The sequence below is a fragment of the Bos mutus genome, chromosome 5 (genome assembly GCF_027580195.1).
Source record: "Bos mutus isolate GX-2022 chromosome 5, NWIPB_WYAK_1.1, whole genome shotgun sequence".
Taxonomy (NCBI): domain Eukaryota; kingdom Metazoa; phylum Chordata; class Mammalia; order Artiodactyla; family Bovidae; genus Bos; species Bos mutus.
In genome coordinates, this window is record NC_091621.1 from 78,118,420 (window position 1) to 78,190,508 (window position 72,089).

Sequence of the window (72,089 nt, forward strand, 5' to 3'; positions counted from 1 at the left end):
CTCACCAGTCAGCCAGCCCTGGGCTGAGGAAGCCATGCAGCTGTCACCTTGCCACCAGATCAGGGATCTTGCATTTTATTACTTCTGGGCTAAGGCTGGAAATCCCTTGGCAAGGGCTCCCGCAGCACAGACTGGTCTGTCTCCCTGCTCCCAGTTTGCTGAGGGCACCCCATGGTACCCAGAGACAACGAGCTAGAAGTTGGTCGGAGACAGATCACTGGCTCACCTCCCGTGGCCCCTCTAGAACTGTGTGCGCTGTAGCCTGTGTGTCTAACAAGGGTCACACCCTGAAACCGGGGATGAAGGCATAAAATGGGTGAGGTGATGCCATGAGCCTGGAATTTCGGGAAATGGGTGTCCTCCAGCTGAGAACACGAATGAGAGGTAGCCAGAGCCGCAGAATATTTTAAATCTCAAATTCCTGGCAGCCCCCCAGCTTTAGATCATTAGGGTTGGGTGGCCTGATTTGGCTCCATTTTCTTAGATGAAAGATCAGAAGAACAACAATATGAACGGTCCATCATTGTTTATGGGATAAAAAGAGAAGGCAGAGGCCAGAGAGAGCTGGTTGGCATCCATTCATACATGCCTTGCACGAGCTTTTAGAGTTGGGAAAGGGGCCATAAGATATTGAGCCTCACAGGTGCCCTCCGAATCATGAGGAACAGGATCCAGAGAGCTTTAAGACATTTTCTACGTCTGCATGCACTGCTCTGAGGGATGAAATCAATCCTACATGCCTGTCCATTGAATGAGGGACAGAATAGTTAATAAGATGGCAAATATGACATTCCATGTAGAGATGTGCTATGTTCAAAGAGTTTTATCACAGTACTGCTTTCTAGTTACAGAAAAATCAAAGCAACATAAATATCCACTTATCCATTAATAGGGAATTGTTTAAATACTTCATAATAGAAGGCACGTGATGGAATATTTTGTAGGCGTTACAAATAAGGTAAGTCCCCTACCTACAAACAAATTCCATTCTGAGAGAGTTCAATTTGTTCGTTAAGTCCAGCAAGGTTAGCTTAGGTACTCAATGAACACAATTGGCTACATAGTACTGTACAGTGATAGTTTTATATTACTTTTCACACAATACATACAGAACAAGCACAAAAAATAAAGAAAACACTTTTAAGCTTACAGTATAGTGCCTTGAAAAGTACAGTAGTACCAGCTATATCAGCACTGCTTTTATGCTTGCTTCTGGACATCCTGGGCTTAAGATACTGTACTCCTGACTCTACACTGTGTGTGTGTGTGTGTGTGTGTGTGCACGTGCGCTCCCGTGCTCCATTGCTCAATCATGTCTGACTCTTCGTGACCTAATGGACTATTGCCCACAAGGATCCTCTGTCCATGGGATTCTCCAGGCAAGAACACTGGAGTGGATTGCCATGCCCTCCTCCAAGAGATCTTCCTGACCCAGGGATCGAACCCTAGGTCTCCTGCACTGCAGCAGGACTTTTTACCATCTGAGCTGCCGGGGAAGCCCCACTCTATACTGTACTGTACAGCACACAAAAGCACCACCACTTGTGAGGATGCATGCATATGGCAACGTGCGCCAGACGCATGAACTAACTTACGGGACTGGACACGCGAACTCACACTTGCATCTTTGAAAGCTCACAACTTGAGGGCTTCTGTGTAGGGGACTTATTGTGATGACTATACCGCACTAAAACAATAAACAATTATGTGTATCTACATTTATTGACATGGGAAGCTGTGGGGCTTAGCTAGAAGGTCACCTCTGTTGACTTTCTATTGTGTGACAATAGCAGGCGTCAATGCAACATATACATCACCCTGGGTAAAATTTTATATACGTACGTGTATGTGTGTGTGTGCGTGTGCTCATTCGCTCAGTCATGTCTGACTCTTTGTGACCCTATGGGCTATAGCCCACCAGGCTCCTCTGTCCATGGGATTCTCCAGGCAAGAATACTGGAGTGGTTTGCCATGCCGTCTTCCAGAAAATGTCCCCAGTCCAGGGGTAGAACCTACGTCTCCTGCATTACAGGCAGATTCTTTACCGCTGAGCCACTGGGGAAGCCCACATATGTGTATGAATGGATAAAAAGGAGTCTTTGTAATAATTATCTCAGAGTGAGGTTTTGGATGACTTCTAACTTTCTTATTTACATTTTCATGCACTGTTGGAATTTTGTTCAGAAATCATGTTTTTTATAATCAGAGAAGCTGATTAAATCGGACATCCTCCTTGCTGTCATGGATCCTGTGAGGACTGCAGGAGGCAGACAGTGAATGTCCCCACATCTGGCTGGTTTGGAGGTGCTCTCCCCTCAGAACTCAGCGAGTGCTTCCCAGCACACCATCCAGAAAAAAAAAAAAACTTTCGGGAGGGCATGATGGATTTTCAAATGGAAATTGTTATGACCATGGGTAGATTAAGAGGTCCCCATAACATCAAGATAAACCTCCATTTAACAGTAAACAATTAGGAAGACTGAGGGTATTTGGTTTGAGTCTGTGGATGTGACCACTCTACAAAGAATCACCAATGGGTGGCAGAAGAGATGTAGGTATCCCCCAACTGTAATTAAGATGCTGGGTCACAGACCAGAATGGTTAAAGTGAATTTATAAGTAGAAAGATGAAATGGAATAAATTGCACGGGATAGCCCTGTTGAAACCAAGGTGGGGATGATCAGCAAAGGGTCTGGAAAAGGAGCTCTGTGTGTTTGTCAGCATTTACCTAGCTCTGCTAAAGAAGAATGGCTATGAATTCTGTGGCCACAAGCTCTGCCAGGCTCCAGATCCTTGAGATACTTCTTACATACCACCCACAAAGAGTCAGGTGGCCCTGGCGTCCGTACGTTTGGAGGAGCAGATCACCTTGTGTATGTGTGTGTGTGCGTGTGTGCAAGTCATAAGGGTTTGAAAGAAATCTCTTTAGTCCTGCAAGACTTGGCAGTTAAAAATATTATCCTAAGCAATTCTCCTGAAATTTAACCAGAAAGAATTTCCAGTGAGGCTGAATTATTGAGTCACTTTTGTTGTTGTTCAGTCGATCAGTTGTGTCCGATTGTTTGTGACCCCATGGACTGCACCATGCCAGGCTTCCCTGTCCATCTCCAACTTCTGGAGCTTGCTCAAACTCATGCCCACTGAGTCGGTGATGCCATCCAACCATCTCATCCTCTGTTGTCCCCTTCTCCTCCTGTCTTCAATCTTTCTCAGCATCAGGGTCTTTTTCAATGAGTTGCCTCTTGGCATCAGGTAAGTAAGTACTGGAGCTTCAGATTCAGCATCAGTCCTTCCAATGAATATTCGGGGTTGATTTCCTTTAAGATTGACTGGTTTGATCTCCTTGCAGCCCAAGAGACTCTCAAGAATCTTCTCAAACACCATAGTTCAAAAGCATCAATTCTTCGGTGCTCAGCTTTCTTTATGATCCAACTCTCACATCCGTACATGACTACTGGAAAAGCCATAGTTTTGTCTAGATGGACCTTTGTTGGAGTGAGTCTCTTCACTTAGTATTTTTTTTTTTTCCACCAAGAAGTGATCTGGGTCTCTGAAAGAGTTATAGCTTGGTCTCAAAGATCATTTCAAGAAGGTCCTGAAGTCTTGTGTGCTCTGCTGACCACAGAATCCCAGGGGGAAATACATTCTAAGACTTTCAGGCTGGACTGTCCAGCTTTATACCCCCTCCTCTGACAGTTTTCTTCAGGAAAATTCAAAGATACATTCTAACTGCTTTTCTCACAGTGCTGGGGGTTTAGCAAGCAGGTTTGCTCTGACCAGTATTGGAGTTCAAGGGGTAAATCTTGAAGGAGGACATGAGATTCCTTTACTTGGGGATTGGACACTTGGTTGACTTTAATGGAACACAGGCTATGTGGTCAGCCTTCACCCTCTGGGCTTGCTGCCTTCAAGGCAAAGGGAGAGATAGTCAAATCTCTAATTCCTTATAAATATTCAATCCTTTACCTGAAATGGTCCATTAAGCAGTAGGGATAATGTATTCATGAGAGGCCAAGTGGTGAAGGTGACATACCTTTACTATTTACCTCCCAGAATGGACTACCATTGGCCTTAGTTGGAAAAAGGCAGAATCTTTGCACTTTTTTATTTTGATCACAACTACTTATTTGTATGCTTGTTATTCTCTGGTTATGAATCTGTAACCAAGCAGCCACAGATCAGGAGATCTGTTCTTTTAGCCATTCTGACCATCCGTGCACATCCTGAAGAATAGATCACAGTGATTTATAACAGTCTGGTAATTGTAATTATTCACTTTCCCAGGTGGCTCAGCGGTGAAGAATCTGCCTGCCATGCAGGGGATGTGACAGGAGCCAAGGGTTCAATCCTTGGGTCAGGAAGATCCCTTGGAGAAGGCAATGGTAATCCACTCCAGTATTCTTGCCTGGGAAATCCAATGGACAGAGGAGCCTGGAGGACTACAATCCATGGGGTTGCAAAGAGTCGGACATGATTTAACAACTCAGCAACAATAACAGCTGTCCAAGGTGGCAGGGTCGGCTCACTTCCCCGGTGAAGTTCAGATGTCATTGTCAACACAGCCCTCCCTATTCTATAACTATTAATACCTGCATCATACCACTTTGCTAGCAAGACTTTCCACGCAGCTGAGAAGTACTCAGCCAAGAGCCTGTACTCTTGGAAGTTCTTGGAGTTTCATCAGTTTAATCTTTCAAAAGTAGTTTCAGGATAAGCTTGCTCAGAGACAAAAAAGGGGAAGATGCAGGGGGTACCTAGAGACCTCTCATTTCATGAAATCATATTCAAATATTTCACTGAGAGGAATATAGGAAAGTAAACAATAAGAACAGGAAGGAAAGAGTGGGTGGAAGGAATGAAGGCAGAAGCATAGCAGAAAGAAAGGAAGAGGGAGGAATATGACATTTTTGGTAAATCCTAAAATTTTAAACCAGAGTGGCAAGGACTTCATTTGACTTTGGAAGATGCTATACAACTTTTTTTGGGGAAGGATTGAAGGCAAAAGGAGAAGATAGCTTCACCAACTCAGTGGACATGAATCCAAGCAAACCCCAACAGATAGTGGAGGACAGGGGAGCTTGGCATGCTTCTGTCCATGGGATTGCAGAGCCGGACATGACTGAGCAACTGAACAACAGCAACAATATAACTTTCATTTACTTCTATTTACCTTTCAAACACTGTTTGCTAACATGAACATCAGACACTCCCCGCACACATAATAGCTTTGTTTGTGTTCAGTCGCTTCCGACTCTTTGTGGTCCCATGGACTGTAGCGTGCCAGGCTGCTCTGTCCACGGGATTTCCAGGCAAGAATACTGGAGTGGGTTGCCACTCCTTCTCCAGGGGATCTTCCCAACTTAGGGATTGAACCCTCGCCTCCTACGTCTCCTGCATTGGCAGGTAGATTCTTTACCACTATAATAGCTTTGGGGAACATGTCTGAGATTCTTTTTGGCTAACTGAGCAAGTTCAAGCTCTTATGAGTTTTCTTTTCTGAGAGCAACAAGGGGCCAGACCTAACTTAGACGATCTATCCTTGTATCTTGTCCTGAAAAGCCCTGAATTTACACATCCATTTAAAGTATTTATGCCAGTTCATACTTGAAAATCTGCCCCAGATGGCATCGAGCCAGAAGCGGATGCCTGTTGCTTCAGAGGAGGAGGGGATGTATTCCTGTGTGTGAGCACAATGGTGTGGCAAATGGGCAAGAGGGGACATTCCTTCCCAGGGCTTTACTGAGGTCAAACGAAACATTGCCCAGTTCTTTACCCATGTGGAAAACCAGTGTGTCTAAGCCAAGTGGGGGAAATGGGAACTGAGAGCAGACAGGCAGATCACCCTGAATGATTTGAAACTGTGTGGCAGACAGAGTGGCATCCTTCAGCCCCACATGGTTCTATACCCCTTTACCGTCTGCAGTCTCAAAGCTGTCCAGCTCATGGCCAGGAAGAGAATCAAGCTGACTATTTTCATCACATCCAGAGGCAGATTAAGCTGGAGCCTCCTTTGGGACAGATCCAGTTTCCTGTCCGGACTTGATAAATTTATAAAGAGAGTTCACTGACACGGCAAGGGTTAATTCCAAGCCTTTAGAAATCGCTAGACAGGGAAGCCCGGCATGCTGCAGTCCACGGGGTCTCGAAGACTGAGCAACTGAACAACAGAAATCTTCGATTGGCATTCGTCTTTTAGAAATACAGTAGGTCATCTGTATCTGAGGGTTCCACCTCCATGGATTCAACCAACCGCAGATCGAAAATACTCAGAAAAATGAAAAATTCCAGAAAGTTCCATAAAGGAAAACTTGAACTTGCTGTTTGCTGGCAACTATTTAGGTAGCATTTACTTGTATTTACAATGACTGACTTAGCATTTACGTTGCAGTAGGTATTGAACCTGCCTGCCAATGCAGGGGATGTAAGAGATGCAGGTTTGATCCCTGGCTCAGGAAGATTCCCTGGAGGAGGGCATGGAAACCCACTCCAGTGTTCTGGCCTGGAGAATCCCATGGACAGAGGAACCTGGAATACTACAGTCTACAGGATTGCAAAGAGTTGGACACGACTGAAGCGACATAGCATAGCACACAACCCAGGTATTATAAGCAAACTAAAGATGATTTGAAGTATATGTGAAGGTGTTCACAGAATATATGCAAAAACTCAACATTCAGGAAACAAAGATCATGGCCTCTGGTCCCATCATTTCATGGAAAGTCTATGGGGAAACAATGGAAACAGTGAGAGACTTTTTTTCTGGTCTCCAAAATCACTGCAGATGGTGACTGCAGCCATGAAATTAAAAGATGCTTGTTCCTTGTAAGAAAAGCTGTGACAAACCTAGACAACATATTAAAAAGCAGAGACATTACTTTGTCGACAAAGATTCATCTAGTCAAAGCTATGGTTTTTCCAGTAGTCATGTATGGATATGAGAGTTGGACCATAAAGAAAGCTGGGTGCCAAAGAACTGATGCTTCTGAACTGTGGTGTTGGAGGACTCTTGAGAGTCCCTTGGACTGCCAGGAAATCAAGCCAGTCAATCTTAAAGGAAATCAACTTTTCTTAAAGGAAGTACTGATACTGAAGCTGAAACTCCAATACTTTGGCCACCTGATGCGAAGAACTAACTCATTGGAAAAGACCCTAATGCTGGGAAAGATTGAAGGCAGGATGAGAAGGGGATGACAGAGGATGAGATGGTTGGATGGCATCAAAAGCTTGATGGACATGAGTTTGAACAAGCTCCAGGAGTTGGTGATGGACAGGGAAACCTGGCGTGCTGCAGTCCATGGGTTTGCAAAGAGTTGGACATGACTGAGCAACTGAACTGAACTGAATGCCATTTTCTATCATAGACTTGAGCATCACAGATTTTGGTATCTTTAGGATCCTGGAAGCACTCTTCTCACTGGATCCCAAAGACAACGGTATTTACACGACCACTGTGTGCGTGTATGTATTGAGATCAAAGCATTTAACATTTTCTCTCCAAGCTCTGAACGTCTCCCAAAGTACAAAGGAATGTGAGATTCACCAGGCCTACTTGGAAGCTATGACATGGGTTCATTTTAAGGTTGAATTGCAGGACAGCTGTCATTTCCTGATCCACCCCTCTGCCTCCCACCGCCAGGTGGTGGGAGAGGAAAACTAGAACTGTTTTCTGAGTTCTGTCCTCAGAAGTCCTTTCTTTTTCTTTCTGGCTGCACCCTGCGGTATGTGGGATCTGATTGAACCCATGCCTCCTGCAGTGAAAGGAGGAATCTTAACCACTGGACCACGGAGAAAGTCCCTAGAGCTGCTTTCTCAATCCACTGACTCTCCTTTGCAGAACAAGTATGGGAATCCAAGAGTCCAGAAGGACCAAATGACTCCTCTGCTCAAGCACCGTAAGACAAGTTTCTGATTTTTTTCCCCTTTGTTTACTGTTAGAGGGAGGCAGGAGGGAGATGGTTCCCTCCCCAACCCACTGTTCCCCAGCCCCAGATTTCTTTCTAAAAAAATGCAAGCAGACCACATACCCCTTCCTCAGCATCCCTGGACTCTGCTCCTGGACCCAGCCCCCTTTCGCGTGCCGCTGGGGCATGGGAGATTTTGAAACTGGCAGAAAGCCTTGGAGCTGAAAGGCAAGTCCCAGAACTGTGGGGGGAAGGCCTGCAGGTGGGGCGGCCTGACAAACTGCAGCTCGGGGATGCTGTGCCTTCATTCTGCCCTTACAGCCCGTGAGAATCTCCAGATCTCTTCATCAGACACCCCTGCTCCCTAGAGTTCGGCTGCTCTTGAACCACTGAGTTTCTCACAGAGGCATTTTTATTATCAGATGAATGGTGGAGTAAGTGTGTGTGCATTTGTGTTTTTTCTTCATCAGTCATGTCAGATAATATTCCCTTCTAAATATTAAAAAAATATATCTTTTCTTAAAAACCAAAGTAATGTGGGTTCGTGGCAGAAGATTTGGAAAATACAGAAATGCATCCCAGAAGAAACCTAAAATCCACCTACGATTTTACCACCTCGTTTCATTGGCATTTAGTTGAACAACCATCAGTCCCTACTCTATTCTTTTATGGAATATAAATTCCAAGATGACATAGATCTTGCTCATATCTGCGACCCTGTGCTCTGAACAGTATGCTAGTGCATGGCTATGTTCAAATATATAGGCTGGATCAGTAAACTCTAGAAGGATAGTTTGAATTGAAATAAGTTGTCATGATACAGTAGAGAACAGCAGAACTGGAGTTGCTTGGGTGTGGCTGACCTGTGACTCAGCTGCTCCTGCTAATTTTCTGTTCTCCTTGGATCAGTTACTTCACCTCTCTGGGCCTGGGTTCCATCTTCAGTAAAATACTCATTCTAGTTAATATTTATCAAGGGCTTATTAGGTGCCTAGCATGTGATAAGCTCTCTACATGTATTTCTCACCATAACTCCAAGAGAGGTACTGTCTACCGCACTTAACGCCCCAGGAAATTGAGGCATACAGTCACATAGCTAAGTGGACAGCAGCCAGACTCTGGGCTCCAGTGGATGCCTGGCTTTGGGGTGACATGACTTCCAAAGGCCCCTCCCGGCTCTGGTGCTGAGCGAGAGAGGAGTGGGACAGGGAGATGGCTGAGACAATTATGCCCGAGGCGCTCAATTGTGGAGCAAGGTCCAGGTGATTATTACTTAGAGATCAGAGAGCAAAGTCCTGAACTAGACGACTTCCTCCAGACTACTGTGAACGTGAGAAGCCTGGCTGGGCATTCCTGGAGCCTAATTACAAGGCTGTTCAGCCAGCCCCTCTTCATTCAGAGGCAGGTTTCCGAGGCCTTCTGGTGTGTTCATTTTTTCACCCCTGCCCATCCCCAGGAGAGTGCCCAGGGTCAGGCAGGGAAGTAATCAGAAGTCAACCTGATCATTCCTGACCGTGAGCAGCTGTGGATGTGTTTGGTGGGAGAGGAATAATGGCACACTTGTGGGATGATTAGCTGGGATGTCAGTGGGCAGGGCACTACAGTCCCCCTGTTCCTGCCCCCACCAGATAAAAGTGTGGGCTGATCACCTGTGTTTTACTTGTATCCATGGCAACCCACTCTCCTTTATGGTGAGGAGGAATGGGCTTCAGTAAACAGATCTATTTGTGTGACTCCTGTTGCTTATTTGAAGCCATGTCACTCCTTTTTCCACTGTGGTCTGTGTGTCTGAGTCACAGGGAGCCTAAACTGGCTTCTCTGAATTGATGGCTCCCTCCCAGCCTGTCTTGACTGACTGCCAACTGAGCAGGGCGTAGCTTACTTACCAACACTTTTTTTTTTTTTTTTGCCGGACTGATTCATAGAAACTCCTTTAAAACAGTAAAAAGAAACCGCCCATCACACACCCCAGCACACCAGCTCAGGAAACTTATAACCTCGGGAGGCCAGCCCTCTGCTCACTGTGTTCACAAACCTCCAGGAGAGCGGACGCCTGCCACCAGCTCCTGCCACTCAGGGCGCCTCGGCTGGTCACCGGACCCTCAGGTAGGACAGTTCCCGACACTGCCGGGCAGACCAGAGAACTTTCCTTGCTTCCCACTGCTCTCCTCCTTCTGACCTCACTGAAGCTTTTTCTTATTTCCTGTGCTATTTTTCTAGGACTCCTTGAATTGAGTCCTTCAAGCTTTTTAGCTAAAAGTGGGCATTGATACAACTCTTTCCCTTAAGGTTCAGTAAAATCTAGTTTGACGGGGGCCCCGGGGTTGGGGCAATCAGTCCGTCTGGGTGGTGATTATGTCTTGCAGGAACGGGGTTCTTGTTCTGAAAGTGTGCTGGGAGCAGGGACTTTTGGAACACGAGAGGATAGCATTTTTTTTCTGGAGGAAACCCGACGTACCGATGTACCTTTGAAACCGGACAGCACTTGGGCTGCTTGCCAGACTTTGTCAATTGCTCTGTTGTGATTTAAATTGCTCAGGACTTGAATTGTTTCTCTGTTTGCCTGTCTTTTCGGGGTGAGGGTGGGTAGCTTTTCTACTTTTCAGTTTATTTTCCTGGTGGCTTTTATGGGGCTGTCCTTTAGCTTGTTCATTCACTTTTGTATAAGTGTAAATGTTTTTTTTTTTTTTTCTTTCCACGGGATAGGAGGAGAGCAGGGTGGGCTTGTTTAAAGAAAACCGTTAGAGGGAGAGAGGAGGGAGAAAGAGGAAACTTTCTCTCTTTAAGTGGTATTTGAAATGTAACGCAGGAGGGGCTTCTGGTGCCTGATGTGGATTTCAGAGCTCTCTCCCAGGGTCAGATGTGGAGGGTGGGGTCTCAGGGAAAAGTTGGGTTTGGAGGGCAGGGTGGGACTGGGGGAACTTCATCTGTTTTTATTAAAAATAAAACAAAATACTGCATCGCTTTGTGCTTTTATCCCAGAAGCAGCCAAGTTCGGTGCAGAGCAAAAAGACAGCCTATCAGAAATGTTAAAATGATTTTTATTTCTTAGGTAGATGTGAGGTGTTTTTTTCCTCCTGCATTGTTTTGGAACATTCAACTTCTCACTCTTTCCAAAATACGCCGTACAAACGCAAACACTTGTGCTAATCATGAAAGGATCTGGAAAAGGAAGAAGGGTGATTTTTATTTGCTTTTTCTTTTCAAGGTTAGCATGTTGGTTGGTTGAGGTGTGGCCCATTTCAACATAGATACTGGGGTATCTCCCTGCCCCACCACCCTACTCTGCACACAAGACGAGGAGAAGGACAGGATGCAGCTTGCCTGATGAAATTAAGTTTTTTCTTTATAAATGTGGTTCATTGGAAGAGAAGATTCAAACATAATCAGCCTGGATACAGGCAAGGTGCCTGCTAAAATTGCCCTCCAGGGGATGATTCAGTTAGTACAAGGGCAATTTTTTAAGGTGCAGGGGACTCCCACCTTCGCTTGAAATTTTGATTATTTCTAGATTACATCGACGTGGATTGGGGAGGCCATTGTCATTAATGGTATCCTGAGAAGCTAGATACAAATCTTTGAGTCTGTGCAGGCTAAAGCTAGTAAGAAAGATTTAACCAGTCAGGAAACAGAAAACAGTGACATCTGTGGGCACATAAACTGTCCTGAGTCTCACTATTTGTACGGTGTCACTTTACGCTGGAGTTTTATGCAGAGAAAAGCGTGCTGTGCGTTACTGCCTGGAGTTTGAGGGCAATTTTAAAAATGCTGTTCTTATTCCCGCTTTCCCATCTTCCTCCAACAAGTAGTGAAAGAGTTCCTTGGCTATGGGGGTTTTTCTGGATTTCAGCTATGTATGCTCAACAAGACTGGACCGGGAGTTTTTTCCTTTTTTTCCTGTTACTGTCTCCCACCCTCGGGGGGTGGATTGAATTCCACCCCAGACTCTGAGGACTGGGGCAGGGGTTTGGGGCAGACCAGCAGGATGTCTGGTCTGGCGTCCTGGTCTGAAGACACCCTGGATTTTACATTGTTCGAGGGTACGAAACTGTCCTGGGAGTTGGCAGGAGGCCCTAGAGCACCAACCCAAGGCAGATCACATCCTAGGGCGGACAGTGGCTCCCTCCCAGGAGGGGAAGAGACGTCCCTTCCGCAGACCACAGAAAAGACTGGGGCTATCTCCTCTCTTCCTGCTCCCCTCCTAGGCCAGACTTGGCCCGTCCAGTTCCCATAGACATCCAGACTCCGGGGGATCGAGGGAAGGAGCCCCATAGAGCCCACCCTGGGGATGCAGACCGTCTTTGCTTGGTCTGCGTGGCTCTGGGAGTTTCAGCTGTACCCAGACCCACTGGGACCAGTGGAGAGAAAGCAGCCAGTGCCTCAGAAGACTGAGAGATGAACCAAAATGACTTTTCTGTAGGCGCCTCAGCATCAGATAGGGAATATATCTGAAAAACGGCCTCAGAAAAAGGCACAGGGCAAATATAGTTACGTGTCATCCTTGATTTGTGCATTGAGTTTGGTACAGATCTTGGAGGTCAACCCATTCATTCTCCTGCCATATGCAGAAATCTTATTTTTCATACCACCTTGGATGGATGAGTGTTTTATGCTTCCCTAAAATTTCCAGAGAAGGGACTTGGCACCTTAGAGGGTACTTCCACACCCACCCCGCTTCACTGGACAACTCTCATCGCTAGAGTTTCTTACATCCGGCAAAATTGGCTTCTCTATAACGTCTATACGTTCTTCCAAGTTCTCTAGTCCTGAAAATATCTATTCCATTTTTGCTGTTGCTGTTGATCCATCCAATGTTCCTTATCTTCTAAACACTCGACTCTTATTTAGTATTTGATGGATAAAACTTGATAGATCTGTGCTGCTGTTATTATTATTATGACTACCTAAGATTTGGAAGGAGCAGGGAACCTTGTTGAAGTTTTGAGGCTGTGTACATACTCCTCCCTACCCAGGTGATCTGATTCTGAGGTCTCTTTTTCTAAACAAGGGGTGTGGTTTATTCTTGAACTGACTGCATACATAGCTGCCTAGCACAAAAGCTCAGAGCCACCTGGGACTCTCAGATATATGTACTCAGAGGGACACCCGGTGACAACCATGAGGTCATGGTTAAATCAATGCAGTGCCAGAAACACAGGCTTCTAACTTGGCCTTGTGGGGCTGGTCCCTTAACTTAGTCCATAGTTCGTGGAGCCCACGCCTTGCCACTGTTACTTCCTGTAATGGTAAGTACAGCAACAGGCTGCCAGTCAACATAACCTCGGTCTAATTGCCGGCAGGCCATCTGGATGTCCAGCTCCTTGGAGAGGGCTCATAATCCTTAAGTAGTGTAGAACTGGAATTTTCTGACCATAAACTTCCCTTTTCCCATACTCCTTTCAGTTCTGCCCAGATGACCCTGGATTCCTATTTAGTAACCAAGGGAGCTGAAATACGCTTCTAATTAGGAGTTTGTTTGGATTCCCAATACCCTATACCCCATACACACATGTTTCAAAACCACGCTAAGTTACACTTCTGTTACAAGTCATTTCTCTCAATTTAACTGGGAAATCCACTGAAACTGAACCACAAAGATGAAAACAGAAGCCCATGTGGGCATTGCTGCTTCTCTCTCTTCATTTTAATCACAACATTTGGATCCACCTTTCCTTCTCTGTGGGCTTCCCTGGTGGCTCAGAGGTTAAAGCCTGCAATGCAGGAGACCTGGGTTTGATCCCTGGGTCGGGAAGATCCCCTGGAGAAGGAAATGGTAATCCACTCCACAATTCTTGCCTGGAGAATCCCATGGATGGAGGAGTCTGGTGGACTACAGTCCATGGGGTTGCAGAGAGTTGGACATGACTGAATGACTTCACTTTCTTTCTTTCCTTCTCTGCTGTGGAAATGGCATTTCTCTGGAACTAAATTGGACCCCTCTACTGGTGCCCCTGGCCTTACTGAGGATGTGGCAGTTTTCATATTTCCCAGGCCTGTTTCATGAATTCTGTCTTCCAACGGGGTAATTAAAATTGAGAACCCACTAGGCTTGGGTTGAAATTGGTGGCTGGAACCCTCCGGTAGGTGCAAGATGGCTAAAATAGGAGGCTTGAGGCGCTTGATCTTGTCCTGAATCTGCCATGTGATGTGGGCAGAACATTTGCCTTCTCAACAGAGGGAACAGAGCTTGGTGGTTTCCATGGACCCTTGTGGCCCCGAGACCCTATCGTTCTAAGATCCGATAGTTCCTGTTTGGAGAAGTCCTGTGGGTTATGCCAACAGCAAGTTTAATCCATAAACACTGGTAGGAAAGTGAAATGATGTAACATGTCTGCATGGAAACAGGAGGATGGAGGACCCAGGTGGACTCCTCTGCTTCATCCGCTTAGAGATTCTCCAAGTACAGGCGTCCGCAGGCTTTACCGCTGGGTAGCAGTGAGCATTCACCCAGCTCTCGGAAGCAAAGAAAGAGGTTTGATTTATGAAACCTGAGCAGTGCCTGGTTAGCGAAGTTTTGTGGGGACATTGACAACATGAACCCAGACCAGACTCCAGAGACAGAGACACAAAGGTGGTTCTGGGAAAGGAGCCTCACCCTCTTTTCAAGGAGGGTGTGGCCAAATGGTGTGGATGGGAGTGGATGGGAAGCTGGGCTTCGGGGAGGAAAGGGGAGGTGCCAGGAGGAAAGGGGTGGGGAGCAAAGGGACTTCCCGAGGTTTCTTAGGCCTGTATGCTGGCTGAGAGAGGGGGGCAGATGGAAAGGCCTAGAAGAGGGAGAAGAATTGATGCTTTCAAACTGTGGTGCTGGAAGACTCGTGAGAGCCCCTTGGACTGCAAGGAGATCAAACCAGTCAATCTTAAAGGAAATCAGTCCTGAATATTCATTGGAAGGACTGATGCTGAAGCTGAAGCTCTCATACTTTGGTCACCTGATTCAAAGAACTGACTCATTCGAAAAGATTCTGATGCTGGGAAAGATTGAGGGCAGGAGGAAAAGGGGGCAACAGAGGATGAGATGGTTGAGCGGCATCACCGACACAATGGACTTGAATTTGAGCAAACTCTGGGAGATGGTGAAGGACAGGGAAGCTTGGCGTGCTGCTGTTCATGGAGTCTCAAAGAGTAGGACAGAACTTAGCAACTGAACAACACGAAGAGAGAGAAACTGGAAAGAGGAAGCAGGGAGAGGGTGAAAGAAGAGGGCAGAAGTGTGACGATGCTGTACCCTGACTCCCTCCTCTGATTTGGGGACCACCCACTCTCAATGTCAGGATAGTCCTTGGAGCCAAGAATTTTGTTCTTTGTCTCACCTCTTCTTTCCCATCTGTGAAGAACCTTCTGTTGTTAAGGAGGCAATGTTAGAATTTCTGTGGATTACTTGTGCAGTGGTCATCTTTCCCTGGGGACACTTTTTTTTTTTCCCTTTCCAGAAGGGTCAGGTCAGGACTGACAGCAGAATGAGGTCCCTGATACTTTGATGTCTTCTTTCAAATAATCAAAGAACCCTGCCTGGGAGGCTGGATACCGGGAGCTGGGGAGAGGTTGCAGAGGTCAGGCCAGCCAGGTGTGTCCACACTCTAACGAAGCTGAGACCTCAAGCTTGCCTTGGCTGGCTGTGCTTCGCTGCCGGGGAGGGGGCCTTGTGCTGTGGGTGGGGGCCGGGGTGGAATGTTTGAAGCTCCTCTGGGGCCAGGAGTGCTAGCAGGGTGGGCTGTTTTGGCCTGGGCTGGTTCTGCTGGTGGACCTTCTCAGCAAGTCAGTAGGAAGAAGCAGTGACCCTCCAAAGGCCCTTTGTTTATTTCCAGTGGCATCACTTTGGAGAGTCTGTGCTGACCCTCTGATTAACTAGGAGGGGTTGGAGAGGCAGAATAAAGCAATAGATCTGGTAGAAGTTCTAGAATTCTGCCGCAAGTAGGAAAGAGAAGCTGTGCTGCAGTGGGGAAAGCCTGGCCCGGAAGATGCGAGGGAGTGGGCTTCATCCCGATTCTGTTTTCACTCTGGGGACTCGCTTTCCCACTTTTGTCAAGGAACTGGACCGAGTAACTTCAACCCTGCTAAGCCTCTAAACAACCAACTGCCTACAGAAAGAGCCACAAGCCCACAGCCCATGCCAGGCACCGGGGTGCCCCTGGCTACACCCGCGTCTGTCCCTGGTGGCCCCACTACCTCCCAGACTACAGCCTGCTGGTTGAAGCCTGTTGCTGGTTGAAGCCTGTTGCCGCCACCTACTGTCAGACCCGCCCAAGCACCCCCGCCGCCCCCACCCCCCAACCTCCACCCGGGCTGGGCCACACCTTGCGTTTCTTCCAGAACCCTAGTTATTATCTTGGCAGTCTCTCCCTCGGAGACGGTCTGGCCGCCAAAACACTCCTCTTTTGTCAGCAGCAGAAGACAGCGAAGGTTCCATCCTTGCCCTGGGGACATCGCCTGATGGCCTGACCAGCTGCGGTCTGGGGGCGGCGGCTGGCCTCGGTCACCCCACCCAGGTCTGGCCTTGGCCTTGGCAGATGTCACCCAGCCCCAGCCCCTCCCCGGACACAAAAGAGGACAAGGGGAAACCAGAGAGAGAGAGAGAGGTTATTCTCTGTGGGAACATTTGCCAAAACAAGATGCAAGCTGCTTGTTTGCTTTTAGCAGATTTGCTGGCCCTCGGACTCTGCCTGAGAAGTTTCAAGCACATTTCACTGGGCTGAGTTTCTCCTTATCCATAAACGAACAAAAAGAATAACCAGCAGCCGTGCAGCCTTTGCTGTGTATCAGGCACGAGCCCTTTGATCCTCACGTTAAGGCTGTGAGGTGTGCAGATGATAGTTAAAAGGGGCTGGGGTCACCACGATGTATGCTTGAAACAGCTTACAATTTCATGTGCTAACTATACCCAATGAATCTGAACTTTTTAAAAAAAGGAGTGCAGTCAGGAGTCGCACCCAAAATTCATGCTTTTTTTTTTTTTTTTTTTACTACTCAATACTCTGTCTCTCCAGGAGCTACTGTCCAGAGAGGATACGTCATTTTCCCAAAGTCAGCAGAGTCAGAATTTTTTATGAGAACCTGGTTTTCAAAGAGGTGCTCTTTTTCTTTCTTGCTTTTGGTTCCCCCTAAATAACATGCTTGTCCCACTACCCCCACCCCCAGTTCCTTATCCCTAACTGTGTGAGAATCATGCCAATCTATACTAGGGCCAGATAAGCACCACCCTTTCTATAATATACCCTGTTCACAGGTGGGAGGTGCAGTTCCCTCACCTCCTGGATGATGAAAAACAAAATAGTTGTTTTCTTTGGAGCATGTAGATTCCTGTTGCTTTTGCTGCTTGACTGCTGATGTTTCTTCTGGTCATAAAAAAAAAACAAAAAACAAAAAAACTGCCCTGCATTTTAAATAAAACAGACCCCAGTATGAGTGTACGCAGTGAATTACAGCCCAAGTTCTTTCTTGCCATACCAAACATCCAGATGTCCAGAAGCAGGAGGAGATGGTGTTTTAGGATTCTTTCTGTCCACATTTTTCCCATGGAGAAATTAACAGCCCCCCTTCCCCACCCTCAAGTAAAAACAGTATTTAGAATGGAAAAGTACACTTGATATAAAACAACAAGAACAATGGTCAGAAAACCTCATCCAAGGTCTCATTCACTGAGCCCGTCTTTAATCCCAGCCTTTTCTTCCTGCGGATACATCCTCTACGGCTGCTCCCCAAAGACAGTATTTCCTCTTCTGCTTTTGCGTTCAGTGGATATTCATTTTGCCAACCCACATGATCCTCAGTGGGAAATAAACACATCAAAACAAACCAACAAGAGCAAAATGATCCCGACGCATAGAGGACAGAAAGACATCAGTGCCACCACCCTATGCCGTGTTCTAGGAGAAGCACAGCTGCAGTTCTGGGTGTGATGCCAAGGAGGATGGTCAGATGTGGGCTGACTCATGGAGATCGTACGACTGGGAGTGTCTCTGCCTTTCATCTTGTGCCTCCGAGAAAGCCTTGTGTCTTGGTCTGAGAAAGCGTTCTTCAAAGTCTGCAGTTATCCAGAGGAGATGGGAATTTCACTGAAAGCACCAATGGACAAAAAGACAGAGTCTGTCTGGCAGTCGGGTCATCTCAGGACTGTGTTATGATTTACTTGAGACCGGGGGATCTCTGGCTAATATTCTGATAACCTGGAAGTTCTGCTGGCAAAGTGACCACTTCAGAAAAATGCTGTTAAGGAAGCATTAGACAAAGGGCAGGAGTAAGATGGAGGTAGTCATTGCCAACAGCTACCTCTAATGCATTGTCAGGACTTTTCTGATGAAAGAGTGGGGAAGTTTTTGTAAGTAGTGAGTTACCCATGACTTACTCTTGCCTGGAGGGTCCCATGGATGGAGGAGCCTAGTAGCCTGCAGTCCATAGCGTCGTGGAGAGTCGGACACGACTGAGTGACTTCTTTCACTTTCCATTTTCATTCATTGGAGAAGGAAATGGCAACCCACTCCAGTGTTCTTGCCTGGAGAATCCCATGGATGGAGAGGCCTGGTGGGCTGCAGTCCATAGGGTCGAACAGAGTCGGACATGACTGAAGCGACTTAGCAGCAGCAATAGCAGCAGCAGAGAAGTTTAAGCATGATTTAGGTAGTTCCTGGTTATAGATTTGTAGATGAGTTTCATGTTCTGGGGAGGGATTTTAAAGCCTCCTTTCAGTCCAGAGTTTCTGTAATTGAAAGAAGTAGATAGGAAAGTCAAATTTGTAGATAAAATAGTACTTAGAAGTTTAAAATTTTTTATTTGCATTTACCTGTTTCTTCTTGAATAAGAGGAAACAAACACACATATAATCCTGCATATTCAAATGTCAAAGATACTCAGGAAATATTCTCAGAGTTTGCATATAGTAAGATGTTCAATACCTACTGTTGTTCAGTCTCTGAGTTGTGTCCGACCCTTTGCAACCCCATAGACTGCAGCTCACCAGGCTTCCCTGTCCTTCACTATCTCCTGGAGTTTGCTCATACTCATGTCCATTGAGTCAGTGATGCCATCCAACCATCTCATCCTCTGTCATTCGCTTCTCCTCCTGCCCTCAATATTTCCCAGCATCAGGGTACAGAAATAATTTCTAAAAATAACACAGGACTAAATTTCACCTAGATAAAAAAAAGTTTGGGGGGGATCATTTTCTCTCAAGAATTCTGTTGTTTATTATGAAGACTTCAGTTATCTTGACATTCATTGTTTTTCTACAGGGAAGAAAATATTGCCTTTCTTGATTCTTTTATTTGGTGGCTGAACAGATACTTGGCACATGTCATAGACAAGATTTTCCTTTCAGAAACTTAGAATCTTGGGGGTTGGGGAGCCAAACATTTCCACAAATAATTCTGTTACCAGGTGGGCTACCACTAATGATTTTAATAACAGGAGAAAAATGACTACTTTTGACCTCTGTATCAGGGAAGGCTTCCTAGAGGAGGCAGAATTTAAACTTCCTTGAAAACAATGTTATAGTTAACTGGAGGAAGGCTATAAAAACAGACCTTTAAAAAAATTTTGTTTTTAATCCTAGGATTTAAAATTCCTAGGATTCCCAGGGCCAGTGTGGAGCCCCTTTCCTGATTGGTGGTGGGGTGGTGGTGTGTTTGGAGGATCTGAGGAGTGACTTGGTCAGATAACCCAGTGGTACTGAGGATATACTTAAGAGGGAGGATCAGAAAGAGGATCATGGAGAGGCGGGTGGTCCCGAGCTAGACAATGACAGTGGGAGTGGAAAGTAAAGATGCGCGGGAGGTAAGTACTGGAGGAAGCATGCATGACCTGACTGTTATTTTCAGCAGTAAAACTGGGATGAGAGGAAGGAGCAGTGTGGACTTTGGCAGCTGGTCACTATTGCTCCTGTCTCCCCAGAAGAGTCTGGGCTGCCAGGGAAATGACTAAACTGTCTTCTGGCTCTCGAGACAGATCCACGTGCTTCTCAGAAAGTTATCTTGTGCCATCTGGTCGAGGATGCTTCCACTTTGCCTTTGTCTGGGAGACTCTCACCCACTCCGAGTGAATCACAGACATTCAAGCTCTGTGGGACTCTCCCACTCCCATCACTCACACAAGCCCCCGACTCACTGTTTCTGATCATGTGACACCCCCAGTCTCTGGCTAGTTCTTCAGTGACTCAAGCCCAGGATTTCCATCACTTCCTTTGCTGGAGAAGTAGGTCTTGGGGCTCTGTTCGGTTGTATTGCTCCCAATTACTGTTCCTCAGACTGCTCGAAGGCCCTGCTTCCCCCAGACTGTGGTGGCTGCTCAATAAACACACTCCAGGGTTTGGAAGAAGTTATCAGTCAGCAATCTGACCCCTGGCTTAGTGATCATGCAGCCAGATTACCAACATCTCAACTGTCCAGACGAGAAGTTGATGATTCTCAATGTCTCTGCTATGAGTTACCCATCAGAAAAGGAAAGGTGTCCACAGAGATCTGATTAATTTCTCATGGTTGTGCATGTGTGCTAAGTCGCTTCAGTCATGTCCAACTCTGTGCGACCCTATGGACTGTAGGGTCCTCTGTCCCTACACCAGGCTCCTCTGTCCATGGAGTTCTCTAGACAAGAATACTGGAGTGGGTTGCCATGCTCTCCTCCAGGGGATCTTCCTGACCCAGGGATCAAACCTGCAATTCTTGTGTCTTCTGCACTGCAGGCGGATTCTTTGCCACTGTGTCACAAGGGAAGCCCTTCTCATGGTCAGACCACCCTAAAGGTGTTAGGTTGCCTGCAAAGGGTGAAGAAGCAATAGAAGGCAGCCTCAGGGCTTTGTTCTTTTGCTTCTTTCATTTTGTGGGAGGAGATAAGAAACCAATAAATATTGAAGTGGATGGAGCCAGCTAGAGAGGGCCGTCAGCCCTTCGCCCACATCAGTTGGGCATTTACAGCTCCAGTCACCAGCAAGCATAATCTTCAGGTTCAGTTTCACTAACTGCAATGAATGTCCTATTAGCAAAGATCTTCATCCAGATCTGGAATGGTCAGTGGCTGTGACGCTTGTATCAGGGACAGGAGTGTAAAGAGACCGCTGCCCTAGTGTGGTCTGAGCGATGTGGGAAGGAAAGGGGAAGTGTGGTCAGAAACAAGGATGGCGGTGGAGGAAAGAGAACTGGCGGGCCTGTCAATTAGGGCAGAGAGAGGAACAGGAAAGGGATAACTAGAGCCTGTATGTAGCTCTAAGTGGCTAACCTCCATTTTTCTTGACAGTCACTTCTCTGCTAGAGTCAGCATTCATGCCTCCAATACTTTTCTCAGTTTCCCACCCAGCCCCATGGAGTCCTGACCAACCCTGTCCCATGTCTGTTGGGGGGTGGTGAGGATAAAGGGGGGATCATACCCTGCTTCCAGTGCCAGGTGGGGAGACCTGTTCCTGGCACCCTGCATAGAACAGTCAGTGGACATCCTATCCCTTGAGAATGCTGTGGATTCAGTAGCTCTGGTGGCCTGGGTCCAACTCCAAGCACCACAAAAAATGTTGTTATGGAAGCCCCAACAGCAACATGACGAGCTTTGGGACTGCCTTGAGCTTCTATGCTCTTTGAGGGGGTAGGTGTGTCTCTTAGATCTTCAGAAATGCCATGCTGTTTTCCGTTGCAGTCTGGTTGGAGCTCCCCAGCTAGGACAAAGTATCTGCTTTCCACTGGAAAGGGCCGTAAATAGCATTCTTTTTCATTCTTAAAAAATTTATTTATTTTTAATGGAAGCATAATTGCTTTATAATATTGTGTTCATTTCTGCCATTCATCAACATGAATCAGCCCTAGGTATACATATGTCCCCTCCCTCTTGAACTTCCCTAAAATGCTTCATTTCAAATGCTGTAAAATTATAATCCTTTAATTTCTAAATATACAATTGCAATCTTTGATAATTATTACTCAAGAACAGTTATGTTTTATGAGTATTGTTGTCAATTGTTGTCACCAATAGAGCAACACGCAGATGTGTCCATAGCATTTTGAAGAGGTCAGAGAGAGAAATCAATGACAGCTTTAGTGAAACCTACTGCCAGGACAGAAAGTTGTAGCAGCCAATACTTCCAAACATATAAATGCTCGGAAGTGGTCTCTTTTCAGTACTTTCATATGAAGCAAGATTCACACGAGGGCAGGGAATGAGGCTCTCAGAAAGTGGCCCTGCCTGTGATGGGTGGGTAGATGTCTCAAGAGCACTGGGTCCTCTATTATTTCTACCCAAACTGCTCTCCAATTTGATAGGTCTCCCCTCACCTGTTAAGTATGTGGACTTCCCAGGCAGCGCAATGGTAAAGAATCTACCTGCCAATGCAGGAGATGCAAGAGTTCCATTCTCCAGTTGGGAAGATCCCTTGGAGGAGGAAAGGGCAACCCATTTCAGTCCGTTTGCCTGGAGAATTCCCATGGACAGAGGAGCCTGGCGGGCTACAGTCCATAGGATCACAAAGAGTCAGACACGACTGAGCACACACACATGCTGGTCCCTAAAGATCTTAAGAATTACCTCCCATCTTCCTATCTTGGAGTTTCTCTGCTGGGAGGGGGCAACCTATAGTATAGGGATAGACATTTAAGAAGGTAGTTCATTCTGCTTCCAAATGTGTTGGGGAGGGCTACTGAAATTCAAGGAAGCCCTTCTAAGCTGGCAATGGATGATCCCAATAAAACCTGACAGATTTCAGGCAGCGAAAAGATGGAGAAGCTACTACCTGTGTTATGTGATAGCTCCAGTAAACAGCTTCTACTTCTGGCTGGATACAACAGCCAAAAGCAGATAAAATTGTGTGTTCTGTGCACTAAGAACACTTGCTAATTCAAGGTATTTTGCTCCTTTTTTTGGTGGAAAGATACAGTGTGATTCAGTTCAGTTCAGTCTCTCAGTCATATCTGACTCTCTGCGACCCCATGGACTGCAGCTTGCCAGGCTTCCTTGTCTGTCACCAACTCTTGGAGCTTACTCAAACTCATGTCTATCAAGTGGGTGATAACATCTAACCATCTTGTCTTCTGTCGTCCCCTTCTCCTCCTGCCTTCAATCTGTCCCAGCATCAGGGTCTTTTCCAATGAGTCAGTTCTTTGCATCAGGTGGCCAAAGTATTGGAACTTCAGCTTCAGCATCAGTCCTTCCAATGAATATTCAGGACTGATTTCCTTTAAGATTGACTGGTTTGATCTCCTTGCTGTCCAAGGGACTCTCAAGAGTCTTCTCCAACACCACAGTTCAAAAGCATCAGTTCTTCAGTGTTCAGCTTTCATGTTCCAACTCTCACATCCATATGTGGCTATTGGAAAAACCATGGTGCGATTACAGAAATCTAAATACCCTGAAAGAAAATTGCTATCTTGCTTGATCTCCTCACCCACTCCTGCCTGAACCTCACAGGGGAATAGTGATCAGGTGGGGCTGTGGTTTTAGATAAGAAGTGAGAACTGGTGGGCAGGAAAACTCGTGTATGTGGAGTGATGGAGGTGGTGGCGAGGCAGTAGACTAGCCAAGGGGGATGAGCAGGGTATTTGGAAAGCATGAATGTTCAAATGATCAAAATGGAGAGTGTGAGCAGGGGCAAAAAGAATCAGGCTCAACACTGGAGGGTTACAGAGCAGTCTAAGGAGAGAATTCTGCTGGATCCCCAGCAGTGTGTCAGAGAGGAAACTCCTAACATTCTCCTTGACCTCATATAGGAGGCCTTGCTTGGTGTACTGTATTCCGTCTCTGGCCCCTCAACCCCTATTAGGAGCAGGATGTTTGTCAATTAAAAGCAAAGGAAAAAAAAAAAAAAAGTCATTTCTATAGCCCAAGGAGGATTAAGCACAATCTCGTTATATAATGTTTTAATTTCCTGCATTCAGAGAATTAATTCAGGCCTGTTCCCTTCCCTGTAAGGGTGAGATCAGGATCTAGTGATGGTGTGAGTCTGGGGGGAGTGGGGAGGGTGACCAACACAGGGATGGGAAGAGTCAGTTTCTCTTCTTCATCCCCAAGGGTGGTCCTTAGTGGTCCCTCCCTGCAAGAAGCAAGGATTAGGTGTAGAGATAATTTCTAAGGGGAGCAAAATGATTTTATTCACACTGCCCTGTGACCCCAACAGCAGGTATCCTATTGCTTCACATGGGGCAGCCTGGTGAATGGATGACTCAGTTGCTGCTCAGTTTCATATAATAGCAATAACAATAACAGTAACAGTAACCCCATTAGTATCTGCCAAGCCCAAGCACTGTGTTGGGAGTTCTCCGTCTAGGATTAAATGTAACACTGTACAATAAGCATTGCAACCCCCACCTTCCATAGGAGGGAACTGACACCTGGAGGTCCAACAACTTTATGTGATTCTAACTCGACCTGTGTCTAATTCAAAAATCTCCTTTCACTGTGCATTAAAGTCAAGCAGAAAATTGAGGAGGTGTGATTTAGGAGGTGTGCAAGGATCTGAGAAAAGCAAAAATGCACCGGAATGTATGGGGAGATTATGAATAACAGGCACGAAAGCTCTAAGCTCTGCCCTGAAGCCAAGCAGTAAACATCATCATTTTGATCATTCGCAATTGGAGAAATTTCTACAGAAAGAGTCTGGGTGGTAGGGAAGTGCTTAGATGGCGAAGGAGGGTGGGAGCGGTTGGAATGGGTCAGGGTGGGCAGTGGAGGCCAGTGTCTGCCTTTCATTCTTGGCTTGTCAACAGCAACCTCCTCCTTCCCCCCACCAGGGTACAGTAGATCATTCTGGATTTGGAGTGCCTGATGAGGAAAGGGACAGATCAAAAGCACTGGAAGTGTTGGAATGGTCGTATCCACGCTCTCCAATAAGTACCCTGTCTGAAGTGGAAGGGACTCAAGCTCAAAGCTTTAATTAAATGAGGTGGAGGGAGAGAGAGAGAAATGGGACACAGTTACTGGATGTGCACAGCCATCTCCTCCCTGGGAGGGGACAGCCACACATCCACCCTCCCTAGGGTGTGAGTAACATGAGCCCTTTCCTTCTGAAATTCCAGCAAGCCTGCACCGCCTCTTAACTGTCTTGGGTGTGACAAAGCATTCCTGCCACTGTCATCAATCAAAGTGGCCGCCCCCTCATGCATCCTTCACACTTCCTCTATTCTAGGCTTGATGATCCATGGGCTCCCCTCTTTACTTCTGCTGAGATGATGACTGAATGCTTCCATTTACCCATGCACATTCTTAATCTGTTAGTTCCCCATCCTCCCATCCACCATGTGATGGATGCATCTGCTGATGGGCTGTACTGAGTCCAGAAGGATTGGCATTTGGGTAAATGTCACACACAAGCCAAAGGCACGTTTGATCCCTCCCGCTGCATCCAGCCCTCAGAACTGTCATACTGAGTCGTAGGAAATATAACCCTCTGCCCCCAGACCAAAAGCAGAGTCCCTGCCATGATGTAGCCCAAAGACTCAGGTGCAACACAAGTCTTAAATATTCCACTGGTAGATGATCAGACCATTAAACTGTAATTGGGTTGTTATAACTATTGAATATCCAACAGCATTATTATAGTGGAAGTTGTGGCTCTCACATTTTATATTTCATACGGGATCAAATTAGTAGCCCATTTGGTCTCTGGGCATTGAGTAATAGCTGCCAGTCTTAGGAAGGCATCCGCTTCAATTAAAATCGCTGGGTGAGCAGTTTGATAGAAGTGTGGACAACTTCCCTAATGGAAAATGCAAATTTATATGACATTGTTGCATAGAGACCTGAAATGACAGCTGTGAAAGGCCTTTAAAAAACCAAAATCCTACTTTTGACCTGTACAATGCAAACAAAATAATAACAGTTACCATAAAATTTTTCCTGTTTTGAAACAGGCTGTATTAGAGGGATGAATATATAAATATCTGAGGTAGAATTTTCTTTCTGTTTAGATCTATGTAAACAGATGAACAGGCACTTGGGGAACTGGGCTAACTAATTAGGTGTTGGCAGGAATTTATGGAATCATGATGATTTTTACTGTAACTCCTCTTGATTTCAGCAGAGAACCCACCCACCTGGGAAAGCTGAAATAACGCATTGAATGAGAGTAACCTCTCCTTTGTCTTTCGTGTTCTCCTTTCTTTTCAGAGCTCTCTTCACCCTCAAGCCATAGAAAAGCCAAGATGCTGGTGTTACTGGCGAGTATCTTTGTGGTCCACATTGCCACCGTCATCATGTTATTCGTTTCTACCATTGCCAACGTGAGTCCTGTTCTTCTGTTCATTCATTCATTTGGAAGTTATTTGAATATTTACACAAAGTGCTACAAAAGATGTTTAAGCCATTGTGAATTTACAGCTTAGTTGTGGAAAAAATTAAACACATACTTGCACTTCAAACAACTAAATATTAATAACAAGTGTCTAAATGAATGATCTCGCCAGGTTGGAGAATACAGTGAGGCTTCTCAGGGGAGGTGGAGCTTGGAGGATGGGTAGATGGGTGGGGTTTCTCTCTGCTAGAGATGCAGAGTGAAAGGAACTTGGGAAGCATTCCAGGAGGTGTGCCCAGCCAGGGAGTACAGGTGGGAGGGACAGGCTTTGTTCAGGACGTAATGAAGACACCATGCGGCAGGCCAAACTTCCTTCTGCGAACCTTGATTAGAAGGAGAAATGGGACTGAGATGATGAGATGCTTTGGTGGTCCGACCAACAAATACAAGTTTTGAGCAGAGAGTAGCATGTGAGAGTGGAATTATGCAAGATTAACCACGTTTGCCTGAATTAACTAAAAAAAAAAAAAAAAAAAAAAAGGACTAAAAATACAGAGTAAGCCATAGGCTCTGCTCTCTGAATCTGGGGCTACTCTGACCTCTAGTGGTAGTTTGCAGAGTCCAGTTTGCTTTTCTCGGAAAAAACAAAAACAAGACAACTCCTTGGACCTAAAAACCAAGGCCATGCATCACTAGACAAACAGATATGATCCCGGAATCTCTGTGGGTCCTTGTTACAGTTGAAGGATAATGGGTTTTAAATTTCAGAGAGAAGAGTTTTACCAGCATCGGTGGGTACGATTATAAACAAGAATCAGTGAGACATCACTGTGATGACAGACCCCTCGCCGTGTGGACTCCTCCAAACTTGAATTTAGTGTTCTGTACACCCCCCTCCCCCACCACCGAGTCTCTCAGTTTACCAGGTCCAGTAAATGGCTTCAAACTGTTTTAATGGATGCCCAGTGCTGAAATCTGAATTATCAGCCTCTAACATGGGGCTGAACACACAGCTGCTTATTAAGTCAAGAACAGGCAGGCGATTGGACATCCTGGCCCTGCTTTTCCAGTAACCCACATGAACAGACACTCTGTGTGGACAGGGCTGGGCGTTTGCTTTTCATCCCAGAAGGATAACTGTTTCTCTTGGGCCTGGAAGGAGGGGGTGCTGGCACTGTGGTGAGCCTCGGTGAATACATATTGGGTCGTTTTTCTACTTTCAGCTACCCCCACAGGATAGCTCTGACTGGACTATGTTATTATGAAATTACTTTTCATGTTGTGGCAATCAAGGTTTATCCTTCTATTTAGATGAACGTGGCTTATTGATCTCCCAGTCTCAAGGCTGTTTTCTTTGCTGCCTTTATGTTTCTTCCTTTTTTTCCAGTTGATCATTTTTTCCTTAACTTTTTTCACCTTCTTTGCCAGGCCCTTTATTGGAAACAGTCTTGGTAGGGTGTATGAATTGTACATCTTTAAAATCAATTTCCTCACGCAGGGTTTCCGTTTCTTAGAGCCTTAGAATGATTTAAAAAAAAAAAACCCAAAAAACCCAATGGTTGAATTAAGTCTTTCTTTTTTAAGTAATGAGAGATGTGAAGTCCAGAGAGTGAGGTAACTTCTCCTCGGTCGTACATTCTTCTTTCTCTTTTTTTCTTGGGACCTCTGCGACTTCAGTTTTAGCAAGACATTATTTCCACCTAGAAATGAGCTTCTTAGCCGTGTTTATGGCTAAATATGGCATCTTCCATAAGATTTAGTCTAGACACAAGTCGATGATTGTTTCTTTTTCTTTCAAGCCAGGGAGTTAGTTTTTAAACAGTTTTTTAAATTTCTTTTTTTTTTTAAATTGGACTGTAGTTGATTTACCATGTTGTGTTAGCTTGAGGTGTACAGCAGAGCTAATCAGCTATACATATACATATATCCACTCCTTTTCAGATTCTTTTCCCACCTAACAGAGTACTGAGAAGAGTTCCTTTGTGTCTTTTTGATTTCAGGTCTGGGTGGTGTCAGATTTGGGAACAGGATCAGTAGGTCTTTGGAAAAACTGTACCACTGGTGGCTGTGGTGACCTTTCCTACGCTGGTGAAGGTACGTGCCAAGATATTGTACCCAGTGCCCTTGAGGAATGGCCAGCCCCTTGGGGACTGGGTAGCCTGACATCCTCACTCCCCCTGCCCTCTGTCCACAGATGCCCTCAAGGCTGTGCAGGCCTTCATGATCCTGTCTATCATCTTCTCCGTCATCTCCCTCGTGGTCTTCGTGTTCCAGCTCTTCACCATGGAGAAAGGCAACCGCTTCTTCCTCTCCGGGGCCACCATGCTGGTGTGCTGTGAGTATCAGCTTACTCAGAAAAAGCTTTCCTGAAGATCTTACCCTGGGGGCTCTCAGTGGCTTGAACAGCTGAGCACTAGGAGCAGTGAAACTGCCTTGTACAATTTACTGGCTTGGTTATTTGTGCTCCTGGGGAGAACCCCTGATAGCTACTTGAAATAAGAACCCTCATCAGCTTCACTGTTTAAACCTGGGGCTCCTGGGCAGACACCAAGGAGCCGGGGTCTGCCCAGATGTAGCGCTTGTATGGGTTCGTGCTCAGTCACTCAGTTGTGTCCGACTCTGTGACCCCATGGACTGTAGCCTGCCAGGCTCCTCTGCCCATGGGATTTTCCAGACAAGAATACTGGAGTGGGTTGCCATTTCCTCCTCCAGGGCATCTTCTTGACCCAAAGATTGAACCTGTGTCTCCTGCATTGGCAGGTGGATTCTTTACCACTGAGCTACCTGGGAAGCCAGAGCTTGTATACAAGACAGTTGAAGGGGCAGGAGATGTGGGAGTCCTTAGATAGATGAAATTGCTGATGGCCATTCCCTCTCTCCCAATACACCACACAGTTTGATGGAAGGTGTATTCTTTTGCATCCCCCAAGGGCAGCCTGTCCTTGTGTGCTGGGGTCTAGATGGGAAAGCCAGTGGAGAGGAGGTGGGGAAGACCAGAGAAGCTGTGTTTTACTTCACAGCCACACAAACCAGTGCAGGTGTGAGAACCCAAACACCAATGGTACAGCAACATAACCATCAAGCCTGGTTCGGGGCCAATCAACAGAACCACCACTGGGGGCCAAATTTCAGATTTCATTTTCCCATCGCCCACGAGGAACATAGGATCTTTCTAAAGTTATAAATCTTTTTCTCGCTTTGAATGTTAAGAAACCAAACCAACAGTGAATCATTTCTCCCCACTGCAGGGCTGTGCGTCATGGTGGGGGCCTCCATCTACACTCATCACTATGCCAATGGCTCTATAAACAACTACGAGCCGAGTCACCACGGCTATTCCTTCATCCTGACCTGGATCTGCTTCTGCTTCAGCTTCATCATCGGCATCCTTTATCTGGTCCTGAGAAAGAAATAAGGCTGAACACATTTACTGGGGACCTGGGGGGTGGGGAGGAGGGAGCCCTTGAATTTGGGAGGGGAGTGGAAGTTGCTAAGCAGGAAAAACCAGGAGAGGGATGGGGGGGAGGGGATGGAAGGGGGGAGGGGCTGAAACCCAAACATGATGGAGGGGGTCCTGTACTGTCCAGCCCCTGCCCTGGGAGAAAGCCGTTGGCTGGGACAGGTGCTCCCTGGATGTGGCTTGGCCTCCAGCTGTTCTCCGTTACACACACTGCCTGGGGCCCCAGCAGCTGCCACATCACTGGCTCCACTTCCGAGGGTGAATTCAGTCTTCAGACTCACTGCACCCAGTTATCACAGCGGTACAAGTTCTGGCCAGGGCAGATATTGTTTTTGTGTGGAATAAGCCAAGCCTGGAAGCCATCCTGCCCTTCTGACCCAGAGCAAAACATCACCATGTGAAGGGCTCGAGGGAGGACTTTGGCCAGTGTGCCAGGATCCCTCTTTGTTAAGCAGAGATTTAACTCTGTGGTATTTGTGACAAAATGGGAAGAAGAGACATAGTGATTAAGGCCAAGTTGGTGGCTTAGCTAAACTGAGAAAGAAATTTTCACAGTGGAAGGCCTGGGGCGTGGTCATAACTCAGACCAGGCCTCACACAGCTGTCCCTTGTGGAGACCTCTTGCCGTGGACTTTGCTTGGTCTCTCGCTTAAAGCCAAGGCAGCACTCTGGAATTTCTGTAAAGCCACAAACAAGCAATTCAGTGGTGGGAGCACCACACAAATTATGGGAAAAGGGGGCAGTCCTACAGCAGGATTATATCAGGGTTATGTTATTAGGAACCTCTCTCTGTGCAATCATGTTGTATAAGATGTGAGAGAGATGGACATAGATCCTTGCAACTCAATCTGTTACTCTTCCCCTAAATTATACCCTTTTGAGGAAGTTTTATCTAATTAGCCAAGGTGGGGATCAAAACTCCTAGGCTCAGAGATGGCTCTAGCTTTATGAGCTGAAGGGGTCGCCTATCAGAGGTCCTGCCTGTCCCACAATACGGATGAGGCAAGGCAATTTTGGAAGCTTCTTAAAACACATGCAAACCAACCACACCACACATCCTTGGGTGAAAGGTGCTATACAATTGTCAAGTATTAAGCATACTAGATTTCAGTCACAGTAAGAAGAGTGTCTGTACTTCCAGGAAAATAAGAAAATTTCTGTGAGAGAAATAAAAATATAGGTGATGGGCAGATATTTTCTTTAAGGGAAAAGCAAAAACCCCTAAAAACTCTTGTGGTGCCCAGTCCGATGGTCACTGAGCTTCTCTGTTGCCGCAAGAGTGTTTTTTTGTAGGACTTAGAAGTATGGTATTAGTATGGTAATCCTGGTTAAGCAGTCATTGCTCTGGCCTGGCGCAGCTATGTTTAAGCCATCTCAGATTCTGGCTAAAGGGATTGTTTGTTTGTTTTGGTGGAAGACACTTCCTTTATCAATTTGAGAAGATCTACCCGAGGGAGAATCTGAGACATCTTGCCTACTTTTCTTCTTCCAGCTCCCCCTTCATTCCATTTCTTATATAGTTTTCCTTTTGGGGAGCTGTTATGCCACAATTGCTGGTATTTATATAAAAGGATTATTACTAAGTTTATTTCTTTATGTTCATTCTGGTTAGGGGAATGTGGAGGGTGGGCCACCAAATTATCTGGACTAGGGGTAAATGGGTTGGGAAGCAAAAAAATGTGGGACGATGAACTTTTTAATTATGATTTAATGATCATGCGATTATAGAAGGCTGTCTTGAGTGCAGAGGCAGATTTGCATATCAGGTATATCCAAAAGAGATACTAGCGTTGTGTTAAAAAGTTAAACTATGACTGGAGTGAACCATGTATTCCCTGGTCTTTTGTTTCTGTGCCATTTATGTCTCATGTAATTTGCATTACATTGGTGGGTTGTTCTAGTACTGTATTTGGCTTCTTCTTTCATAGATTGATATTTCATATACTATAATTGTAAATATTTTGATACAAATGTTTATAGCTCTAGGCATATAAAAACAGATTCTGATTCCCTATACTGTGTGGGTGTTTTCTTTCTAAAAATGTATGACATTTTCCCCTAATTAAGTTGTCAATCAGTTTGATTTGGACAACTTGGCATTTATCCGATATAATAAGCTACTTCCTATGCATTAGGCATTTATACAATAACTCTTTCAGAAAACTGAATGTTACTATACTTTCATCTTGCTTTCATTAAGCCTTTTAAGCAAAAAAAAAAAAAAGGAACTTCACAAACTATTAGAGGTTATTATCTTGAATTAGAATGGCTTATGATATTAAGAAATGAGACACTTGCTAATTTTCTTTGAAATAGCCAACTCCACTAATGTGTCTTTAACATATAAAGCAATTCGCAAAGGTGTGTATCACATACATTTGCACGAACCCATTCATTGCACAACCTAGGATGTACCTGTATGACAGAAGGAAAGCTTTGAGGCTTTCTGGGTGCAGTGAGGCCTGGAATCAAGAGTGGAAGGCAGAGTTGATGCTGCACACCCCAGTTTCATGGTGACACCAATATGATGAGTGCTTGCAATGTGGAGTAGGTCATCTTTTAGTCCCTGGTGGCCTTGGATGAAATCACTACACAGAGTAAAGCACACACAGAAAAACCCCACAATGAAAGCTGAAAATAAGACTTTGACATATTTTAAATTAAATTAATCAAATTGCATTGATTATTGATAGCCACTTAGAGACCTATGTGTGTTGGTTCCAAAAGTTATCTTCCTAAGCTGATTGTCTGGAACTCACAGCATATGGTCCATAGAGATAATTTAAAATGATCTTGCTTATGATATGGGCTAAAATGACTTTTGTAAGTCTAGCCTGGAAAATAAGTCCAATAATGATTTAACTATTATTGTTATCTTCAATGGAAATGACTTAGTCAGATTTTGAAACCTGGACCCCTCTGTTGCCCCTCCAGACCCTTCATTGCAACAGGAGTGTATCTGATAGAGGCAGAGATGGGAAATGAATAGGAGTCAATCGCCAAGGGGGCATGGCTGCCTGGGAGTCACTCTTCCCTGGTCATGTCAGAATTTGCCACTGAATATAGGAGAAAGTGGTAGGTAGCATGACTCTGACTGGCTTCAAATATATAATTTTTTAAACTGGAGGTTCTTAAACTTGGGACTGCTTGTTCTATTCTGCAACTGCAAGATTTAGAATCAATCTTAATTTCCCCATGTTTATTAGCATATCAATAGTTTAAATCCAGTTTACCTAGGAACATTAGAATGATTCCTATTCCTTGGTACAATAATTGACAGGCTTTTGGAAATGATGAAATCTTACTATTTTAGTTTGATTTCACAACTTTCCCTCGATCTCATAAAATAATTACAAAGGGCACACATATCTATAATTTTGAAGATGAATCAAAAGTAAACCTGTTTTGAGTATTTGAACACAATTTGCAAGAGCTCTTGAGGTAACTAGGCCTTGCAAAATCAGTTGGAGAATTATAGCACTGGGTTTATGAGTGTGATCGATTACCCAAATGAAGCTGACATTTGGTCATCTTGTTTTTAAAAAGTTAAAATCATTCTGGCAGTAATATTTAAATATAGATTTGCTTCCATAAACCAAGTTGTCAAACTCACTTCAACATGGCATGCTTGAACTGACTTTACTAATTTCTTTCTCCATACTAATTAACATTCTTTACCTCTCATTATATTTAAAGTTTGTCAGAGCTCCTGGAAGGCCAGCTAAAAGATCAATGCGGACAACTGCACTGGGTTGACCCAGAGGGATGGGATGGGGAGGGAGGTGGGAGAGGGGTTCAGGATGGGGAACACATGTACATCCATGGTAGATCCATGTATGGCAAAACCACTACAGTATTGTAAAGTAATTAGCCTTCAATTAAAATAAATAAATTTATATTTTAAAAAGTAATAAATCAATCACTATAAGATAAAAAAAATAAAAAATTAATTTTTAGTAGAATATAGTTGCTTTACAGGGCTTCTCTGGTGACTCAGATGGTAAAGAATCCGACCATTAAAAAGAAAACATTTGCATCAGTTCTAATCAGGTGGATGAAACTGGAGCCTATTATACAGAGTGAAGTAAGCCAGAAAGAAAAACACCAATACAGTATAATAACGCATATATATGGAATTTAGAAAGATGGTAACAATAACGCTGTGTACGAGACAGCAAAAGAGACACTGATGTATAGAACAGTCTTATGGACTCTATGGGAGAGGGAGAGGGTGGGAAGATTTGGGAGAATGGCATTGAAACATGTAAAATATCATGTATGAAATGAGATGCCAGTCCAGGTTCGATGCACGATACTGGATGCTTTGGGCTGGTGCGCTGGGACGACCCAGAGGGATGGTATGGGGAGGGAGGAGGGAGGAGGGTTCAGGATGGGGAACACATGTATACCTGTGGCGGATTCATTTTGATATTTGGCAAAACTAATACAATTATGTAAAGTTTAAAAAAAAAAAAAAAAAAGAATCCACCTACAATGCAGGAGACCCTGGTTTGATCCCTGGGTCAGGAAGATCCCCTGGAGAAGAGAATGGCTACCCGCTCCAGGAGAATCCCATGGACAGAGGTGGGCTATACTCCTTGGAGTCGCAGAGAGTTGGACACAACTGCACACACACAGTTGCTTTACAATGTTCTATTAGTTTCTACCGTACAGTGACGTGAATCAGCATTATGTATATGTGTATCCCCTCTTTGTTGGATTTCCTTCCCATTTAAGTCACCACAGAGCACCGAGTAGAGACCTCTGAGGTGTACAGTAGGTTCTCTTTAGTTATGTATTTTATATTTAGTATAAACAGTGTATATATGTCAATTCCAATCTCCTAACCCACTTGCCCCCTTGGTAGCCATACATTTGTTCTCAGTGTCTGTGTCTCTATTTCTGTTTTGCAAATAAGATCATATACACCATTTTTCTAGATTTCACAGTTCAGTTCAGTTCATTCACTCAGTCCTGTCCGACTCTTTGTGATCTCTTGAACCGCAGCATGCCAGGCCTCCCTGTCCATCACTAACTCCCGGAGTCCACCCAAACCCATGTCCATCGAGTCAGTGATGCCATCCAACCATCTCATCCTCTGTCATGCCCTTTTCCTTCTGCCCTCAATCTTTCCCAGCATTAGGGTCTTTTCAAATAAGTCAGCTCTTCGCATCACATGGTCACAGTACTGGAGTTTCAGCTTCAACATCAGTCCTTCCAATGAACACCCAGGATTGATCTCCTTTAGGATGGACTGGTTGCAGTCCAAGGGACTCTCAAGAGTCTTCTCCAACAACACAGTTCAAAAGCATCAATTCTTCGGTGCTCAGCTTTCTTTATAGTCCAACTCTCACATCCATACATGACCACCAGAAAAACCATAGCCTTGACTAGATGGACCTTTGTTGGCAAAATAATGTCTCTGCTTTTTAATATGCTATCTAGGTTGGTCATAACTTTCCTTCCATGGAGTAAGCGTCTTTTAATTTCATGGCTGCTATCACCATCTGCAGTGATTTTGGAGCCCCCCAAAATAAAGTCTGACACTGTTTCCACTGTTTCCCCATCTATTTGCCATGAAGTGATGGGATGTCATGATCTTCATTTTCTGAATGCTGAGCTTTAAGCCAACTTTTTCACTCTTCTCTTTCACTTTCGTCAAGAGGCTCTTTAGTTCTTCTTCACTTTCTGCCATAAGGGTGGTGTCATCTCTGTATCTGAGGTTATTGATATTTCTCCCAGCAATCTTGATTCCAGCTTGTGCTTCTTCCAGCCCAGCATTTCTCATGATGTACTCTGCATATAAGTTAAATAAGCAGGGTGACAATATACAGCCTTGATGTACTCCTTTCCCAATTTGGAACCAATCTGTTGTTCCATGTCCAGTTCTAACTGTTGCTTCCTGACCTGTATACAGGTTTCTCAAGAGGCAGGTCAGGTGGTCTAATATGCCCATCTGTTTCAGAATTTTCCACAGTTTATTGTGATCCACACAGTCAAAGGCTTTGGCATAGTCAATAAAGCAGAAATAGATGTTTTTTTTCGGAACTCTCTTGCTTTTTAGATGGTCCAGCGAATGTTGGCAATTTGATCTCTGGTTCCTCTGCCTTTTCTAAAACCAGCTTGAACATCAGGAAGTTCACGGTTCACGTATTGCTGAAGCCTGGCTTGAAGAATTTTGAGCATTACTTTACTAGCATGTGAGATGAGTGCAATTGTGCGGTAGTTTGAGCATTCTTTGGCATTGCCTTTCTTTGGGATTGCAATGAAAACTGAGCTTTTCCAGTCCTGTGGCCACTACTGAGTTTTCCAAATTTGCTGGCATATTGAGTGCAGCACTTTCACAGCGTCATCTTTCAAGATTTGAAATAGCTCAACTGGAATTCCATCACTTCCACTAGCTTTGTTCATACTGATGCTTCCTAAGGCCGATTTGACTTCACATTCCAGGATGTCTGGCTCTAGGTGAGTGATCACACCATTGTGATTGTCTGGGTCGTGAAGATTTTTTTTGTACAGTTCTTCTGTGTATTCTTGCCACCTCTTCTTAATATTTTCTGCTTCTATTATGTCCCTACCATTTCTGTCCTTTATTGAGCCCATCTTTGCATGAAATGTTCCCTTGGTATCTCTAATTTTCTTGACGAGATCTCTAATCTTTCCCATTCTATTGTTTTCCTGTATTTCTTTGCATTGATCGCTGAGGAAGGCTTTCTTATCTCTCCTTGCTCTTCTTTGGAACTCTGCATTCAAATGGGTATATCTTTCCTTTTCTCCTTTGCTTTTCACTTCCCTTCATTTCACAGCTGTTTGTAAGCCCTCCTCAGACAGCCATTTTGCTTTTTTGCATTTCTTTTTCTTGGGGATGGTCTTGATTCCTGTCTCCTGTACAATGTCATGAACCTCCATCCATAGTTCATCAGGCACTCTATCAGATCTAGTCCCTTAAATCTATTTCTCACTTCCACTGTATTGTCATAAGGGATTTGATTTAGGTCATACCTGATTGGTCTAGTGGTTTTTCTCCACTTTCTTCAATTTCAGTCTGAATTTGGCAATAAGGAGTTCATGATCTGAGCCACAGTCAGCTCCCGGTCTTGTTTTTGCTGACTGTATAGAGCTTCTCCATCTTTGGCTGCAAAGAATATAATCAATCTGATTTTGGTGTCGACCATCTGGTGATGTCCATGTGTAGAGTCTTCTTTTGTGTTGTTGGAAGAGGGTGTTTGCTATGACCAGTGCGTTCTCTTGGCAAAACTCTAATTAGCCTTTGCCCTGCTTCATTCTGTATTCCAAGGCCAAATTTGCCTGTTACTCCAGGTGTTTCTTGACTTCCTACTTTTGCATTCCAGTCCCCTATAATGAAAAGGACATCTTTTTTGGGTGTTAGTTCTAGAAGGTCTTGTAGGTCTTCAGAGAACTGTTCAACTTCAGCTTCTTCAGTGTTACTGGTTGGGGCATAGACTTGGATTACTGTGATATTGAATGGTTTGCCTTGGAAATGAACAGAGATCATTCTGTCGTTTTTGAGATTGCATCCAAGTACTGCATTTCAGACTCTTTTATTGACTATGATGGCTACTCCGTTTCATCTAAGGGATTCCTGCCCACAGAAGTAGATATAACGGTCATCTGAGTTAAATTCACCCATTCCCGTCCATCTTAGTTCACTGATTCCTAGAATGTCAGTGTTCACTCTTGTCATCTCCTATTTGACCACTTCCAATTTGCCTTGATTCATGGACCTAACATTCCAGGTTCCTATGCAATATTGCTCTTTACAGCATTGAACCTTGCTTCTATCACCGGTCCCATTCACAACTGGGTGTTGTTTTTGCTTTGGCTCCATCCCTTCATTCTTTCTGGAGTTATTTCTCCACTGATCTCCAGTAGCATATTGGGCACCTACCAACCCGGGGAGTTCATCTTTCAGTGTCCTATCTCTTTGCCTTTTCATACTGCTCATGGGGTTCTCAAGGCAAGAATACTGAAGTGGTTTGCCATTCCCTTCTCCAGTGGACCACATTCTGTCAGACCTCTCCACCATGACCCATCTGTCTTGGGTGGCCCCACACGGCATGGCTTAGTTTCATTGAGTTAGACAAAGCTGTGGTCCATGTGATCAGATTGGCCTGTTGTCTGTGATTGTGGTTTCAGTCTGTCTGCCCTCTGATCCCCTCTCTCAGTGCCTACTGTCTTACTTGGGTTTCACTTACCTTGAATGTGGGGTCTCTCTTCACGGCTGCTCTAGCAAAGCGCAGCTGCTACCCCTGACCTCGGGCATGGGTTAGCTCCTCTCAGCCACACTTGTGCTCCGTCGCAGCCGCCTAGATTTCACATGTATACATTAATGTATGATATTCATTTTTCTCTTTCTGTCTTGCTTCACTCAGTATGACAGTTTCTAGGTCCATTCATGTCTATGCAAATAATGCAATTTCATTCCTTTTATGGCTGAATAATATTCCATTGTATATATGTACCACATCTTTTTATCCATTTGTCTATGTCCTGTCTTTTGTGAATAGTGCTAAATGCAGACAACCCTTAATGCAGACAACTCTTAACTTCATTTCAGCCACTCATTCCCATGACCTTTCCTTGAACCTTCCCATTCCTACCTCTAGTTTTTGAATTTCATGCTATCTTAATTCCTTAAGGATACTTTTTGGCACATCCCTTCTTCCCGTTTTTCCAACCTCTCCCCCTCTCTTTACTGGAAATGTTCTCTTGTGGATAAAATATGTTTAATTTTATCTTGTTGTAAGCAAAAGAAAACGAAACACTCTTTTCTACCCTAATACTTTACCTCTTGCTGTCTGTGGGGCCCAAGTGAGAGTACAAATGGAGGTCTGCACACCTTGCCTGAATATTTATTTAGCTGTGCTTTGTGGCTTGTGGGATCTTAGTTACCCAACTAGGGACTGAATTGCCCTTGGCAGTGAGAATGTGGAGCCTTAACCACTGGACTGCCAGAGAATTCCCATGTCTAAATATTTAAACATTACACATCAAGTTAAAGTGAAGTCGCTCAGTCGTGTCTGACTCTTTGCAACTCCATGGACTGTAGCCTATCAGGCTCCTCCATCCATGGGATTTTCCAGGCAAGAGTGCTGGAGTGGATTGCCATTTCCTTCTCCAGGGGATCTTCCCAACCCAAGAATCGAACCCAGGTCTCCCTCACTGCGGGCAGATGCTTTACCGTCTGAGCCACTAGGGAAGGTCCAAGTTAACGAGCTGCTAAATAAAGAGTGTATTCTATGGTTCTACCTTGGTAAATATATGTCTAGAAAGTCAGGATGAGGTTTAGAATTGTCAGAGTCCTTGAGGTTCTGGGGTAGAACATGGTTTTGCAGAGGAGGCTTGGTGTTTGGTCTCTGCTTCCCAGCCTGCCTTCCTTACCCCTGACTTATGGCTCCATCCATCATCCTGAGGGTCCTTGAATGCTTGACTGTGGAGACCCTGGCCCACACATCCAAGTCCAGCTTTCCTCTCTTCTCTATCGTGCAAATGGCCACCCCTCAGCCAGTTCTTGGGCCAAGAGCCTGCACACTCGTGACATGGTCTGGCCTCTGTATGGAGTGGACTTGAGATGAAGCACAGGGGAGGGAGGCTACAAGTGAGCTTGGACTTTTGGGCGGGAACTTGGGGTCCTGAATAATCAGATATAATCTGGAAGGAGAGTGTGGGCTCCACTGGGAGTGCTCCTTTAACTCCAAGTTCAAGGACTTTTTGTCGACATAGACATGTGGCTAGGGGAGGGGCAGGCAGAGCCATAATACACTGGCCTGGGAAAGGCCTTCTCACCTGGTCTAAGGCACTGGTTTTCCAGCCTGACTCCTCACTCACTTTTGACAGTCTCACTCAAGCCAATCTGCTTCTCCCCTCCTCATTCCGAAACAATTGGTCTCTTATGGGTCAATGGATCCTTTAGATGCTCTAGTCCAGTGAACAATCTTTTTTTGTTTGGTTAGTTGGTTTTCCTTGACCCCCTGTTCCTTTTATCTCTGTATTCTGCATGAGAGACTTAATTAAAATTCATACAATGAATCACCACTGATCTTGTAATGATTTCAAAATCTGCATCTTGACTCAGACCAGTTTTCTGGCTCCAGTCCCATAAGCACCAAGAATTCGACAGAACCCAGTATGTTCCTCCCCCTCGTGTGACCCTAGTCTCAGGAAACAACCACCCATCGCTTAGATGCCCTTAGATGCTAGAAACCCGAGTACCATTCATGATGCCGCCTTTGCCCTCATTTTTTACATCCAATTAGTAACTGCATCTTGTTGATTTTAACTCCTAAATATTTCTAGACTCTTTCCCTTTATTGCTAACCATTTTGCTGTGATATTGGTTTAGACCTTTAATAGTACTTATTTAAAGTAGCTGAAAAGTCTCTTAAGAATTCACGGCTCTAACTCATTTTCCACTCTGTTGCAAAGATGATTGCTTATTCCCCTGCTTTTAATCCTTCCTTGGTGCCTTCACATTGTTCATGATAAAATTCAGAACCCGTCCATCACCACCTTTCCTCCCCAACCTCATTCTATTCTGGAACTAAAACATACTACTTACTCCACACTGTGGGGAGTCTTTCCCCATGCTCTTCCCTTTTCCCTGCTTCCTTCGGATTCCTCAAGACTCAGCATATTCCTCATCTCTGGAAGAGTGGCCAGGCAAACCCCAGGCCCTACTGGGATGCCCTTTGTCAATGTCTTCATAATACCCTGTGCATATTTCGTCAGAATGTTTTTCACGAACTATTTTAATTGTGGGTTTAACTGCACGGCTTCCTTTCGAGGGCAGGGAATCCACCTATCATTTATTACTGTCAGCATGTAGCACTCTGCCTGGCAATTAGCAGATGTTTAATATAATTGTGTGAGAGATGCCAGGAGAGGTGCTGGGGGGTAACGTGATGGGTTACAGACCCCATCTAAGGAGAACTGGACAAGTTGTTCCAATGCAGGCGTTGTGTGATTAATACTGAGAAGGAAGTGGGGATATAGGCTCTTGTGTGTTAGTTGCTCTGTCGTGTCCGACTCTGTGTGACTCCATGGACTCAAGCCTGTCGGGCTCTTCTGTCCATGGAATTCTCCAGGCAAGAATACTAGGGTGGGTAGCTATTCCCTTCTTCAGGGGCTCTTCCTGACCCAGGGATCAAACTCAGGTCTCCTGCACTGCAGGTGGGTTCTTTACCATCTGAGCCACCAGGGATGCCCAAAGATGCCCCTAGGTGGGTGTTTAAAAACCTTCTTGGGGTCATTAAATTTGATTTAAAAAACCCATCTCTACAAAATGTGCATACTTTTTTTTTTTTTCCATGAAATTTAGGACACTGACAAATTCCCCTGGAGCCATCCATGGATTTCCTATATAACACATCCTTTTAGACTGTCTTAGAGAAATCTGCTCTAACCCTCACCCACCTGTGCTCTGTGGGCTCATGCCTCTGAGGAGCATCTGAGATGAATTTGAAGGGCAGGTAAAATTTTGGAAGTTGTACTTATGGGAGAAAGAGGGAAGCTAGTTCAGAAGGATGGGCTGAAAAAAGCATGGGGATGGGAAAGCTGGCTGGAACAAGTGACTTATTTGGAAAGGTAGATTGGGGTTTCTTCTACAAAAGGGGCCAACTCTGAGTTAGGAATTTGAAACTGATTGTGTGGGATCATGGGAAGTAATTAATTTTTTTTTTTTGGTGGGGGGCATGACATAATTGGAGTGTGCTTTGAGAGGATGGCTTTGGCAGATGGTTGAGTGGGTTCCAAAGCAAAAGAAAGACGATGGGGAAAGATGGGTGCTGTGGTTGATGAAAGAGATACAACTGAAGAAACTGGACAGAGTGGATGGGTGGGGATGGAAGAAATTTAGGCAGAAGACATGACTTAGTCACCCAGTGACTTAGCAGGAATTCAAGGAGAAGCCAATAAAGATTATTCTGATGTCACAAGGCTGGACTTTGGGAAACTGGCCATGCTGTTAATGAAACAGAAAAGCTGGAAGAAGAATTAATTTGAGGGAGAAGATGATAAACTCAGATCTGGACTTGAAAAGTATAAGGAGCAAGCTGGCCATTTAGGAAGCTCTTGACTTCACTGGGTCACAAAGAGTCAGACACGACTGAGTGCGTGCGTGCACACACACACACACACCCTTTCAATGCTAAAGAGGTTCTAGAAAACTCTGGGGAGCATGCATATTTTTCTGGGCACGGTTGTCAATTCTGGATCAACTTGCTTGGGGCGGGGGACACTTCTTAATTCAGCTGTCCCTCCCTTAAAATTTTACTTTTAAATGATTTTATGGCCACATTTAGCTTCCTCAAATTAGTGTCATTTTTTTGTTTGTGTTAGCTCCAATGTTACTCCGTGGGATAACAAGGCCACTGAGATGGGGTAACCATGGAAGGATGACAAGAGAACAGGGCATGGATCCAGGGCACGCTCGGAGTTTTAATTTGGCATCCTACAAAACTTCTTGTTAAAATATCCGATTTGCTTAAATTTGCTTATCAGAAATGTTACCTTTTACAAACTTTCCCTTTGGACATGTTTAACATCTGTTTTTGTTTTAGAAGTGCTGGTCGTTTTTCCTTTTTAAAGACATCTTTTACTTTTGTCCAAATACTGTTATCCTCAAAATGGAGACAAACTACTTGGGAAAAACTACTTTGCTGTTAAGCCTCTGAACTTCCATCTCACCAATGGGGGATCCAGAATGATGCCTAGACACAGGCAACAGGAACCTGGCGTGAACAGGAATCTGGTGATATGATGAACAAGCCCACGAGATACTAGGATGTATGGAGAAATGTGCGAATGAGTGCAATAGTTTCCCTATATTCTGAATTAGTCAGATTATAGTCTGAATTAGAGGACTGTGTTCAGCATCGGTCACCATGGTTCAAAGGGATGTGAAGAGTTTGGTGTGACTGTAGGGACATGCAACAAAGATGATTAAAGGGTTGGAAAATAGGTACCAGGATGAAAGAGGAAAAGGTTTTTTGATGTCTCGGGACGAGAAGACTAAGGTGGGGCATGATTCTGAAAGGTCTTTACAAGGGATTTATAAGGGATAAGGGAAAGATAGAACTAGAATGCAAAAGGGAGGAAGATCGGGAGCAAACTTAAGGGACGAAAAAGTGCCCCATCTTGGGTAATTTAGACCAGAGTCAACATTTTGCCCTACTCTTGGCAGACACTACCAATTAATCACAACGCCCTTTTTCTTTTGGTGAGGGGGTGGTGGGGTGGAGTTCAGTATTTTTTATTTGGCGAGGAAACAATCAGTAAAACCATAAATGATACTATTCAACTCACACAGGGCTGGTAAAATGAAAAAAACAACGTTTTCAGATGCCGGTAAGGAAATGGAGTGGCCAGACTTCTCATACACTTCTGGGGGGAATGGTATAAATCTCTCTGGAAGAGAGAAAAGACTAGATATCTCTCTGTTTGACTATGTCTATTTTCAAATGTTTTTAAATTAATTTTTTTATTGGAGTATAGTTGATTTACAATGTCGTGTTAGTTTCTGCTGTACAGCAAAGTGAATCAGTTATACATACACCCATCTTTTAGGATTCTATTCCCATATGAGTCATTACAGAGTATTGAGTAGAATTTCTTCTGCTGTCTCTCAGTCATGTCTGATTCTTTGTGATCCCATGGACTGTAGCCCGCTAGGCTCCTCTGTCCATGGGATTCTCCAGGCAAGAATACTGGAGTGGATTGCAATTCCCTTCTCCAGGGTATTTGCCTGACCCAGGGATCAAACCCTTGTCTTCTGCACTGCAGGCAGATTCTTTACTGGCTGAGTCACCAGGGAAGCCCCGAGTGGGTCTTTATTAGTTATTTATTTTATATATAGTAGTGAATTACATCACTCTTGTCTGTGGAGCTTGGGCCAGCCCTCAAACATCCTTCATTTGGAGTTCCAGGGAGCCTCTACCAGTCCTTTGAAAGTTTTGCATAAGAAACTCCTTTCTGACTTTAGGTTTAGACATTTAACTTTCTGAGGCAAGTTTTATCTGATGCTTTTTCCACCCTCTTTCTATAACTTTGATTCTACTAAATCTTTGGTTAAATGAGTTTCGTGAGAACTGGACACAGTGTATAGATGATAATGGATCTTGGCCCTTTGAGCAAAGTGGGACATCTTTGAAACACTTTTAGTTAAGGAGTGGGGGGGGGTTGCTACTATGTTTTCATATAAAGTTTAGTTATCCTCTCAAGAAAGCTCTTCAGAGTCGGCCTAGAAAGTCTCATAATACTGAGAAGCTTGAGCAAAAAGAAATATATGGATTAAAAAATAGAAATATACTGGAGCTAGTTACAAGAGCTTCTCCAAGAATCTTCTCTTTTAAAATGGTCTAGGAGGTGAGATTTCCCTGGTGGTCCAGTGGTTAAGACTCCGTGCTCCCAATGCAGGTGGCGTGGGTTCCATCCCCAGTGGGGGAACTAAGATCCTGCATGTCATGCAGTGCAACCAAAAATAAAGAAAGAAATAAAAAAATAAAAAAAAAAATAGAAAAAGTGGTTCAGGAGGAGAAAAACTGGCTTTAGGTTGACCCTGAATGCTTACTGGCTGGGGAAGGCATCGTGACATGAAGCTAATTGAACTCTGCTTTTTCTGTAGCTTTTAATATGCTGTTATGAAAAGACCCGATGAACAGTGCTTTTCTGGCATCGAGTCTCTGGGAGGTGAACAGTGATAAATGGCAGATCAGGAAGCTGAAGGGCAGAAATCGATACTTGCTGTTTACTCTGTAGTAAATTATGAGAAGCTCTGGAGGAGAGGGACAGATGCTGGTTCTCAAATCACACTGCTTGAACTTTAGTTGTTTATACATTTCCTCTCTCCCCGAGGATCTGAGTTTCTATTTTTGCCATGTATGCCCTAAACATATGGGGCTATCCATCAGGACAATTAAAAAAGTGGCATGTACTTCAACTTAATATCTGTATTTTCTTCTCTACTTTCTCTAGCTTTTCTAATGATGGCTAGCATCATTTGTTTTGTTGAAGGAAAGCCTTTGGATTGCAAAATGGATTAAACTAAAATAAAAAGAACTAATTGTGCTTAAAAAAAAAACATAAGAATTTCCTATTCTGAGTTTCAAGGGCGTCTTTCTCTGTGCCATTTGGCTCACAAACATACATTCTGGAGCCACTAAATTTGAAATACAGAGGGATTTTAAAAAAGGTATTTCTTCCAATGAGGTCAGCACAATTTTCACCATATTTTAGACAAATTTACCATGTTCGTCCAAGTGAGAGACTTACATATACTCACTTGAAGTCTCATCTCTGAAAAATAATAAAGAAAAAAAAAATCAGTCTTCAAAGATATTTTTGCTGTTTTCTGGGGACAGTTGTTGACCTTTGGTTTTTTTTGATTTTCCTATCTTTCCCTTATTTATATTCCTTGCATCCCCTTCCCATTTTTGGAATTAGCTTCTTGAAATTTGCGGCAACAAGGCTGCTGTTAGGAAATTTGCTTTTTTTTTTTTTTTTTTTTTGAAAGGCTAAAGAATTTATTATTTACATGCATGAAGGCAACACGCTGCGTCATAGATGCAGATCAGGCTGATCACCAGGAGAAGTGTACGAGATGTCATTGGAGGAGGCTTCTTGCGGCCCATCACACAGGTGTGTAGGGATATTTACCTGAAGTAGCTATTGGGTAACTTCTAGAACAATCAGAGTCAAGACTGCAGAGAGAATAGACCCAACCCTATTCCCCATCAGGCAGGAACATTGTAACTCAGAGGGAGGGGGTTGGAGTTCTTGCCTAACCTGTCCCCCTACCCACGCTGCCTGCCTATGGACCGTGGGCTCACCTGTCCAACCTATAGACAGAGCCCAGAAGCTGGTGGAGCCTCCTACCAGATTTGATCATGATTATTTAGAGACAGAAAGTGAGCAAAATTTGTAAAAAGCAACCAGGAAAGCCTTAGAGATCTCTGGGCTGTGAAACTGAGAAATAATAGTTTGAGGGGCTGAGTTGGGGCCAGATCATAAAAACTACTGACACATGATCTAATTAACCCAGGTATTTCTCCCCAACTTCCTCCCAACCCTCCCCACCCCCACCCCTCCATTGCCGCCCTTGACTGTAAGTATCTGGAGTGCTTGTTCAATGACTTTTTGTTCCATTGTTTGCCTGAAGTCCACCACATTGCCTGGCTCATATAGAAGAAGACACTGAATAAATATTCATTGGACAGATTAAACAAGAGAAGGGATGAAAGAATTTTAACTTAAGATGAAGGAGAAATAGACTTCCGTTGAAGCGTCAGGGATACAGGCTATATTTGCAGGGGGTTTCCTGGCAGGGAATATTGTTGAAGTCTGTTATGGGTTACTGAGTTTCATGTAATCTAAAGAGACCCGTGATCACATGTCAACTGTACTGAAGTGATTTCAGTAGGCTGCCTGGAGGAGGGCACGGACTAGTTACTCACAGCCTCTCATTCTTCTCTTGATGTTGGTTTTGATTCTCAGGAAGCTTCCCTTTTTCCCTGCTCCCCAAACTGGCTGTGTCTATTTCCCAGATGATTCTAATTTCCTTATGGTCACTGCAGTACAGGAGCCTTGGGTCCTGCAGCATTTTTGACAGAATGGTCCTGGCAGTCATTTTCAGAGCAGAGATGATACCTTCTCTACTACATCAATGATGTCATCAGCCAAGGAGGCTGAAGAACTAAAACATAAGGGGCCAATGATCCCTCTGCTAAAAAATACAGTACATCATTCCTGGTGCTAGATAGCAAGTGTCAAGAAACAGAAGTCAGAAACTACTCCCACCCATCTTTTTCTCCATTGACATCCGTTGACCTATATTGTACATTGTGTAAAAATTCCATATAGCAGAGAAATTAAGAGTAAAAAGGTCAGGTGAAGGTAGAGAATGAGGTGGAGAGGACTCAGAATAAAATGACCTGCAATAAGAAAACAGTTTATGAAGACAGAAGCCATGATTTCCGATTTTTTTTTTTTCCAGCCAGAAGATAAGTAAACCCAAAGGATGCTATGTCAGTCTTGGGTCAGTCAGGCATATTTTACAAGAAGGAAATTAATGCATTCCATGTTTCGGATCCCACCTCGATCCTTCTGTCTTAGGGCTACCTGTGAGGTGTGAAGCTGCCAGCTGCTTCTTGATGGATCCTTCAGGGCTGGGGCCAAGAGCCAACCCTTAAGGAGTGCTCCGTGATGAGTATCTTCATCCTCAAGAGTGGCTGGTTCCCGGTCTGTTATTTCACACATTGACACTAGATGTCAGGGAAAGACTTAGCGTTCTAATTTGCAGGTCTCACACCACTTCAGCAGAAAGGAAGGCTGCCTGCAGAGAGGAATCAGATGTTGAAGACTGGCAAATTTCCCACCGCGAGCCACTAGGGACACCAGGGTTCTTATGTCAAAACATCACCACCCTGCTCGCGCTCTATTAGACATACTCTAGCTGCAGCTGGATCTAGTTTATAGAAAGGGTTAGATCAAGGTCATTTTGGAGTAATATATATATTTTTGGGGGGAGTGGGAGAGGAGAACCATCAGTTCAACTTTATTACAAAAGATATTCAATTTTACTTAGGAAAAAACGACGGTAGATATAGCATGGTCATGTTCCTATAATCCTTTTAATTAATGAATTAGGAAACAGCCAAACCAATTAAAAATTACATGAAAGTCTCACAAGATCATTCCAATACTCTGTGGTAGTTCCTTTCATTTTGTAAAACTGGTATTTTGTTTTAAATGATATTAAGTAAAAATGTGGTTTTACTGCAGAATAGCTAAATCTTAACCTGCTTTAGTTATATCGCCAGATTCCCAAAGCTCTCAGCCCCTTAGCAGGCTTTCTGATGTAATTAAAAAAATGTGCCTTTTCATTACTATGGATGCCCCATTCAAAAACATTTTTTTCTGTTTCCATTTTTCTTTTTTAAAATTTTTGACCTGAAAGAAGGCAATATGAGGGAACTGGAATCAGGCAGGACAGTGGCAAAGAACAAAGCCAGAAAAAGGGACATAGTTTTCCTCATTATGTACATTCCCCCACCACCTCCAATTCTAAAGGGTCATGGCCACCGTGTTCTCAACCACCCTTTGGAAATAGCCAGTCATCTACCCTCCCAAGTTAAAAATAGCACTCCCGCAGCAGGAGAAGGGTCCACCCAGACGTGATGTTGCAGCCTCGCCTGTGGAAAGACGTTCCAGGAGGCCTCTTGGTGATTCTGGAAGCCTTTATATCATCATCATCAAAAATAGCATTATTAATGTCATATGGGTGTGTCCATTTATTTGTGAGCTGGATGTTGTACAAAGCACAGGGAGCATGGAAAAGAAAACAGAGCTTCTGTGAAAGCTCACAATGAAGACAGAATACAGACATGCCAGCAAATCATTCCAAGTTCATGAGAGATATTTACAACGATTGCTAGTTGTCCTATATAGCAATCTTGACAACTCTATCCTCCTGGAACTTTCAGATAAAAAACTGATGGGGACAAAGAGCAGAGGCAATTTCCCAGTAGAACTCGGATTAGAGGATTACTCAGACAAGAATAAAAATACGAAGGGTTATCAGTATTATTGATTTATTGATGGATTTGCTGACTGATTTACTGATTTATTTGTAAGACACACGACATATACTATATGCTAAGCATCATTCTATGGATTTTTCGATGTCAATCCATTCCAACCTTAAAACAACCCTACTAAGTATATGGGGGCCTCCCAGGTGGCACAGTGGTAAAAAAAATCTGCCTGCCAATTTAGAAGGTAAAAGAAACTCGAGTTCAATCCCTGGATTGGGAAGATCCCCTGGAGGAGGAAGTGGCAACCCACTCCAGTATTGTTGCCTGGAAAATTCCATGGACAGAGGAGCCTGGTGGGCTATAGTCCATGGCGTCGCGGTCGGACACATACTGAGCACGCATGTGTTACTAAGCATATAGGGACGGGGGAGCCTGGTGGGCTGCCGTCTATGGGGTTGCACAGAGTCAGACACGACTGAAGTGACTTAGCAGCAGCAGCAGCAGCAGCAGCATGAGCTCGATGTGTCAGATAAGTAAACAGTGGCAGAGATGTTAAGTAACTTGCCCAAGTATTGACAGGTATCTGGTGGGTTCATTTCACTTACCTTTTCTTCTACCCAACCTGAACTCCCACAGGACCATCTGTGCTTTTTCTCTTCCACCCAGAGATGGAGCTTTATGTAGTTTAATAACAATCTTCCAGGTCGTAAGGGCCCTCCAACAGGCCAGTGAAGGCTCCGCATAGTGACGAATCCTCCCACCCACATTCAGCCTCACCTCACCAGTCAGGTGAGTGAGTGAGCCATTTTACAAGCAGCCCCAGTCTAACCTGATAGCAACTCTGGCTAAAATCTGGACCACAGCCTTATAAAAGACCTTGAGCCAGAACCACCCACCCTGGCTACTTCCAGATTCCTGACCCTCAGAAATTACGTGAAATTGTAAGTATCACTGTTTTGGGCCACTAGCTTGTTACACAGCAGTAGGCAACTAATATACTTTCCTCACCTATTGGTCAATCAAGACTCTGATCTCCACTTCTCACAGAATAGTCTGATGTAAGTCTTGCGGATGAAGTTTGCCCTGCAGACTGAACTCAGGGGTCACTGTGATGGAGCAACGCCCTCTGTTGCTGACAGCCGAAAGTGTCTTAGCTTCCTCACGTAGTCAACCAGTTTTTACTGGCATTCAGCTGCCCACTACGTGTTAGTAGAGATGTCTCTTTGCAGGTATTAGAACTCTAACAGTGGATATGGATGAAGAAAAGACTTTGTGGTGTGGTATCTGTGCCAGGGTGGAGGCAAGTGGTGGGGCTGATGGTTTGAAGGAGACCCCTACTAAGTCACTTTTAGGGAGAGGATTCCCAGGAGTGTTAATTAGCAAGGACGTCTATGAGTTCACAATGTAGGATATAAAAAAGAATTTTTGAGGGTTTGAAAACCCTGAAAAACTGAAAGCTGTCAACACTTTTGGGTTGAGTAACACCTATGTTCCTACATAGATTTTTTTTTTTTTTTTTGCCAGTTCGTAATTTGGGCCAGAAGCTTGTAAAGACCTAGGTGTTGGCCCAGAATGTCCAGCTCACCACCATTTAACTTCCTGTGCTTGTGGGATGTCTGGGCACGTTAGATTTAATGAACCCGAGTATCAGAGGAGATCCCACTAACATGGTAAACATGCTTAGTGAAAAGCGGCTGGGACTTAAAGTCACACAGACCTGAGTAATCTCCCTTTAGACTTGGACAACCTGGGCCTGTGTCTTGGGTCCTGAAATTCTAGAGGGCTCTGTTCTGGGGGAGTCCAAGGGGCTGAGAGGACATTCTTGCCTGCAGCCCGACTCCTCCTAGACCACGCTTTGGGTGTGAGGGGCTTTCTGCCCAAAGAGACCTAAGCGTCCTTCCTGGATGCATCCTCCCCATCACCAGGTTTATCCTCCCGAGGATGGATCACCTGGACTCTTGGCTTGAGGGGTGAGCAAGGGATGTCTGTTTGAGGGGACAGATGACAGAGCTTACACGTGGGGTAAAGGGTGTCTACACACACATGTCTGTGAAACCACTTATGGCGCAGGATGGAGCAGAGTGGAAGAGAAATTTGGCAAGCTTGAGGCTTCCCCTTAATCCCTTGTCCAGGTCTTCTCTGGTCGTTCAGTGATGATGAATCTGCCTGTCAATACAGGGGACATGGATTCGATCCCTCCTCTGGGAAGATTCCACAGTGTCTCAGGGCAACTAAGCCTATGTGCCACAGCTACTGAGCCTGTGCTCTAGAGCCCGTGAACCACGGTGAGAAGCCCACCTACTGCCACTAAAGAGTAATCCCTGCTTGCTACAACTAGAGAAAGCCCACACACAGCAACAAAGACGCAGTGCAGACAAAAATAAAATAAATAAATAAAGTCTTGTCCTGAGCCCTGCAAATGTTCAGTATCGGCCTGGACACTTCTTATAAGTTTAAATAAAATTCAAATTCCTTATAATAGCCTATAAGACCTTTTGGGATTGGTCTACCACCTACATCTCCAGTTCAGCTACCAATCTACCCCTTCTCAACACACCCAGCCTATTCAGGCCTTTTTGTCCCAGGACAATGTTAAGTTTATTCCCTCCATGGGATCTTTGGCCCTTGCTGTTCTCCCTGCCTGGAATCCTCTTTTCCTGGAAGGTCTTCACTTCTTGGTTCATTCTCACCATTCAGATTTCAGCTCTATGGCCCCTGCACAGAGAGGATTTCATTTATCAACCTGTTTATAGGAAGTGCTTCTCTGCTGGACTCGATCACACTACCAGGCTATTATCTGGATAGCAGTTCTCACTATCCGAATCACTTCGTTCATTTGTTCACTTGCTTTTTTGACACCCACTCCCGCCATGTCACATATGCCTCCTGAGAGACAGGGTTATCTCGCTCACTTAGTGAATCCCAAGGGCTTTGAAGAGTGCTTGACATAGTGTTGATGCTCAATAACTGTCTCAGTGAATGAACTTTTCAGATAGATTTACTGGCTATAAAATGAGACTATATGTAGTCATCATGTAGAAATATGCTGCTAAGTCACTTCAGTCGTGTCCGACTCTATGTGACCCTATGGACGGCAGCCCATCAGGCTCCCCTGTCCCTGGGATTCTCCAGGCAAGAACACTGGAGTGGGTTGCCAATCCCTTCTCCAATGCATGAAAGTGAAAAGTGAAAGTGAAGTTGCTCAGTTGTGTCTGACTCTTGCGACCCCATGGACTGCAGCCCACCAGGCTCCTCTGTTCATGGGATTTTCCAGGAAAGAGTACTGGAGTGGGGTGCCATTGCCTTCTCCAAGAAATCATGTATAGATTAGAAATAGTAGAAAAGCACCAACCAGGACTTCCCTGGTGGTCTGGTGGCTGGGACTCCGTGCTTCCACAGAGGGGGCTTGGGTTTGACCCCTGGTTGGGGAACAAATATCCTGCATGTTGCTTGGTGCAGCCAAGAAATAATAAAAATTGTATATGTATATATATATAAAGTATAGCACCTAGCAACTGTCTCTGGTATGTATCGAAATGAAAGTGGCTCAGTCGTGTCCGACTCTTTGTGACCCCATGCACTGTAGCCCACCAGGCTCCTCTACCCATGGGATTTCCCAGGCAAGAATCTGGAATGGGTTGCCATTTCCTTCTCTAGGGGTGTGTTGTTGTTGAGTGTTAGTCGCTCAGTCGTGTCCGACTCTTTGTAACCCCATGGACTATAGACCTCCAGATTCCTCTGTCCATGGAGTTTTCCGGGCAAGAATACTGGAGTGGGTTGCCATTCCCTTCTCCAATAGTGATATGTATTAGGAATTCCATAAATGTGATTTTCCATTATCTCTTGCCCATATAACAAATCCATCTCAAGTTGCCTAAAATGATAAAATTCCATGCCTCTAGCTCCAAGTTCCCCCTAGATTACACTACTCGCCTTCACCCTTTCCCATCTGTGTTCTGCTCCAGTTCTTGGCTCCTGTTCCCACCCTGGGCCTGCTGCTTTTCTGTCCCAAACTGTCAGTGTGAGTGTGCCCCCTGGTGGCCATTGCAGAAATCACCCTTAAATTGATCTCCCTTTCGCATTCTCCTCCTATCTCTTTTCTAAAGTTCAGATTGTGTTACGTGCCGTTAGTCTGCTTAGAAAACACTTAATGATTCTCTATTGTATGAAGAATGAAGTCTCATTACCTCAGCCTGGCGTCCCAGGTACTTCAAAGTCTGAGCACAATCTGCCTTTCCAGTTACAGTCTCTTCTACTTATTTGCTTCCTCTCATATACATTCTCATGTGTATGGTACCTTGACTTTTCTCCGAAAACACTCTTCTACTTCATCGACTTTCACGTTGTTCTCCCCATTGGAAATGCTCTCCCTTCATGTTCACCTGCCAGGTTAATCCCACACGCCTCAAAGCCAGTTCAAATGCTGGCTCCCATGAACTGATCACTCCTACCCTCGTGTTGAAATCCATGGTGCCCATACACCACTATTCATGTTTCCACCATCACAACTACATTATGCCTTATAATTGGTATGATTTTTTTTTTACAGATTTGTCTTTGCCACTTTTCTAAGTTCCTTTAGTGCAGAGATGGTGTTTGCTTTGCCGATTACACCGATGGGCATAGTTGGTCAAAGACACTTGCTTAATGTGTAGATGAATATAAACGCTGAGACTGGGTTCCATGTCTTCTGGAGCCTGGCCAGGCTGGTCTAAGAAGTAAGAGGGCACATATGCTGATATTGGAACAGGATATTTGAAGACAGAAGTGCCTTGGGCAATCTGGTATACACAGTCACCCTGCACCGTAAGTCGAGTCTCCTCTGGGGTCTTGTGAGCCCTGCCTCCTTAAGGGAGTGATTAACACAATCATTTCTGAATCCCCTTCTTTCTATTGAAAGGAAGGAGGTGAAGATCTGGGTATACTGTCTTCTATCCTCTGAGGATCCAAAATAAAGGAGAAATGTAAAAGGTGATATTACTAGGGTATTGATCACATATGTATGGGAAACTGCATTCCTGCAACACTCTATCTTTCCCCAAATTTAACTGAGTTTCATATTTCTTCACTTCGTATCCCAAGATAGCTTTATATTACAAGTACTTGAGATGGACAAGACTTCGTTATGGTATAATCTCTCAACTAATCTTTAGACAAAAGACTCAGGAATATCCAATGAACACAACACAGTCCTGGAGAGTCAGTAACCAGATACATAAGTTTATCTTTTCCCTGAGTCACTTTGTGGTGTCTCCTAATGACCTTTGTTTCAGTTTTCTCACTTGAAACTTGGAAATATCTGATTTCCAATATCACCAACAAATTAGGCTTCTAATGAAGTCATTGAAACACATCAACAAAACTGAACTTTTTGTTTTTCAGAAAAATGCCAATTATCTTAGAAAAAAATCAAATGTGATGTTATATATTTGGGATCTGTACACTCCAAGACCAGCATCATATGGTGCATGGCCTTCTATCATTTTTCTTGGCTCTTAGGACATTTTTCTGGACTCAGACAACAGCCTTTCTACTGTTCTGATTGCTGACATACCTAATTTCTATGCACAAGATCCTCTTCTTGTTCATAAGGGAGCAGCAGGAGGCTAGTTGTGGAATACCCACGTTAGGTTCCATACACAGGGTAATATCAGGCCAGGTCCCAACAACACAACCTCAATGGGAGACCCAGACCATTTGGAGAGACTGTTGGGAGCCACTGAGCCAGTATTTGGGCTCTGTCTCCATTTCTGGGTGGAGAAATACACTTTCTCATGGGCATGTCCTACTGAGGAGTAAAGGGGCCAACCATAGAGGCAACAGAGGATGAGATGGTCATATGGGATCATTGACTCAATGGACATGAGTTTGAGCAAACTCTGGGAGATGGCGAAGGACAGGGAAGCCTGACATGCAACAGTCTATGGGGTCTCACAGAGTCTGAGTGACTGAACAACAAATACTATATACAACCACTTGCCCCATGTGATGTAATACGTGAGACATAAATACTTAGCCCTATGACTTATAGCCATGTCAACTAAATGTGTGCGTGCTAAGTAGCTTAGTCATGTCCAACTCTTTGCGACCCTATGGACTGCAGCCTGCCAGGCTCCTATATCCATAGGATTCTCCAGGCAAGAATACTGGAGTGGGTTGCCATTTCCTCCTCCAGGGGATCTTCCCCATCCAGGGATCGAACTTGTATCTCTTGTGTCTCCTGCATTGGCAAGCACTGGGTCCTTTACCACTAGCACCACCGGGGAAGCCCCATCAACTAAATACTTGAGTGTCGATTTTAGAGAAATTGGAGTCTGGTGGGTTTAAGGCAGGCTTCCACAGTCCCTTGTTTTTGCTTTTAAATAATCCTAAATCAATCTTGGATCTTAAGTACTTTAAAGGCCAGTTAAGCTTCTCTGTGTCTGTTCAGGAGAAATTTCACTTGGTAGTGATCTGTTGGAGACCCTGAAAATCATCTTTGGGCCAAGGTCCAGAGACCCTGGAGGGCACTAGCTGGAACTTGGCATCCTCAAGTTCACCACGATGTAAATGCTCCCGAAGACCCACCCTGGGTCAAATCTTTCATGCTTATGCAAACTTGTGGAAGTTATTCCAACAGCCCCACTCTCTACCCATAAGACAGTGTATAACTAATACCCTGTTCCCAGCAGACACAAGCTCCTGGGCATGGCTCTGGAGTTTAGACCACCACCCAGGAGGATCAAGCAGAAACCTCCATTTATAGCATTTCTGTATTCCCTGCCAAATGCTTCATGTCTCAGCACATTCTTCTTACAGCCAGATTGAGTCTATGAGAGAAACAGTTGTATGGTGTATGGTTATTCTGCTTTATCTGAAAGTCTCTTTCAAACACGCCACCCACCAGTACTGCTGTGGGTCCTGGAGTAACTGGGGCTGCTCACTCCTAGGTTGTAGAGGAGCCAAGTTCAATAGCTTTCACGACTCTCCTCTGTGTTCAGGATCAAGGATACCCGCCAAGCACTTGCTGCAATGAGCTAGCCAACTGCAGAGCAATGCAAGCACAGTTAGATGAGGCTGTGATTCTAGAGCCAGTGTGCTGCATTTTGAAGGTAAAGAATGTCTTCCTTAAGACGCTGTCTTAGCCAAATGTGTATTCAGTGGTGTGATCCTCTCAGTCCTGTTCTAAAGATAATGCAGGGGACACAGGTTTGATCCCAGGAAGATCCCACATGTCGTGGAGCAACTAAACCTGTGCTTCACAACTACTGAGCCTGTCAGCCTAGAGCCTGTGCTCTGCAACAAGAGAAGCCACTGCGATAAGAAGCCTGGGCACCAAAATGAAGAGTAGCCCCAGAAAGTTCACAGTGCAGCAACAAAGTGCAACAACAGAGACCCAGTGTAGCCAAGAAAAGAAAAAGAAAGAAAACATTTGCATCTTAGAGCAATGGCTGTGGGATGCGTTCACTCTTACGCCACCCTCCATCCCATGTATAAGCTCCATGAATAGAACTTGTCACCAGCAGAGAATTTTTTTAAATTATAAATTAATACCTATGTCAGCTTGAGCTTGAGTGAATGAGTGACAGATGGGTAGATAGGAAAAGAGGGAGAGAGAAGGGAGAAAGCAGGGAAGACAAACAGAAAGATGAATGAGGATGAATAATGGGAAGCAGAGATAAAAGCAATAGAAAACGGAGAAGGGAGAGACATGAAGCAGTGGTTTCTGGTAATTGCAGAAATACATCACAGATATAATGGTAGAAAGGAAGGGATTAGAACAGTGAACAAAAACAGTGAGAGTGTGATTGTAGATGGAAGAAGGAAGATGAATAAAGTGGGGAAAAGGAAAAGCGAAAGGAAAACACTCAAGAAATAGGTAGGAAAGGAGATGTGCATTTGGAATTTAAATGAACTATGTTGTCTCCTAAGTTTCTAACGTACAATGTGTCCTGTGATGACAGTCTAATTCCAATTAAGATATGCTAATAAGGCTGACCATATACCATAGACTCACCCTGCCTGATAAGCAGTTTATTTTCCTTCTGGGTTGGGGGGAAGGCAGTTATCTTCACTTTCCACACCGAAGTTTCTCATTGGCATTCCTCCTCCACAGACACACAGGCAGTGAACACATATTATTCTGTCCCATTTTGTTTAGGTCCACCACACTTCACCTCTGCTGAATTGACCATTCACTGCTCATACAAACTTCCTCTCCTTCCACCCGCTTTCAGTTCCCTTGATCAAAAGTCATATTTACATGAATCTTCTTTTTTAATGGGGCAAAACTGATTTTGTCCTGGTTGATTTATCTCTGTAGACATATAATTATTTTTGCAGAATGTAAAGCATCTTAGGAGGCTGCGAAGATGCCTGAGAAGTAATGCTGGTAGAAAAGGAGTCATCACGTCTCAGAGCCATCTTGCTGACCTGCCAGTTATCGACAGTGAAGAGGAGCTGAATCGTAGTAATTGAGTGAAAATCTGGATTGTTCTTCAAGGGATCTTAGAAAGAGGCTCCAAGAATGGCAGGAAGACTTAACATACATAGCAACCCATTACTGAGCGTCTGAGCCCTGTGACAGACATGATGCCGGGGTCATCACAGTTCATGGGGCGGGACGGGGGGTACTCATCCGCTCCACCTGCAGATTCCTCCAGAGAAAGTCCTTGTTCACGTACTGCAGGAGCTCAGCATCCTTCCCGAGGGGTTCTGAGGTTCCCAGGAATTGCTTTTTTGTCTGTTTTTTTTTTAATTAAATTAATTTTTGTTGGAGTATAGTTGCTTTCCAATGTTGCATTAGTTTCTACTGCACAGCAAAGTGAATCAGCTATATGTATACATATATACCCTCTTTTTTGGATTTCCTTCCCATTTAGGTCAGCGCAGAGCTTTGAGCAGAGTTCCCTGAGCTATACAGTAGGTTCTCATGAGTTATCTACTTTATATATAGTATCCGTAGTGTATGTCAACCCCAATCTCCCAATTCACTGTACCCCATTTCTCCAGGAATTGCTTATATTTTCCTAATGTCATTGCCAAGCTCTTGCATCCAAATCAGCCCGGATTTCTCTGCCAACTCATTTCTATGTCTCCATGGTGCACCAACATGTCTGGTACATTCCTTCCCAAAATGGCATCACAGACCCTCCCTTTATTTATTTCCCAGGCAAACATGACTCTAAACAAAGATCAGAAAGTAGCTCTCTAGTCAGACTTCAGGAGTTGAAATTCAGGCTCTGACTCTTGCTGGTTGATGGTCTTAAGCAAGTAATGTCACCTTTCTGTACCTGGATTTCTTTCTCAGTGAAATGAGGATGATAATAATAGTTCCTTCCAGAGTTGCCATGAGGATTAATGGCTTAATAATATGTGGAACCCTTAGAAGAGCAGCTGGCACAATGTAAGCCCTCAATAAATGTTAGTTATTACTAGTGATAGGTTGTAACTGTGAAGAAACTTTACTGAAGACTTTAGGTTATAGGAAAATTATAGCTTTGGGAAGAACAGTGTGAAACTGAGTAGGAGACACTGCTGCTGCTAGAATTCATCGGCCTCTCTCTAAAATTTGATTGAAGTGTGGTTGATTTACAATGCTGTGTTAATTTCTGCTGTACAGCAAAGTGATTCAGTCATACACATGTGTATTCTTTTCCATAGCTTTTCCCTTACGGTTTACTATAGATTATTGAATATAGTCTCTAGTGCTATATAATAGGACCTTGTTGTTATCCCTCCTATATAAAGGAGTTTGTACCTGCCAGCCTGAAAGTCCCAGTCCATCCCTCTCCCACCTTGGCGACCACAAGTCTGGTCTCTGTGCTCTCTCAAGTCTGTTTCTGTGCTGTAGACAAGTGCATTTGTGTAATAGTCTAGCTTCCCTGGTGGCTCAGACAGTAAAGAATCTGCCTGCAATGCAGGAGAGCCAGTTTCAATCCCTGGGTAGGGGAGATCTGCTGGAGAAGGGAATGGCTGCCCACTCCAGTATTCTTGCCTGGAGAATCCCATGGCCAGAGGATCCTGGCGGGCCACAGTCCAGGGTGTTGCAAGGAGTCGGACACGACTGAACGGCTGACACTGTCACTTTCACTTAGATTCCACGTATAGGTGACATCACATGGTATTTGTCTTTCTCTTTCTGACTTACTTCACTTGGTATGCTCATCTCTAGCCCATCACTGGCCACTCTCTTGATCCACAGATTCCAACGGGCTGTTTTTCTCCTTAGTCCTCAGCCTCCACAGTCTTGCTGGAGCCCCACACTTCCCTCATTTATATACTCCTCTCTCTCATCTCCCATTCCCCCACCTCCTCCACCATCCTGGACCACAGGGTCAATCTCTGAGTTCCGAGGAAGCCAAGAATAAGGAAACAGCAGGACGGTTTCTGCACTCAAGGTAGACAAACCTTCCACTCTTGCTATGTAGATGCCTTGGGTCTTCATGATCTTAATCCCTTCACCCAGTTTGGGGACTGAAGTACACTTTTGCATGACCACAAGTCCCACTTGAGAATTTCCCAAGCAAAACAGCAGTCTCTTGGCAAAGATGAATTCCCCTTGCATTCCCAGGATGGATCTAAGGCTGCAGGAAGTGGGAGACCCTCCGGAGGTTCAGGACTTCTCCACTAACATTAATCATATCAAAATCATATCCCTTGACTGAGACACACTTATTGTGAGCTCACGGAGCTTGTTTGATGTTGTTGATGATCATCACCTGGAGGAAAAATTTGAGGTTCTTCAAGAAACTCAAAATCGGAGAAGGGCTCAAAATCGGAGAAGGCAATGGCAACCCACTCCAGTACTCTTGCCTGGAGAATCCCAGGGGAGGTGGAGCCTGGTGGGCTGCTGTCTGTGGGGTCGCACAGAGTCGGACACGACTGAAGTGACTTAGCAGCAGGGCTCAAAATAAGTGTGTGACCATGACTCTGAGATCTGTTCCTTGGAAACATCTGATGAAGCTGGAAATTGAAGCCATATGCTTCCCTTTGCTACAAAACATTCTGTCTTCTAATCACCCGGGCTTGTAATTCCATCACTTGGCAGAAGAGTTCTCTTGAAAACCATCAATATTCTGCAAGTTGCTATGTGGTACATCCAGCAGCCTTTTCTTAATTCACGTCTTCCTCCTGGACCCTTCAGAACATTGGACATGATTAAGATTCTGTTCTCTCTTCGCTCTCCTGGTCTTTCATCTCTTGGTTTTCCTTGACCCTCTGGTTGTTCCTTCTCTAACATTTTTGTAGCTTTCTCTTCCCACCCTTTTCCTCCAAATGCTGTTATTGCCTAAGGCTTTATCCTTGACATTTCCCCTGTTTCCTATACTTTTTCCTCTAGTAACCTTATTTATTGTTACATTTTCAAATATAATTTCTCTGCAAGAAATCCCAAATTCCTGTCTCTAGCCTTGATATTTCCCCTGACTAGACTCACTTTTTCAACTGCCTTTGCACCTTTCTATTTAGATATTCAGCTGAAACCTTAAACTCAAAATTTTCATCTTCAAAGCCACTGGCATTTGTTAATGTCTATTTTTTTTTTAAGATACCGGAATCTTACATTGATGCAGGTTAAAAACCTCTAACTCAATTGTTTTATTTTTTTTATTACCGTATCCACTGTAAGAAATACATTTTACATCATGACTGTTATACATTCACATGTAACACACACATACACACACATACAACTGAAACAAAATTTCATAAAATAGTACTTACCCTTACTATGTGTGTTTCTTTCTAATCTATTTTATTCTAATCTACTCCATTAAAAAAATCTGGTTGTGACCCATTAAATTGATTTTATGATCTTCTGGGAGCCAGCATGAGGAACTCTGTCCATGGCAAAGGTCATGAGGAAGGAGGCTCGGCATACGCAAAGGTGGGATCGAGCCTCAGGAGTCCCCCTGGAAATTCTTGCGCATCTACTTCCAAAACCAGAGTCTGCCTATGTTACTGCCTTGTGCTCTCACCTACACCTCTGACTTTATGGGGGGGCTGTCCCCCACCACCTCTCTCTGAAAAAGAGTTAACTCAGAGCTCCAGTTAATAATAATTCCTGGGCGTGACAGGAGTGTTTCAACCTACAAACTCCTCTGAAGGTTCTTTAGCCTGGCTGACAGGTTTGTCCGGCCACATGTGATTGTTCACAGCCTCCCAACCGTGAGACGCACGAGGTGCTTTAAACCTTCTAAAAACAGATTCTTTTGAGAAGTTAGGATATTATTAGTGTAGTATAGTGGGCTGATTAGAAATTGTATTGGTGAAGGGTTTTTCATTTGTTGAGCCTATGTTTGCTGCTAAGTTTCCACATCCCCTGCCCTTATACACATTAATGAATATATAGAAGAAATAAGTATTAACCTTTGATATTAATCATGTTAGACTTTAGGCTAAGCAAATTCTTTCCTTAATTAAAACCCACTGCACCCTCACCCTATAGGAATGTAACTTTATCTGGTACCTTCAGAAGGTGGCGTCTGTTTTAAGAATAATCACCCCTGGAGAAGTAAGTGTTCTGGTTGACTGACTGCTGTCACAAGGAGAGGGTCATAAATTGTTAGCAGGCCCCCTGGCCAGAAGATGATGTAACACCTCTAAGACCTTTGTATACATTTGTATGAAGCACCTGATTTTGATAAAAGTCAGGACTGCTGACCCTGCGTGACTTTTGTATTACATCTCTGTGTATAAAAGCAGACCCTGGAAAATAAAGAAGGGGATCAGTTCCTAGAAAGACTGGTCTCCCCATGTCGTTGTTTCTCTCACTTTCTGGCTGAATTCCCATCCGGAGCATGGAGGCTCGTCAAGCCTGCTAATTATGCCTGAGCTTCTAAGATCTGACCGGGGAGGCCTTAGTGTCTCCTCTCCTTCGGCAGAATGGAAGGACGCCTGTGGCCTACGTAGGTGACGCAAATTTCTTGTCTTGAAATTTTATTGGTTTTCCATGTAAACCAAGTTATTCAGCCTCTTTTCTCCACTGAATTTTCCTGCTGAGCTATCCCCATTTAACCACTCTTTATATCTTTAATTAACGCTTAATTGATCTATTGTTTCCTGGTCACCGACATTGTCCCCGCTTTGAATTCCCTGGATCCACCGGGGCTGGACCCTGGCAATGATCCACTAAAGATATATGAATGGCAGCTTTAAAAATACTGCCTTTAAATAATTTTTGATTCATCTTTCTTTTTAAACTCCCACATCTAATCTGTCATGAAGTAATGGACTTATTTTCAAAATGTCTTGCACGTTCAATCTCTTTTTCCTATTTTCTCTCTGGCTTTTCCAAATGTTTCCTCCTGTATTACTCAGCTCAGGCTAATCCCCCATGCTCTCAGTTTCTTTGGTTGTATCTCTCTTAAATTACTTAAGTATCACACCCCATAACTTTCTGTTTTCTTACCTTGCTTTATTTCTTTCTTCCAAGACCTTCTCACTTGACAATATACAATGAATGTATATGTTTCTTTATTTTCTGCCTCTTTCATTGGATTGTGAGATTGAAGACACAATATCTCCAACACTTAGAACTGAACTGTGCTTGAGACACAGATCACTGATAAAACAAGGCTGGATATATTTAAAATGGATAACAAACAAGGACCTACCCTATAGAAAGGGAACTCTGGTCAGTGTTACATGGCAGCCTGGTTAGGAGGTGGTGTTTGGGGGAGAATGGATACCTCTGTATGTATCACTGAGTCCCTTCACTACATACATACTCACCTGTATGTATCAGGTGAGTCCCTGTTCACCTGAAACTGTCACAACTTTACTAATTGGCTAAACCCCAATATAAAGTAAAAAGTCATTGAAAAAAATAAACAACAAGGCTGGAGGGAAGAATGAATGAAGGAATGACTCCCAGCAGCAAAGAGACCAAAGCTTCCTCCAGGGCTAGAGGGAAGGAGTGTCCTGTAGCTTCCTTTTGTTTATTCTATTATTATTATTTTTAAACTACCTCTAATCTTCTGCCCAAGGTGACATGTGCTAGAATTGATTGATCAGGGGATTGACATGTGCTAATTGACTTAACACCTCAACTCATTGCCCATTACTGAGTCAGGCACTGTGAATGGCTCCAATCAAGGCTAACCCTTATAGCCGAGAGTTGGGTGTATTCAACCAAAATCCCTGAGTGTTTCACAGTTGGAATAGGGAAGGGGTTGAAATATACATATGTGTGTGTATATGTGTGTGTGTGTATGTGTATGTATGTATAATGTTCTTTCAGATGGCCTCTTTGGCAATTTTTAAAAACTGGCACCTTAAACATTTTTTTATTTATTGACTGTGTTGGGTTTTTGTTGCTACTTGAGGGTTTTTTTTTTTTTTTTTCCTAGCTGCAATGAGCAGGGGCTACATTCTAGTAGTAGTGCACAAGCCTCTCGCTGTGGTGGCGTCTCTTTTTGTGGCACATGGGCTTCGTTGCCCCACAGCATGTGGAATCTTCCCAGACCAGGGATTGAACCCATGCCCTCTGGCAGGCTTAACCACTGGACCACCAGGGAAATCCCTGGAATAGATATTTTTGAGAGGATGTTGAGAGGCAACCAAAATGCCCACCACAAGAGTTCAGACAAGGCCTATCAGAAAGTTGCTTTTTTTCTTTTTTTTCCCAAAACTGACTTTGCACTGTCACCTGCTAAGCTGGCCTCTACAAAGTCAGTGAAATGACACATCCCTTCCTTCCACCCCCTTAGCCACTCTGCCCCTCCTTTAAGCTAAATTCTTTGGTCTAAAATATACTGCCTGTCATTCTCCAAAATACATTAAATGATGCACTGTCACAGAGTTGCTTTGAATGGAATGAAAACACTGAGAGAATGAATCTATAGTTAAAAATGTGTACAAACTATGCACCCAGAAAAATGGAAGTGATGCAGAACACTTTCATCTGTATTCAAAGATGCCCTTGGGGAGAGATGGGGAGGTGCATTCAGAGACATGCTAAGCACTACTGGCAATGGTTGAGGTGGCAGTTGCAGAGAATTCACCCCAGAGAGGTCATTTCTGCAACTTACATGTGTTCTCCAGCAGACAGGATCACTTTCTGTAAAAAGTTTTAGTTGCAACCCTATGGACTGTAGCCCTTCAAGCTCCTCTGTCCATGGGATTCTCCAGGTTAAAATACTGGAGTGGGTTGCCATGCCCTTCTCCAGGGTATCTTCCCCTCCCAGAGACTGAACTTGCAGCTCTTTTATCTTCTACATTGGCAGGCTGGTTCTTTACCATTAGAGCCACCTGAAAATTCAACAAAGATTTAAAAAATGGTCCACATGAGAAAAATCTTTTAAAAAAATAGTATGATGCAGGATCCGGAGATAAGATGGTAGAGGGTGGTGTCCACCGTGGAGTAATTGGTGGGAATGGGAGACATTTGTCCTCAGATGTCTCCTTCAACCTGAGAATGTGAAAATACAAGCTTCACGACTCTTTTGGAACAAAGTTCAAAAATTCTGACATCCTCTGGGAGGGTTAACACCTCAACACCATGGTTTGTTATCAACCACGAGTCCATCAGCAGAGACTGGTTTTCTCGGATGATCTTGTCTCTTCTGATACCAGGGCAGGATGAGGCTTTACATAGAGTGTTTCCCTGGATTTTCCAGACACCCTTATGTGGCAGATATTATATAGATAAGAAAATTGAGCCCTAAAGAAAGTGCAACTTTATTCGCTCATCTGTTGTTCTCTCTATCACTCAGCCAGCAAGTTTACTAAATGCCTGCAAAGTAACAGATACTGTGCTAGAAGCCAGGGTACAGAGATGAGTTTAGATGAGATAAGGCCTCTGACCCCAAGGAACTGCCAGTTAAGTAGGAGAGAAAGATATCGGATTCATGCTGGTCATTGTACATGGAGTCGTGTCCATAGCTATTTAATGGATGAACTGGGATCATGACTCAGGTCTCAGAACTCCTAATCTAACTTTTTTTTTTTCTTCCATTGCCTCAAACCATAGCTTTCATTGTAGCAACTGATTTCTTGATTGTGAAATAAAGCTCATGTATGAGATGTGGAACAGCTAGTAAAAATCATTACGGTTCACCTCTTGTGGAGGACTCTTTTGAACAGACTTAATGGGCCATATGAAATAAAAATAATAATCAGAACACTTTTCAAAGTATCCTGCAAGATTGGCACTGGTCTTTCTCTACTCCTGATCATTCAGTGATGGCTCCTGTAATAGCAGTGAGTATTCACAGCCTCAAGAATCCTGGGCTACATTCTGTGGTTCATAATTTTGAGTTATATTAAAATTCTTCTTTTTGCAGAGTAGCATTTCTTTCCCAGTCAAAATAATTTGCATGGCTTTTGCTAATCGGCATGGCTGTCTAGCTTTATTAGAGGGGCAGGTAGAAGGAAGACCTAAGATGTCACCTGTCCAGAGAATTGAAGAGCAGCCTGAAGCAATGCCAGCAACATGCAGATGACAGTAATTCAGAATCACTGCTGACAATACCTGAGAGTCAGGTAGGACCTTAGAGAGATTATCTAACCCAACACTTGCGATGTAGCAAGGCTCAGGGCAATGGAAAGAACTGTCAGAAACACAGCAGGTGAGTGTCAGAGCCAAGACCAGGTTGAATGCAAGTCTGCTAATGCTTGGTCCTTGATCCTGATGCTGCCATGGCAGGGAAAAGAAACGTGTTCATCTGGCCAAATGCTTCAAGAGGAGACAGACTCCAACAAAAAGAATGAAGCTGTAGCAATCTAGGAATCCATTTTCACAAGTTATTATTTCTGGAACGTCACTGAACATGTATGTCAAGTTACCTGGGTCACAGAGCTGTAGTTCTGGTCTGTCTTCTTATAATATAACCAAATGATCTTTTGCTGGCTAAAGTTTCTTTAAAAAAAATTGTTTGAAGTATATATGACAAATCCACAGCAATGGTGAAAAACTGAAAGCATTTCCTCTAAGATCGGGAATAAGACAAGGGTGCCCATTCTCACCATTACTATTCAGCATAGCTTTGGAAGTCCTAGCTACTGCAATCAGAGAATGAAAAGAAATAAAAAGAATCCAAATCAGAGAAGAAGAATTAAAACTCTCACTGTTTGCAGATGACATGATTCTATACACGGTTAAAGCTTCTTAATCCTGTGTATCTATTTTCTTTGGATGGGGTTGAGTGTAGACTGAAGATATGATAAAAGCTGTAATCCTTTCTCTGGATATTTGTACACGTATTCACAATTTTACAAACATTTTCAAGGGTTTCATGAGCTTCTCCAATCTCACTCACAGTACAAGCACACATTCAGATACCTTTTTAAAGAATATTTATTTATTTATATCATTCATTTGGCTGTGTTGGGTCTTAATTGCCGCTTCCGGGATGTTTTGCATAGACTCGCTAGTTGGCGCGTGTGGACTCAGCAGTTGTGACATGCAGGCTTAGTTTCTCTGTAGCGTGTGGGATCTTAGTTTCCCAACCAGGGATCAAACGAGCATCCCTTACACGGCAAGGCAGATTCTTAGCAACTGGACCACCAGGGAAGTCCCTGGATACCTTTAAAGAGACTCTCTGACAAGATATGATTGTGACTCATCTCACTGTCTCCATGGGTCTCTTAATGGTGGGCAAGAAGGAATTCTGCCAGCAGACTGCCTCAGGACTCAAACTGCATACATCCTGTTGGTTCTATTTTCTGGAGAATCTTGACTGATACAGATTTTCCTCAAGGGGCATTGATGCTAAAATTGTGGCAAAAAGACTACGATGTCCAGAGAACATCTTGTTCCTGGCAGTGGTAGTTGTATGTGCCTCTGCCAAGGTGACGGATAAAATTTGTGCTCTTTCCAATTGATCAATCTTCCAACTGTTCCTTGAGAAGCATTATTTTAGGGAAATCTGAGCAATGTATTCAGTTTCAAAAGCACTAGGATGATCAGACTAAAAAGATCAGATTCCTAGAATCTAGTTTGAGGGAGCAAAGCATAGAGTGATCAGGTCAATCAGTAAGACTGTGCCTCAGAACAGGATTAAATACACTGACTGACAAGGAAGGAAGCTTAGAGGTTCTTCCCTAATGGGTTAGGGGAATGATGGCCCTAGAGGTCAACTGATCTCCTGGGTGGCTCAGTGATAAAGAATCCCCCTGCCAGTGCAGGAAATGCAGCTTTGATCCCTGGGTCAGGAAGATCCCCTGGAGTAGGAAATGGCAACCCACTCCAGTATTCTTGCTGGAAAATTCCATGGACAGAGGAGCCTGGTGGGCCATAGTCCATAGGGTCGCAAAGAGTTGAACATAACTGAGAGACTGAGCATGCAGCACACACAGAGGTCGATAATTTCAAGAAAGTATAGTTTTTCTGATTGTTTTTTAATTTTAATAGAATATTTTAAAGCAGTTTTAGGTTTATAGAAAAGTCATGTCAAAAGTATAGAGATTCCAATAAATCCCTTCCTCACTTCACATACATCTTGCATTAATGTGGTACATTTGTTATAATTGATGAGCTGATACTGATACTTTATTAATTGAAGTTCATAGCTTACATTAGGGTTTTGATTTTACCTTTTCCAGACTGTCATGAAGTTGGAATCATACAGTATGTATCCCATCTAGACTGGCTTCACTCACTTAGCAATATGCATTAAAGATTCAACCATGTAAAAACCAAAAAACAAAAACGGATTGAACTACTGTGGGTGCCCAGGGCTGCCAAATGCAGCTTCCTGCCTTCGTGCCTTTGCACATGCTGTTCCTTCTGCCAGAATATCCCTACTCACACTGTGTACTAATCAGGGTTCTCCAGGGAAACGCAACCAATGGAAACAGAATATATGTATATACTGAAATACATACATATTTCTCCCTTCCTCTCTCATTTATTTATTTTTAAAATAGTGGTTGTTTTTAAAGTTTATTGAGGTATAGTTGATTTACAATGTTAATTTCAGCTGTATAGCAAAGTAATTCAGTTATATATATACACACATATATATATATTCTTCTCCGCATTCTTTCCCATTATGGTTTGTCACAGGATACTGAATAGTTCTCTGCTATATAGAAGACCTTGTTGTCTGTCTTCTATATATAATAGTTTATTTATTTTAAAGAATTGGCGCCTATGTTTATGGAAGGAGGTGGGCATGCCCTAAATCTGCAAGGTGAAGAGCTGATGCTGCAGTTCAAGTCTGCAGGTCATCTGCAGGCAGGAATTCCCTTTTGTTCAGGAAAATCAATTTTTTATTCTATTCAAGTCTTCATTTTATTGGATGAGACCGACTGCATTTTGGAGGACAATCTGCTTTACTCAAGGTCCAGTGATTTAAAATGTTAATCTCATCTAAAACATCCTCTCAGAAACATCCAGAAAATGTCCGACCACACATCTGGGGACCAAGGCCCAGCCAAATTGACACATCCACTGTTTGCCTGTGAACTCCTCCTAATTCTTTAAGGTCTAGCCTAAACATCTTACTCCCTTTCTATTTTGCCACTGAACCCAGCACATTCTTATGTTCGAATTCGAATTCCGCAGTATTGTAATGATTTGGTCACATGGCTGTGGACTTGGTTAGACATTGAACCTTCTGAGGGCAGGGACTGTGGGGTCTATTGAAAGGGGTGTTACAAGATGACACGCTAGGCCTACCTAGGGCCTAACATGGGGAGCTGCTTAGCATAGTTTATGGAATCAGGTGATACTTTAATGGAAGGACTCAGATGCTAGAAGCAATAACAGCCTTAAGTTATTTAAGTTCTGAATATCTGTTGCATCAGAGATATTACAGCCACCTTGTCATAAGAACGCATGTACACACACACCCATATTCATTTTGACAGATCCTGAAAAGATCTGCTGAGGTTCTTAGAGATGCATTCAGTGGTTAACCCTTCCTGCCTTCCTGGGCATAAAGAACCAGGGGAAAGCATCCAGGGTTATAACTTCGGAAAGATTTGCCTTTGGTTCATGTGGCAGCCCCTTGCTGATTGCCTGGACTTGGATATGATTTGCATATTCTCAAAGCCTTTTAACACTAATCATGTGAGAACAATAATAATGACACCTACAACATAGTGTTGGTAGAAAAATCAAGTGCCTGGGCTTCCAGGACTCAGATGGTAAAGAATCTGCCTGCCAAGCAGGAGACATGGGTTCGATCCCTGGGTCAGGAAGGTCACCTGGAGAAGGAAATGGCAACCCACTCAAGCGTTCTTACCTGGGAAGTCTCACAGATAGAGGGGCCTGGTGGGTTACAGTCTGTGGGGTTGCAAAAGGGTTGGACATGATGGTGACTACACAACAAAAGCATAGAGTAGCTCCTTAGTAAACATTGATTCCTCTTTCTTTCTTATGTTTAAATTTATCTCTACTGGATTAACCATTGGAAGTAGCTAAGAACATTGTTGATGAGTTAAGACAGTCTTCCTGTCTCTTGATAATATAAGCTTCTTTTTTGTCTTCCTTCACTTTTTGACCGAGAGGGAGAGTTTAGATTGTCTAGGGCAGTGATCCCCAACATTTTTGGCACCAGGAACCGGTTCTGTGAAAGACAATTTTTGCATGGACCTGGGTGGGGGGAAGGTTTCGGGATGATTCAAGTATATCACATTTATCGTGCACTTTATTTCAATTATTAGTACATCAGCTCCACCTCAGACCGTCAGGCGTTAGATCCTGAAGGTTGGGGACCCTTGGTTTAGGGGATGGTCCCACGTGAAAGAACAGGAAACAGGCCTGGTGTGTGCACCATTTTGTTTTTTCTCCAACTAGTAGCTCCTAATCTTCTCTGGGACATGGTCACTTCTGAGGAGCTTCAGAAAGCGAAGGACTCTTTCTCCAGAAATATGCACATACATTGTGTATTTGCATACAATCTTAGAGATCCGTGAATCACATATGTTCCAGATTAAGGGCCCTGGGTCAGAATCTCATCTGTTGTCTGTCTGTCTTCTGTCCCTTGCTTCACATTCTCCTTCTGTCTTTCTTTCCCTTGCTGCCTATCAGTTCAGTTCAGTTCAGTCGCTCAGTCGTGTCCGACTCTTTGCGACCCGGTGAATTGCAGCACGCCAGGCCTCCCTGTCCATCACCATCTCCCGGATATTTTCACGTATTTAACTAATGTATTTAGGATTAGGATAAGGATTATGGATGGATAGGTGGGTGAATGGATTAGAAAAGTAGAGGGCAAGAAAGAGCTATGGAGTTAGAACGGCCCCTTCTTTTTTCCTGGAAAGTTCAGTAGTGTGTCACCTTGGACACACCTCGCTGATCTGGTATAAAGCAGAATGTGGTGATGGTTAAACTCTGGAGCTAGACGGCTGGGTTCAGATTCTGGCTGTGTGGGACTTAGGGCCATTAAGTCTTCCTCTCAGTTTTCCTGTTTTTAAGGTGATAGTACCACCGCAGTGAAGAGTTGCAAGATTTAAATAAGCCAAGACATACATGGGCTTCCCAGGTGGCGCTGGTGGTAAAGAACCCACCTGCCAATGCTAGAGATGTAAGAGATGCGGGTTTGATCCCTGGGTCTGGAAGGTCCCCTGGAGAAGGAAATGGCAACCCACACCAGTATTCTTGCCTGGGAAATCCCGTGGGCAGAGGCACCTGGCAGGCTACAGTCCGTAGGGTCGTACAGAGTCAGATACAACAGAAGGGACTTAGTATCCACGCAAGACATATATGGATTTTAGAATAAAATACTTTAGCAAGTGCTCAGTAACAGCTACTACTGTCATCAAGTCTGATAATTTAAAATTGCCAATAATATAATTACTTATTCACAAAGCATGATACATTACAAATAATAAATTCAACACCCCTGAGAGGAAAACTGCAACTAGAAATCCTCTTTTCAGAAAAAAAGACCTTGCCTACCCCTAAGGTGACGGACTCTTAAATAGAAACTGTGGTTTAACAGGGTAGCTAGGAAACCATCCTGGATTTTTTCTTGAGACCTGGTGGGAAGAAGGAGACATTGTGTATAAGATTTTTTTTTTTTTCCCCATACTAACAAGGCTTTACTGTTAAGGGAGGAACCCAAGCCTACTTCTAGATATCGCTAGAGGGGTTTATGTCCTTCTGTCTTTTTCTTAGGAAGCATCTCTAGACTAAATTATTTCTGTGTGCATGCAAAGAGGCTTTGGTCATGTCCGACTCTTTGTAACTCCATGGACTGTAGTCCCTCAGGCTCTTCTGTCCAAGGGATTCTCCAGGCAAGAATACTGGAGTGGGTTGCCATGTCCTTCTCCCAATAATTATTCTTATCCTAAGGCAAATGGTGTATCATAACGTCAGATTATGAAGCTGATACTTTCCCACGGGAGGTTGCATAAAAGAAAAAGATAGAAAAGAGAAATGTAAATGTGTAGTCATCACTAACACTTCACATTTTTAAGGTAAAAGACTGTCTAAAATGGAACCGCTTTTCCCTAATTTATAGGACTTGTTTACATGTGGCCTTTCATTCTTCTCTTGCAATATGTTTCTTGTTGCTTTTTAAATAGAAAATATGAATTCTTGCAAAACTGCAGCTGAACTGTCCACTTAATGGAGGGCTAGCAGGAGGGAGAAGACTCATTTATTACAGGCCAGATCTTTTTAAAATATTGTTTTATTCCATATTTTAAAATTTTTATTTTGTATTGGAGTATAACCAATTAACTATGTCATGATAGTTTCAAGTAAACAGCGAAGGGACTCAGCCATACATATACATGTATCCATTCTCTCCCAAACTCCCTTCCCGTCCAGGCTGCCACATAATATTGAGCAGACTTCCCTGCGCTGCCCAGTAAGTCCTTGGTGGCTATCCATCTTAAATACAAGAAGCCATAAGTTCATTATCCAAGTCTCTGAGTCTCTTTCTGTTTTACAAGTAAGCTTATTTGCATCATTTCTTTTTAGATTCCACGTATGAGGGATGTCCAGACCAGCTCTTGACCTCTGACCTGTGCCGTTGGAAGGAGAAGGTGCAGCTGAGCCTGAGTCCAGGAGGTGGCGCTGCCTGCACAACCCAGGAGGGAGGGTGGTCCCATGCGGGAGAACGGGAAGGGTTCTTGGGAGAGAGCTGGGGGAAGAGGATGGGAACATAGGGTGGAGGGGTGGGGGGAGGACTGAGCAGTGGCCATGGCTTTGTGCTAATGGTTCTAACAAACTGTCAGTTTCAAAGAGGGTGTAATTGAATTCGAATTGTTTTGAGGTGGGAACAAAATCTAAGAATGTTCAGATAGGGAACATCTGGAGATGCCAGAACTGAATGAGCTGGGTCTCCTAGTAGCCTATTTGCATGAGATTGAGGCCGCTTCTGGGACGAACTCCTCCCAAGGAAAGACAGAACTTTGAGGAGCAGGACCAGTTTGGTCCTGGATCACTTTGTGCTCATTTGCATGCCCCAGACGCGTCCATACTCTTTGCCTAGCCCGCCAGCCTCCTCTGCCTATGGAATTTTCCAGGCAAGAGTACTGGGCTGGGTTGCCATTTCTCCTCCAGGGGATCTTCGGGACCCAGGGATCGAACCATCATCCCTTGCATCTCCTGCACTGGCAGGCGGGTTCTTTACCACTGGTGCTGCAGCACCACCTGGGAATCCCTGCTCAGTGTTGGAATGACTTGAAAGTGGCTCCTGAATCATGACACATGCCTGTGTCTTGCAGGGGCGAAGAGAGAGGAATATGTTAATGTCCCCCCACCCCACCGGAAGAGACGTTTACTAAAATCCCAGGAGGCAGGGAGGTACAAGCCTACAAGCCATACAACCTTGGGGCTCTCCTGGCAGAAGCTGACACTGGGGTGGTGGGAACATGGCCAACAGTGGCTGTAATCACCATGTACCCAGGACTTATTTTCTGGCTGACCCTTGCCAAGGGCTTTATAATCTTCTCTTATTTAGGTTTCAGAATAAATCTGGAAGGTAGATTTCTATCTCCAGTCTCATTTTACAGAAGAGGAAACTGAGGTGGACTTAACTTGTGGGCGGACTGAGGAAGTTGCAGGCTGGGTTTGCACCAGGTGGGCCTGGCCTCTGGGCACATGGCTGCTG

General features: G+C 44.1%; 1 protein-coding gene across 1 annotated transcript; it reads left to right on the plus strand.

The window, feature by feature from the left end:
* Positions 1-9,848: 9,848 nt before the first annotated feature.
* Positions 9,849-31,565, plus strand: EMP1 (epithelial membrane protein 1). The gene is made up of 5 exons (XM_005890021.3): positions 9,849-10,007; positions 25,968-26,080; positions 28,092-28,185; positions 28,286-28,426; positions 29,340-31,565. Exons 2-5 carry the CDS (start codon positions 26,003-26,005, stop codon positions 29,504-29,506), a joined length of 480 nt encoding a protein of 159 aa, XP_005890083.1. The 5' UTR covers positions 9,849-10,007; positions 25,968-26,002; the 3' UTR covers positions 29,507-31,565.
* The last annotated feature ends 40,524 nt before the right edge of the window (positions 31,566-72,089 follow it).

Coding starts and splice junctions, on each gene's coding strand:
- EMP1 (XM_005890021.3), top strand. CDS start 26,003: ATGCTGGTGTTACTGGCGAGTATCTTTGTGGTCCACATTGCCACCGTC. Junction 26,081..28,091: donor TCGTTTCTACCATTGCCAAC/GTGAGTCCTGTT, acceptor TTTTGATTTCAG/GTCTGGGTGGTGTCAGATTT. Junction 28,186..28,285: donor CCTTTCCTACGCTGGTGAAG/GTACGTGCCAAG, acceptor CTCTGTCCACAG/ATGCCCTCAAGGCTGTGCAG.